This window comes from Rhinolophus ferrumequinum, chromosome 14 (assembly GCF_004115265.2).
Source record: "Rhinolophus ferrumequinum isolate MPI-CBG mRhiFer1 chromosome 14, mRhiFer1_v1.p, whole genome shotgun sequence".
NCBI classification, from domain to species: domain Eukaryota; kingdom Metazoa; phylum Chordata; class Mammalia; order Chiroptera; family Rhinolophidae; genus Rhinolophus; species Rhinolophus ferrumequinum.
The window spans coordinates 8,173,736-8,245,824 of NC_046297.1; the positions used below are offsets into that span (position 1 = coordinate 8,173,736).

Genomic DNA, 72,089 nt, shown 5'->3' on the forward strand with positions numbered 1-72,089 from the left:
AGCCCCAGTTAAGATCTCAGCCAGATGGATGCGTTTAGTACGTTATGACGATGTTCCAGAAGAAGATGACATGACTGTATTTGAATAAATGTACATTGTTGTACATGAAAAAATAAGATATCCCCTGAAAATACGTCCTAATGTGTCTTTTGGAGCAACAATTAATATAAGACCCGGTCTTATTTTCAGGGAAACATGGCATTAAAATATAGCAAAATTAATTTTATTTCAAAAAGTTTAACAAGTTTTACATGAAAAGAATGTCAAAACTATGTACAAAAAATAAATGAAAAACTACAAAAAAAGGTTTCTGTAGATAGGTATTCTAGACAAAGAGCTAATATATTTAACAATCAAAGAGGTTATTCAAATATGGAAACAAAAGGCCAGTTACCAAATAGAAAAACAGGTAAACATTTGAAATTATTTTAAATTAATGTTAAAACCAGCCACATTACTAGAAATAAAAATTAATGTATAAAGGGATATCATTTTTCTCTAATCAAATATGCAAAAACTGAAAAGTATTGATAAAAGTAATATTTTGGCCAGGATGTGTGGGTGTGGATTGGAGATAAATTAAGCAATATCCATTAAATTCTAAATGTACTTCCCCTGTGACTTAACAATTTTACTTCTATACATTCGTCCTGTGGATAAATACACAGCATGCATTTCAACATTCATTTTAACCTTTTTATAGTAACAAAAATTGGAAATACTGAACTATCTATCAGTAGGTTAAGGTATATATATCCACATAAATATATACATTTTATATTCATTTAAAGCAGTGAGTCAGGTGGTCTGTGTTTATTGATATGGTCTGACTTCCAAAATATATTAAATGAGAAAAAGCAAGAGGCACATGGTATCATTTGTGCAGAAAACACGCATACATATAACCTTTTATTTCATTCATTACATTTTGTTTTTAACATGTGCATGATTTATCTACTGAAGGAAGGAAAGAAGGAAGGAAGGAAGGATAAAATTAAGGAAGAGGAAGTAAGGGTGGGAGGAAGGGAGGAAATACTTATTGGAAGGAGATGAGTTAGGTTTTAAACCAGTTAAATATATGCTGTTTGCAGGACCTCCCAGGATAAATTTTCAGTTAGCAGATGGAATTCCAGTATAGAGGCTAAGAGAGGAGAACCTAGTGTTAAAAACTTTGTGATTCGTCAGTGTGCAGTAGAATTTGGAGGAATGGATAAGATCATCTTGAGGAAATGTGGGAAACAGTATTTAGAAAGCAGGCAGAGGAAGAGAGGCCAATAAATGTCACAGATGTGTGACCAGAGGAAGGGAAACAGCACAGTAAGTGGGGAGGACGTCTCAAGAAGGGACATACACCCTTCCCCATGTTTGAATTTCACTGAAATCTCCACCTGGTGCGCTGTATGAATGGTGAGTGTAACCCAGAACACAAATTCTTTTGTTCTTATTTAAATAAGACTGCAGTCTGTCTGTGCCTATATGCAGATGTAAAATACTGTGTTTTGGATTGGTATAGTAGACTGTATCCCTACTTACCATAATTATTATTTTTGCTAACAAAGTGTCCTACGAAACCTAGCATTTAATCTCATAAATCAAAGGATGTATACATAGACAATGTTTGACATATTGTCGGAAATCAATAAGTAGCAATGGAATAAATGTTGAATAAGCACAATCACTTTGTCAAGCTCAACATACAAAATGTTAATAGCTTAATGATTAGAATATATTCTGTAACCATATATCAAATCAAACAGCTATTAAATTGAGAAGTAACCAGCTATAAGAGAGTTCCATTTATATCCTTTTTCTCCCTAATTGTAAGCAGTGACTATAAGACGCATGTTAATTTTCCAGCTGTGGTGCAAGGAATTGTTCCAGAAAGAGAAAGAGAGGACGCGAGGAGAGAAGGGGCTGATCATGCATCACTACTGTTGTCACACACACACACACACACACACACACACACACACAATTGTAACACACTCACACACACAAAATTGTAACCCACACAAAGAAAAAAATTGTGCAATTCACAAAGAAAGAGCAAAATATAAAAATGAGCATTTTTTAAGTAACTATATTAAAAGTGATTTAAATGGTATTTAAAGAACAAGTAACTATTATAAAGTAAAGGAGGCGCTTCGGAAGACGTTTTGGCAGTTCCTTACGTGACTAAACGTGTCTTACGATACAACCCAATGATCACAGTCCTTGTTATTTGTATTGATAACTTGTGTCCACACAAAAGCCTGCACATGAATGTTTCGAGCTGCTCTATTCATAATCCCCAAAACTTGGAAGCCACCCTGAGATCTTCCAGTGGGTGACAAAGATAGCCCAGCCAAGGAAGGACTTGAGCACCACCCCCTGGAAATGTAATCATTAGGAAACAGAGTGAGCACGTCAAGATGCTTTGAGTATGTAGAACCTGACACCATTGTTGAGCCTCCGAGTGAAAAAAACTACATTTCTTCTCGGCATATTTTTAGGCAATTGTAAGAAATATTTGTTCCTTTATTATTAGTTTGTTTTTTGAGGAGTTGGATTTTGAACAGTTAAGACACCTTACATTTCAGGTAGAGGTGAACACAAGTGTTTTGTGTAAAAATGCTTCTTTCAATATACTTCCTATTTATCAATGTTTTATTCTTACGTAACCAAAATACACATGGATCACCGGTTCCAACAAGGCCGTGGTCCATTGATAGTCTCCCACAACAATGCTGCTGTAAATGAACCCAGGAGTTGATCAGCTTCCTAGTTTTAGAACCCATTTTAGCTTTGCTGAATGTTAGAAAAGATCTTGACCTTTGGGAATTGGTTGCCTTTGAATGTGAGTGAAACATGACTTCCTCAAAAGGGAAAAGGGCTTTGGCCATAAGATAACGCTTACCAAATTTTTGATGAGTTAAGTGTAAATGAATCAGAAACGTATTATATTTCCTTTGAAATACACAGGGATTTAAAAATTAAGGAGAAAATGACTTGGCAAAAATGTGTTAGGAGGCTTTGCCAAACCCAAAACATTTGAAAAAATAGTCTGGATATTTTCAGAATTCTAACTGCCACCACTTTTGCCTATCCCTAATTTTTATAGTTTGACATTTACTCATGGAATCTGGTGGTACAGGATTGAAAATTCTGGGGGAAAGTAGGTTACTACCTAATTGCCATTCATCCAGTACTGTGTTTTCTATAATTAGCTTTCTAGTACATTTAAAGTCTCTATTCAGAGCAAAACATTTTCCACTCTGACCTGGGTTCACATGCTATCTCCTCCAGTTACTAGCCATTTGACCTGGAGCAAGTAACGTAATCTTTCTGTGCCTCAGATTCCTTATCTTTAAAATGAACATAATTATATAATATTATCTACATATATATTTTACAGCCATGAGTGGTACCAGGGACATAGCAAGTGCTCAATAAATATTAATCATTAGGTAGAACCACTGCTTTGGTTACCAAAGACAAGCCATTTATAAGTAACTTTGCTTCCCCAATCCCTACTGATTTGGGGCAGTTAAGCATCCAGACTCTAGTTAAGACGTTCGGCTTTAAGCCCTCACCCAGTTCTGTTCCTGAATCCTTCCACTCCTTCCATCCTCTCTACTTCTCCTTTGGGGCTGCTGTTACATCCATCTGCAGAGGAGGAATTGGGGTCACTGCTTGTGTCAGGACAGTTGGGACCAGGTTCTGTTCCTCTGCTCCTGCTGTGCCATGCTTCACAACACTGTAGTGACTCCATTCCCGGTTCCTTCCAGGGCTCTGTCTGGGGAGGGGGCTGCCATCACAGCACCTCCCCCAACTCCTGCATGTACCCCACCCCAACCCTTGATATCACCAGTAGAAGCATCACTGCCAGAAACAAAAGCACAATCTCATGTTGAGGTGGTCATTTCTCCCTGAGATGGTTTTCAACATAGATCTTTTGTCATTTATGCATCCATTCATCAAATATAGACTGAGGATATAATACTCGATTTGATCTTTTATAGGAACCCCATTTTTTGAAAGACAGGCGAATGAATTTATCCTTGCCATTCAGAAATGTGCACTCTAGCTGAGGAGGCAATGCCACCTAAGTCAAGATGTCACAGAGCGGACTGCTTTTACAGGAGGGGCTGAGCGGAACCGCAGAGGACGGTGAGGGCTGAGAACGCGTGGGAGAGGTGGGACTTGAAAGCTAAACCTTGTGAAATCAGACAGTTACGCATATTAGATAGATTGAGGGAAAGGGAGGGCTAGAGAAGGGGACATAAAACTTTGGTGACTTTGTAATGAGCTTTCCACCAACCTTTCAACACACACGCATATGCACACACACACACACACACACACACAGGCGTGCACGCACATGTGCACACACATAATATGTAGCATTATTCATTCCATAAATACTTCTCAGCATTGAGCACATGAATGGCACAATTCTAGCACCAGAAAGAACAAAATCATGGAACTTTAATTCCAAAAGGGGAGGGAGAACAGAAAGAAGCATGATTATATCATTTGTGTTGTGACAGTAAGTATTATGAAGGAAAATAAAGCAGAAGAATGTGGGGATGGCCACCATCACACAGTACATACCATTGCACTGCTGTTCTTTGTTTAAAGGATAATTTGTTCTGTGTGTTTCTGTTAACCCAGAGACTTTCATCTCACCGAGATAAGACGGGGAAAGAGGATCCTGAGTGATTCATATCCAACTTTTTTCCTTTCTGTGCATGATGAAACACATACACATTATGCTTATCTTCCTGGTGGAAGTTAGATGCGTAAGTGTGAGTCTTCCTGTTGGTACTTTGAGAGTCTGACCGTTGCCCTCGACTTTCCTGACATTTCTCACCCCGGATGCGGGGGTGCTGTGTCCAAATGCAGCTGCGGTTGACCAGCTATCTCACTGTAGTTCCCGGTTCAGCATACGTTCTGGATCCTGACTCCCTCCTGCCCCTTCCTCCTCGACCTCCAATCCAGAGAAGTTGCAAGAATGGTCCTTGACCCTTTCATGCCTTCTGAGTGCCAACACTCTTTTCAAAGCCTATGAAAATTAATCTCTATTTAATTATTTGATGTAGTTTCGAAAAGTTAACTCATGTGCATTAAGTTTTTATGGATTTCCTCTCATCACGGCAAAAATCAAGTCAGAAATTTCACCAACATATGTGAATAAATACAGGGAGGGAGGCAGTGGCAAAGCTGGGTAAGATCAGTTGGATGTTGTCAACATTTCTAGAAGGAAAAAAATCTTATTAATGAAGTGACATATATCAATTGATTAATAAAGGGGCTTTTTAAATTCCAGTGAGATAAATGTAACTAAGAAATTTTAACAAAGAATTTTACAAAGATTTACAACGGTTTTAAAAAAATTGTGTCATTAATCGGAAGCATATGTGTTCTTTGTACATGCTGTTCCTTTGGCCTGAAATGCCCTTCCCTTTGGTAAAACTCTTATTACTTACAATTCCTTTTATGATCTACCTCTGCTTCTCTGATAGCACGCTGTATAGAATTTAGTGCACTTTTGTTTTCCCTAAAGCACTAAGCTTTCCTCTGTTTCTGATCTTTTAATCAGAAACAATAACAGCTCAAAATCTTACTTGCTCTTTATTTCCATTCTTCGTGTTTGATGGATAGTTGGTCTGAAATCTGTCAATTCCTTACTTCTGTGAACAAAGAGTGTCCTTAGGGAGTCACCAGTGCATCCATGCAGATTTGCAAGTTTTAAGATCGGAAATTATAATCACCATTTTAGACATAATATGATCTTCTTTAGGTTGAGATCACACATTGGCTATAAAAGCCGTGATCCCCTGAGGATTAGTTACTTCATGCCTGCAAGCAATCAGCATTCCTTGAGCACCTACTGTGTTCAGACATTGGACTAAGCAGAAGGAAAAGTTACTATAATCATGTAAAATTATCTAAACACAAGATACAGGAGGGTAGAATTGCCTGCCATTTTAAAGAATTTGAGAATTTCGGTCAGAATATAGAATATCTGAGATCGCTGAACAGAGATGAGACATCTACAATGAAAACATGAAAACAATATTCTAATGGTTTGCTCAAGATGAAAGACAAGATTACTCTTTCAGGGTTCCGATAGTTTTGTTCACTGGCAAGATTTTTAGTAAGAATTTTGTACGTCAGGTTTATACATGCCGATAAAAATAAATTGAAATTGTGACTTTTAATTTTTATTTATCACCTTCTGAGTTATTTGTCTAACATTAAACAAGATTATAAAGTATTTAGTTGCTCTTATGGTTACGTTTTAGTTAAGGCGATTAAACTATGGAGTCATGCTGAGATTTAATTCATCAGATCTAAGACATTGGGGAATCCAACTTGATTTCACCGTTTATATTTACCCTAAAAATTATAATTCCTTTTTCTCCCGAAATTTGTATAATTACTTATTAAAAATTTGAATTTTTCAAAACTACCTAAGTTCCTAAAACTAATTGTAACGTCGTAATCTAAAGTGTCTTTTTGATAAAACATGACCATAAATATTACCACAAAACTCTCTGGATTTAAAAGTTTCGGAAACCATATCTGCTTGTAGGGCTTTTGTCACTCACGTAATTATTTCGAGATCCATCCTTGTTGCGTGTGTCATGCATAACATCTAATTCCATTTACGTAAAACTCTAGTAAAATACACAGAGAAAGCCAGTCAGAGGTTGCCTCAGAGGGGGACCGAGGGAGCTGTACAAAAGAGCACGGGAAACATGGGGACTGATGGAGACATTATTTGGATTATGCTGATAGTTTCATAGGTTTATGCATATGTTAACTCACCCAGTTGTATAATTTAAATGTGTTTATTGTTTGCTAATTGTAGCTAAAAAAAAGCTGTTGGAACATTGTTTAAAACTCATGAAAATAAACTTTTTCACACTCTTTTTGTTAAGAGAAATCACTCCAATACTTCATATGATTGAAGTCCATTAAGTTCATTGATTGCCATCATATTTTCAGAAATTTTGCTTTCCAGCATCTACAGAAACAAGAAAACAAAAGATTAAAAACTCTCACTACACCTAACATGAGCAAGCACACATCCGAATGACAAAATCTCATAATAATATAATATAATATAATATAATACCAGGTCTTATATTAATTTTTGCTCCAAAAGACACATTAGAGCTGACTGTCTGGCTAGGTCTTATTTTCAGGGAAACACAGTAATAAAGCTGAAAATAATGCCTTATGCCCTCCAAAAAGGCATAATAACCCTCTAAACCTGAAATTTATCACTATATGGTCAAGGTCTAGTCCTTGTACTATTTGGGGACACCTGGGTCTGTTCAAATCCTTTCCGTGAAAGCGCTGTTGAAATCCAAACTGAGAGAGACCATGGCTACCTTTTACTAGGCATCACAGTGTTCCCTGCCGAGAATGACCAACTTTTATTAAAGATCAATTTTCTCACGGACACCATCAAAATGAATAAGTAGCTCAGTTAATCAGTAACTAGCTAATAATGCCTCAATTCCAAATAAGTAAAATCTTGGAGTATTTTGCCATGCCCTGATACCACCATTAAGATGTATTTATCAATATATAATGTTTAACATATAATATATAATAAATATACAATATATAATATATATACAATAAAATATAAAACTGTACAAATTTACATATATTGTAAATAGTAATCCAATATAATATTGGTATTACCAACAGTTTATTATAATAATACTAACATATTTTATTGAAAAATTGTTGTGCAGTTTTAACACATGCATTTTTGTTTAGTGGATGCTTCTGCCCAATAAAAACTTTTCCTCTTTTGTTATAAAATGTCCCTCATGTGCCTGTCTCTAATGGAATCCTTGTTTCAATCACGTCATGCTACTTGCTGTTTCACAAATGCACTACACCCGTTCACAGTTCTGTCCCTGTTTCTATCCCAGGCCACAAAGTACACCCTGAAAAAGCATTTTTCAAGAGCCAGATTTAAATGTTGAATAAAATAAGTAAAAACAAAACAAAACGAAAGGTTTCCAGTGACTGTATATAAAGTAACCATGCAATAAATGGTAGTTAAGTAATAGTTTTTAATGTTCCTTTTTAGCTTTTGAATAGCAACAGAATTATCATAATATATTTGGTATGCATTGTAGTTATCTTTTCAGTGTATTCAGCTACCCTATTAGACTACCCTTGCAAAGTGCAGGGACAAACTGTCCCTTACTCACTTGACAGCTAACTAGATTATGCCTGCTACCAGGCACTTCATGAATATTCGCTGGATTGAATTGACTTGAAATTTATACAAAGATTGGAGATATTCAATAACTCCTAGGGCATATGATTAGGGCATATCATCTTGGTAGAATATAAGATATCAGATTCTCCCCTCCAGCTCTTCTCTTTGACTATGAGTAGGTAACCAACTCAAGAACAAGAGTATGACGAAGCTGAGATGCATTTGCACACTTAGGGAGCGATTTGCATTGCCTATGACCTGGCTCCATCGATCCCATGTTTTCCTGGGTCAAGGGTGGACGTTAATTTGCTAATTGATTATATTTTAGACAGTGGCTTAGGTACACTGCAGTGTGACGCCAAGTTTTCATTCAAGTTCAAGTATAATAAAATTAGCGTTTGGATTTCAAAGCAATCAACAAGGCTATAAAATATTGAATCGATATAGGGCTATTTGGGGGAAACAGGTAAACACTGTGTTGAGGATTTTCTGAACATCTACATTTCTCCAGTTTTCCTCAAGGAAGCACGTATAACATGGATATTTCTTTCTTGAACTTTCTAATGGTCTTGTGCTATTTCACCATTTGTTCAATATTTATCAACATCTATTTGTCTGTCTATCTTGTCTATTCATCCATCTGTTCATCTATCCATCTTTCTTTCTAAAACTTGGTCTCCACTCTCACTAAATTTCCTACCCAGTGGAGGAAACAGACAAGACGTTAACTATCCAGTTAATAAAATAGTAATAAATTGTGCTACGAGGAAACAAATGAACAAGATCAAAGACAGAAAATAGAAGCAACCTTAGAAAGTATGGCCAGGGCGTCTCTTTAAAGAGGTACTATTTCAATGGATTTCTGAATGATGAAAGATAATGCATGCAAAAGTCTAGGAAAGGGAGTCGCAGGTCAAAGCAAAGAATAGGTCCAGAACTGAGGCCAGAAAGCCCTGAAGGAACTTTCTAGGCTATTTGTAGCTTAGGGTATGCTGACAGATAGGCAGATCTACCCAACAAATTACTCTCTTTTCTTCAAAAACAAAGACCATATGGAATGGCCAACTATTCCTGAGAGATTTCTGTGGCTCAGGAACTGTTTGAAGTCCTTTGTGCATAACTTTCTTGATTGTCCCAAAACCATATGTGGTTATTATTACCCTCATTTTGTAGAAGTAGAAACTGAGACACAATGAAGATAAATAACTTCCCAAAGTCTGAAAGCCAGATTCAGACGTCTTTTTTCTAGAGTCCATCTCATTATGCTGTTTTACCCCTTCTATATTCTAGAGCTTTTAGGAAACTAGTATGGACATATAATTAAGCGTGCCTGGATAGTAATGGGATGGCCGAAAGAGGATATTTTGGAATAGACAAAAATTCCACAAAGGCCTCTCTCACACACACAATCCCCACCCTGCTCATCCCATTCCAGGGCTAAGTGTAAAAATAATTTCAGCATCAGTGTTAGTCCATTAGTCCAGCGGATACAAATCTGAAAGGAGATGTAAAGCTCGGACACCACTTAAAAGAGGACCATGTGTACACAGAAACTGTTGATAAGGCATTTCACATTCTGGTGCCCAGAAGTTCATCTATCTGACAGTGGTTACTTGAGCTAAGAAGGTATACAATCAACCTTAGGGTTTCAAGTTTAATTACATATGTTTGTTTCACAGAATTTTTCCAACTGATAATAGCTACAAAGCCACAAGATGGCTAGAGTTCAGAGATGGAACTTTTTTCAGCGGGAGAATTAGAAGAACAAATTAGGAACACAGCCAATGGAGGCCTGAGGGCAAAAGTGAAGATGCATGAGAAAAGACGAGGTGAAATAGGAGAGAACAGAATGCCAAGGTCCTGGGCTGACCGGTAGTAAGAGGTTGGCTAGCCAGTTAGGAATCCGGGTTCCTTCATTGTCTTGCTTAGGTAGGAGGCCTGCGGCCCTCACTGTCAGCTGATGTGCTGAGAGTCATGACACAAAGACTGAAAGAATAGGTGACAGTACAGGGCAAGAAAGCAGAGACAGTCCATTCCACAAATACATGGGGAGACAACCGTGTGTCGGGTAATGGCGTGCTCCCTTTGTGGCTATCTTCTCAGACAAGCCAGTGGAGGCTCCGATGCATCCCTTGAACTGCCCTTGGCTGTTCTTCCCCAAGCTGTATCCTTGCAAATAGAAGACAAATAGACACAGTAAATGCTTCAGTTAAAAATAAACTAAAACGATCATTGCAGACAACATGTACTTCTGCCTGTTAGATATTCCTGAATGGATCTAAGCCAACATTTTGAGGATAGAACAGCAAGACAACCAAGCAAAGTGCGAGCGTTAGTGATTTCCAGGCTAAGAGGATGTCACAATGACATATTATGTGATATCTTTCTCTTAACTCATCCCAGCTCACTTTCCAGAAACCTCCAGACCATTCTTCCATCACTTTGTCCCACCATAGGTGTTGGAACCTATGTAGAAAAAGGGCAAAGCATTCAAGAAGATAACTTTTCTCACCAATTCTCGTGGAGAAAGTCAGCGTGGCAACCCCCACTGGAAAAACTTTCCCTGACTCTATCCACAATAGATAGAGTCCCTGACTTTATAAAGTCTTTCCCTGACTTTATCCACAATACCCAAAGAAGCTATTTTTTTGTGTCTGTCTTGCTGTGAGCTGAGACTGCAGAATTCTCCACGATAGCTGTGTGTGCATAAAGTCAAAATATGAGGAGAAGGATACTGTCTGTAGTGTGTGGAAAGTCTCACAGACTCCTAAGGAACAGCATGCCAGCGCTGACAGCAATACCAAGCCAGGCAGGGAAATGGGATGATTAAAACAGTACCCTACTCAGTGCCTGGGGGACGCTTCCGTGTCATGGATAAACTTAGAAACAGAGCAAATCGTCTAGGCACTGAAACAGTTTTCCAGTCGTTGCTTCAATAAAGTAAATGGCTCCTGAAAGAACATGAAGAGCTAGTGGAACTTCAGAGAACAGAAGCTGGCCAGTTTTCCACTCGATGTGGTGGAGAGAGTGTGGGAAGGGGGGCTACATGCTAAAATCATGTGTGGCTATCTGCACGTCTGTAGTAGGACGCTGACGGACGTCCTTTGCTTATTACGTCCTCAAAGAATTAACAGATTGACATTCTGCATGCAGAAATAAGTTACACGTAGGTCAAAGAGAGTGTAAGCATTTTTTCCCCCAAGTTCCTTCTAAGCTAAAAGCTGGCTTTCTACCTTTTGCAAAATTATTGTGTACGAGCAGGCCCTAAGACCTCTGCTCAAGAACCAGCCAAAGTACAAGCCGTGGTTAGTGGAAATGCTTATTTGTTCTGGGAAGCAAAACTAGTGGGAGCAAAAAGGCAACTTTTGAACAAAATATTAAAAAGAAACAGATCTGAGGAATCTGGTGAAATTGAAACTTTTAATCCAGAGAAGATAATAATGACTGAATGGAAAATGATCTCCGTACTCTCATATTTTGATTTCAAACATTAGAAATTCTTTTATGGTCTAGAATTGCTGCCATCGCAGTGGTTGATGGTACTCACTTGGCACTTGATTACTGGACTTCTTCTCTTAACCTCAGATTAACTGATGGCAGCAGAAGAATGAGGTGGGGAAATTACTTTAAAGGTAACTATTTCAAGTAAGAGCCTATCAGCTAATACTGGGCTCCTTTGGCTGCCAGGGGACAAATGACCACATTGTAAGATGAGGAAGAGAACCATACATAAGCATGTCTAGTTTCTAAACTTAGTATCTGAGCTCCACTCAGAAGGATCTCTTCCAGGTACTGGAATGATCTTGGGAATGAACAGGTTGGCTTACATATTAAGGGGAAATATCTGGGTAGCTATTTGTCCATTCATATTCCATGTCCAGAAGCGCCATGTTATCTATTTGGCAAGTGCAGGTGGGGGAAAGCAGATACTACAAATGAGAACTAGAAAGGTAGCCTTTCTACTTAGTTCTCGAACGAACCAAGGTGCTTAGTGTTTTTCTAGATTAATAGGCCCCTCTTCCCTCCATTGGGTGTACTTTTCTTGGTCACAGATTTTCTTAATAGGAATTTTTTACAAATGGGGTGACATTGGCTAGTACAATTGTATGGGTTTTAAGTATACAATTCTGTAATACATCATCTATATATCACATTGTGTGCTCACGACCCAGAGTCAGTTCTCCTTCCACCACCATATATTTGATCCCCTTTACCCTCATCTACCACCCCCCGCCCCTCTTCCCTCTGGTAACCACTAAACTGTTGTCTGTGTCTATGAGTTTTTGTTTGTTTGTTTGTCTTGTTCTTTTGTTGCTTTCAGTTTTATAGCCCACATATGAATGGAATCATATGGCTCTCGACATTTTCTGTCTGACTTATTTTGCTTAGCATGATAATCTCAAGATCCATCCATGTTGTCGCAAGTGGCAGTATTTCATCTTTTCTTATGGCAGAATAGTATTCCATTGTGTATATGTACCACATCTTTTTTATCCAATCATCTATCAAAGGACACTTTGGTTGTTTCCATGTCTTGGTCACCATGTAACGCTGCAGTGAACATAGGGGTACATATATCTTTATAGATAAATGTTTTCAGATTTAGGGGGTAGATACCTAGAAGAGGGGTTTCTGGGTCATGTGGTAATTCTATTCTTAATTTTTTGAGGAACCTCCATATTGTTTTCCATCGTGGCTGTACCAGTTTGCATTCCCACCAGCAGTGAATGAGAGTTCTAATCATTCATGGAAACCTTTTGGCATTTTTTTTCTTTTAGGTCCTTATGAAAACCTTAAATGGAAATGTAGTGAAATTATGTTTCATAACATGAAATGAGAACAATAAAGGTTGTTGACAACAAAATTGAGTTCTTACCTTACATTGTTTCTCAAATCAGTTGCTCTATCAAAGTGTTTGTTTGAATTATTCATCAATAGAATATGTACTTCATCTAAGGCACGCCTCAAATTCAGCTCTTTCTTTAAGTAACTGTGAACCTTAGATAACCTGAAGGAAAATTCTATTTGGTGATGAAACCAATAAAAAATATTCTAGAGAAAATGTTAACCTATTTGGCAGAGCAGAAGTTACCGTTACCTTTGTTTTGTTGTTTTGTTACAAAAATACATTATCTTACTTATGTTTTGATTTCTTTTTAATGTTCCCCAACTCTCAGTCTATCCTTTGCCCAACTCCAGACATCCAGTTAGTCTTTTGGAATAACGATATACCATTTAGCCAAAAATATAAAGCCACCTAAATTTTATTGCATTGTACTTAAATTACATATTATTTCTATTCTTAAATTCATATTGAAATCTGGTTAGTTTCAGCATCTAGAATTGTGGATTGGGAAACTATTCCTACTCACTCAAACTTTTGGAATCAAAAAAGGTATTCAAAAAAACTAAAACCATGTTGATTTTTGTGTCACATATGCTGAATGCTAAAGATTTTTTAACTGTACATAAATATGAATGCACTTTCTTATCATATGGAAATACTATTTATTGGAATTTTTTCTCAACCATCTATATATCTATGAAAGCTCAAATTTACTGGGACATGCACTCTTTTAAACTTGTTGGGGAAATCTGTTTGACAAGACTATTCGAAATTTGATGTGATCTCGAAAAGTAAAAAGGTTAAATAGCAAAATTGCCTACCAATATTTCAATTGAGAATGTGGCCAAACTCTGACAATTTTGTAAATGTTTTACAAAGTTAATGTTACAGCAATGAAAAATTGATTTAAGAGGAAGGAAGTCAAATTTTTAAATTGTTTTAGTCTATAAATAATATGAATACATAAAAAATAAAACTGTGCAAAACAAAACTCCTAACTTCAGGGAAAGACGAAAACCATATTAATGCAAGTGTTTGAAAATTTAATGTCAAATGGTGGATCCAAAGGCTAGATCATTTCTCGTGTTGTAATTATGGGTGAACATCGCAACATCTGGAGAATCCATGTAAAACATAGTTCCTTGGTTTTCTTGACTCCGACTATTTTCATTTCTATAATTACCCAAGTGTTGTTACCTATAAAAACAATAGCTATTATTTACAACCAATTATTTAGTCACTAAGTAGGGACAATGCCATTTGTCAATATTTATCCAATTTCCACTATTTCAGTAGTCATTTTGTCAAGACAGCTCCATACAAAATGGAGTAGTGATGAAGAGCACAGTCTGTAATTAATTTGCCTGGGTTCAAACCTTGGCTCTACTCCTTACTAGCTGAAGGTCTTCTTGCTTAAATTATACACCCTTTTGTTCAAAACCCTATTGAGATTTAAAGTCAGTGTAAAGATTTCTTATTTCTAGCAGTGTGATAAAATAAATATCTTGATAACCCCTCGTACTTGAAATTATTAAAAATTTTTTATAGAATACATATTTGCTTTAATGCATCACTGAGCTAACACAAAAGGATGGAATCTGAGAAACATTGTAATATAACAGGAAGCAGGCGGGTAGTCTCATAGGTGACTTCACGTAAAGCTGGAAGCCATCAGTGTAAGAGAAGATGAGAAAGAAACCCACCACACAGGAGGGGACAGCTGGAGACCTTGCCTGACTTGATCTTGGCACTAGGTGGAAAGAAAATAAAATCGTCCTTGAGAATTTGTAACCACAAGCTAGCCCTTACACGACAAATGTTTCCAGTCTAAATCCACTATGTCTTTGTGGTCTGAAAACTCTGAATCAGGGAACTTAATTTAAAGTAGTTCCAGATTGGTAGCATCCCTAGGGGACTCAATGAAGCAAAGGAAGCTCCTCTCAGAGAAACTGGGCTTCAACCCAGGCCTCAAATAATCTCCAGATAACTTTCCTGCCTGTGTGTGTGTGGTAGGGGGGCAGCAGAGCGGAGCTGTATGTCAAAAATCACACCAAAAACAAATCAGCAAGAAATTCATATATTAGAATTGTTAGATATAGGGCATAGAATAACTACATTTACATTTCTTCAAAAAATATAAGTGAAGTTTATAAACATAGAGAGGAAATAAGAGACTATAAATAATAAGTAAACAATTTTGAGTAAAAACCAATTCTATCTTTAAAAATAAAAACTCAAAATGTTTTGTTATTTTTAGAATTATAAGTCTTTTTCTTATTGATTTCCTCAATAATTATTCCTATAAACATTTCCAGAAAGTCACTATATTCTGTGTTCTCCCAGTTCTGCTTTGTTTTTTTTATTCTCTTGATGCCATTTTTGATAAGCAGAAGATCTTAATTTTGATGTCGTCCAATTTATTAATTTATTCTTTTAGGATTAATGTTTATTTTGTCCTGTTTAAGAAATGTTTGTCTACCTCAAAGTTAAGTAGATACTCTGTTAGGTTTTCATCTAGATACTTGATTGTTTTACTTTTTACTTATATACCTATGAATGTATCGGAAGTTATTTTTTGTGTATCATGTGAGGCAGGATACAATTTTTTTCCCCCACAATGATATCAAATTGACAAGGAACCATTTATAAAAAATATGAGCCTTTTCCTCATGAAATTGCAGTGCTGCCTTTGTCATAAATCAGGAACCATATACGCGTATGTATACATTTGTTTCTGGGCACCCTATTTATTTTGATTTGTTTATCCCTCTGCCAATACCACCCTGACTTAACTACACTAATTGTAAAATTAGTCCTGAGATCTGATAATGTACTTCCTCCAGTACATTGCTCCTGCAATTAAATTTTTTCTTGGCTATTCTAGGTTCTTTGTTTTCTTCATATACATTTTTAGATTCAGCTAATCAATTTTCAAACAAAAAACCCTCTGGAACTGGAATAGGAATAGGGATTACATTGATCTTGTAGATCAATTTAGAGAGTATTGGCATCTTTAAAATACTGGGTTTTCTAATGATGGAAAAATATATACATTTCGGTCAATGAACTTCTAAAATTTCTCTCAGCATTTTTGTTGTATCCTTTTAGGCCAAAGTCTTGCATATATTTCATTAAATTTATAGCAAGGTACTGGTTTTTTGGTACTACTGAAAATGAATCTTTAAAATTTCATTTAGTTTTTGTTGCTAATAAGAAATTCAAAATGGCATTTGAATATCCAGTAACCTTCTTAATTCAATTACTATTTCTAATTATTTGTAAATGCTTTTGGATTTTCTGTGTATGCAATCATGTCTTGCATTAATGATGACAGTTTTAATTTTTCTTTTCTGTCCTTTATATCTTTTTTCTCCTTGTCTTATTGCATTAGCTAAGACTCAAATATAGTGTTGAATAGAAGTGATGATAAAGTACATCATTGTTTTATTCTTAACCTTAGTAGATAATTGGTCAATATTTAACCAGATTAAATATGGTGATACCAGTAAGACTTTTAATTTATTTCTATGGCAGTTTTGCTAAAATTTTTTCAAGTAATTTGTGTATTTTATCAGAATTTTCAAATGCATTGGCATAAAGACAATGTATAACATATTTTGTTATCACTTAATATTTGTAAGATCTGTAATAGGTTCTAGTTTTTCCTCCTCGACATATCTTGTTAAAGGTGCCTCCTTTTTATTAACCATTTCAAAGAAAAGTCTTTTATTTTTCCTTCTACAGTCTTTGAGTTTACTTTGCTGTTTCTTTGCCAGCTTCTTGTGAGGAAACCTAAATCATTAATTTTCAACTTTTGTTATATATGTAATGTTTTCTATTATATGCATTTAGAGCTACAACTTTATTTTTCCAGAAACTTTTTAAAAAGATTTTTATTGAAATACAGCTAACATACAATATTATATTAGTTTTAGGAGTACACCATAGTTATTCAGCGTTTATATAACTAAAGAAGTAATCACTATAAGTCAAGCAACCATCTGACACTGTACCATGCTACTACAATATTATTGACTATATTTCCATGCTGTACATTACATCCTCATGACTTACTTATGTTATACCTGGAAATTTGGACCTCTTATTCCCTTTCACCTTTTCCCCCTTTTTAATTTTTCAATTACAATTGACATTCGATACTACTTTATATTAATTTCAGGTGTACAGCGTAGTGGTTAGACATTTACATAATTTAAGAAGTGATCCCCCTGACTAGTCTAGTACCCATCTGGCACTATACGTAGTTATTACGTAGTTATTACCATATAATTGACTATATTCCCTATGTTGTACTTTATATTCCCATGACTGTTTTGTAACTACCAATTTGTACTTTTAATCCCTTCACCTTTTTCACCAACCTGACCAACCCCTCTCCCGTCTGGCAACCATCAAAATGTTCTGTATATCTATGAGTTTGTTTTGTTTATTTCTTTAGAATCACATACGAGGTGTGATCAAAACATATGGTGAATGTTTAAATTTAGAAAAATGTATTACAATGGAAGATACGTAGCCATTCATTCCTCTCAAAATACTCACCCTCGCTTTGAACACACTTATCCCACAGTTCTTGCCACTTTCTGAAGTAGTTTTGGAAGTCCTCTTTTGGGGGTGTCTTTACTTCATCCTCCATCATGACAACGCTCTGTGTCACCCATCGCTTCTGGTATGGCAATTTCTGTCAAATAAAAACATTATGATGTGTCCTCATCCACCTTATTCACTGGAGCTGGCACCATACGACTTCTGGATCTTCCCCAAAGTCAAAATGACCATGAAAAGTAAATGTTTTGAATCGATTCAGGACATCAAGGCAGCCACGACAGCACAACTAAAGACACTCACGAAAAAGGACTTCCGGAACTGCTTCAGGAAGTGGCAAGAACGATGGGATAAGTGTGCTTGACGCCATCGGGGGATACGGTGAGGGGGATTAATGGCAATGTGTCTTTTACTGTAATATTTATTTTTTTACCTTAAACATTCACTGTATTTTGATCACACCTCATATAAGCAAAATCACATTAAATCTCTCTTTCTCTGTCTGACATACCCCACTCAGCACAGTACCCTCCAGGTCCATCCATGGCACAGCCGATGGCAAGAACCCATTCCCTTCCATGGCTGAGCAATATTCCATTGTATATACCTACCACCTCCTCTTTATCCACTCATCCATCGATGGACGCCCAGGTTGCTTTCCAATGGACATCATGTCCATTACAAACAACATTAAAGCTGTCACTTCATCGTTGAGCACTGCTTTACTTGCATCACCTAAGCATTTGTGTCCTTTGTTGTTGCTGTTGTTATTCAGTTAAAAACATTTTATAATTTCCACGTAATTTCATTTCTGACCCCTTCATGAAATACTTAATTTCCAAACATTTAGGATTGTTCGTTTATGTTTATCTTATTTTTTCTAGTTTAATTCTATTGTGATCAAAAGACATAACTGTATGATTTCAGTCTCTCAAAACTTGCTAAGTCTTACTTTCTGGCTCAGCAAATGGTCCTGTGTAATAAATGACCTATTAACTCACAGACAGAGCATTGTTCTGCAGTTGTTGGATGAAGTCATCTATATGTTTCAAGTAAGTCATATTTGTTGATCATATTTTCTATGTTTCTTCTGGTTGTTTTTTATTTTGTCTACTGATCCTATCGTGTTCTGAGACATGCGTTAAACACTCCCCCTCCACGATTGTTGAATAGTCTGTTTTGTTCTGTTAGTTCTGTCATCTCTCTATACTGAAGCAATGTTACTCAGTGCATAAAAACTACAATTGTTATATCTTCTGGTGGAATCAACATAATACGAGTCTTTAATGTAATTGCTGATATAGTTGGATTTTAAACTAATATCCAGCCATTTATTCTCCATTTATTCTATCTCTTCTTTGTTTCTTAATTCCTTCTTTATTGACTACTTTGGATCCATCATTTTCTTTCCATTTTCCTGTTTTATTAGGCATCTAGTTTTACATTCTCTTTATCGTTTCTTTAAATATTGCTCTAGAGCAGGGGTGTCCAAACTTTTTTCAACGTTTTTTACCAAGGGCCATATGCAGTAAACTACACAAACAGCCGGGCCACTCACTCGAGGTGAAGGACGTGTTGCCTCACCTGGTTTATTTAAGTAAACTAAATATATTTTTGGAATTTGCTGCGGGCCAATTAAAAATGGATTGCGGGCCACAGTTGGCCCGCGGGCCGCAGTTTGGACACCCCTGTTCTAGAGACTATGATTTCTTAAATTGTTACTGAAATCAATACTGCTACCATTTCCTCATCAATGCAAAAACCTTAAAACAGTTTAATTCCACTTACCCCCTTTTATATTATTGTGTTGTGATATATATTATTGTATATACATTATAAACCCCACACGATATCATTATTATTGTAATATTAAACAATATTTATTTGTATTTACTCTCATACTCACTTTTCTAGTGTCCTTCTTTTCTTCCTGTAGTTTCATTATTCCTGCTAGGGTCTCCTTTTCTTTGTATCTGAAAAACTCTTGTTAGTACAATATAACTACAATGTAAATATAACTACAATATAGTTATTCAGACAACAATTTTCTCAACTTTATGTTTTGTTTTGTTTTGTTTTTAAATCTGCAATCCTGTTTATTTCATTTTTAGAAGGATGGTTTCTCTCGGTATGGAATTCTAACTTAGAGGCTTTCTCCTTTTGATACTTTACAGACATGATTCCCTTGGATTCCATTTTCCATGGTTTCTGTTCAAAAGTCACCCATCAGTTTTTTTAATATTAATGTTGCTCCGTTAATACCAACAGATCTTTATTTCCAGTTGCTTTTGACATCTTTCACTGTGTTTGACTTTTCTCCATTTGACCGTGATGTGCTTAAGTGTGGATGTCTGTATGTTATGATCAGGGTTGTAAATCTTTTAAAATCTATTGGCAAATGTCTTACGTCACTTTGGGGGAAAGTTGCAGTAAATCGGAGGAATGTATAAACTTGAATTATGACTATGGATCATGGAGAAGGAGTATAAGGGGAGGGGATTTATGTCAGGTATCATCTTCAGAAAGCCTAAGAGCCCACACTCACAATTCCTGGGTCTCCCCTAAATGTCCTCTCTTAGGATATTGAATTTTAGCACATTTCATACTACACTGTAACTAACTGTCTATCTTTTTCACTAGTAAAATGAGCAGAACGCAAATAAAACTCTTTTTTTTCAGTTAGTACAAATGTATATGTATATTAAACATGAAAAAATATTTTATGCCATTATATATTTTTAATTGATTAGTTTTTTGTTTTTGTATTTTGCTTGTTTTTTATTTAAAAAAAAGCTAGAAAATTGAACAGGTGCTTTAAAATGCCTGGAATAGTATTTAATTACTAGAATTGACTAAAAACAAATTATTTACCTTATAAAGTTATATTTTACCAAACATCATTACATTTACTTAACAGGGAGATCAACTCATACATTGTAATTGGATTCTAATTTTTTATTAAGTAGAAACTACTTTTAGTCAATTCAGCTTTGAAAATACTTTTAATTAAGCATAAGGTATAACACTGAATAATATTTTTTTTAATATTTACAACCCTGTATCACATACTAAAACTCTTAAATAGTCAGTGTTTCTCTTCGCCTTCATTCTCAAATATCTTCAGGAAAATCACCACCCACTTGCCTGTTCACCTGCAGAATGAATTCCATTACTTTGTCAAAGGTTGGGAAACAACCTTCCCACAGTCTCGGCATAGATTTGGTTACATGCATTTTTATTTAATATAAGTCGTGGAAAGGAGTATTAAATGTGCCTCTGATACATAATTCTTGTAAGTTTTCAACAGAATGATGCTGCAGATAGTTACAACAGTGGCATCTGTTGGTGAGTCACGTACCTGCGGATATGTGACTAGAGCAGAAATAATGTGGCCGCTTGACCACAGTCTCGTACAAAAGCATTAGTTATTTCAATAGTGATGGTTATTCTGTGATAATACTTCGTGATACAAAGACGACCCTAGCATAGACTTGTAGTATAATTAAAGAGAGTTTTAGAATTTATGAATACGCATTCGGGAAGCTAGGAGATAAACGCAATGATAGAGATACAGCTCTAGTGCTCTTGGTGCTCAAAGGAGAGAGAACAACTTGTAAATGGAGAAACCAGAGATTCCCAAAGGAGGTTAAATTAAAGCCATGTGAGCAGGATGTGTGCCTTGAAGGTCAAACACGCACACACACGTGCACATACACATACATTCAGACAATGTCAACCATAAGAGACTAGACACAGCTGTTGAGACCTTTAGGTTAGGGTATGAGTGATATCGGACAGTTTCGTTCATCTATAGAAAAGGTGTGTGAAGCAAGAAAACATAAATGAAGGAAAAAAACATAAATACAAGCTCTCACCTCAGCATAGGGGCAATTAAATGCGAGGAAAGGTTGTTTGCATTTGTTCTGTAGGGGGAAGAAGAAAAAGAAAGTATTAGAAGATGGGAGCTATGTGTTGGGGCCTCAGAAACGACTGATGTAGCAATAAGTTGTGCCATAAATTCAGTTTCTCAGACATACTTATGAAGCTGTTATTTCTCACTGGAACCACTCAAAAGTCCCAGAGACAATCGAGGTCACAGAGAAGAATTTCATGGAGAACGGAATGAATTACTTCTTTGTGTGCAACAGACAGATTGAAGGTAGAAGTGCTAGCTATTCTCAGTACATAGATCCCAGAAACCTCCCCAGCCAGTTTCATTTGATAAAGAGCAAGCATGTAAGTGTTCACACAAACTTCACCTCTTCGGTGAAACCCTTCTGGACAACCCCACCTAAAGTACCCTCAATCCTTTCATCCCCTGTCACCTTCCTCTCCTTTATTTTTCTGCACAACAGTGATCTCCGTTGGGTATTTAATTATGTATTTGTTGGCTTATTCACACTTAACGTGTGAAATGTGCTTGATAAATATTTGTGGATAAACTAATGAATTAGAAGACACCAAGAATTCGTGGGGAGCCAGGATCAGATGTCGGTGAATACAGGCGGCACATTTATGAATCTGAATAATGAGGCACCAAAACGTTGATAAGACAGTGACTATTTGTTGTGCTATTCTGGGCTTGGAAGAAGAGTGACAATACCCAAGAAAGGATGAGTGACAGAACAAGGTCTTAATGAAGGTGACCTGACCCTCTACATTGTGTTTGAACACAGCGGTCGGAGTGATCCTTCTGAAACGTGTCAGATCATGGCACTTTTGACCTCCCTGACCTCGTTCCAACACTGCTTTCTTCCCTAACTCCGCTGCAAGTCTGTAGACATGGCCAGTCTGGTGCTGCCACAAGGGCTCTGCCCTCCCTTCGTCCTCTGCCTGGAAACTTCTTCCCCAGAGGTTCACATCGTACAGATGCTCCTCCATTTATAATGGGTTACATCTGAGAAATCCATCAGAAATGGAAAAGACCGTAAGTTGAAAATGTACTTAATACATCTGGCCCACTGCACTTCAGCGCTTACCCTCGCCTGCGTTAAATGTACTCAGAACACAATGTGCAAAATGCACTGGAACACCGTCCACTGTTTGGTGATCACCTGGCCGACCGGGAGCTGTGGCTGCATGCCGCTGCCCAGCCTTTGTAAATCCTAGCCCAGGAAAAGATCCAACATCTAAATTTGAAGTATGGCTTCTATGGAATGCATGTTGCTTTCGCACCACCGTAAAGTTGAAAACTCGTAAGTCGAACTATCATATTCAAAAGTCGGGGACCATTTGTGTATGTGTAGGTATGGATTCCACATGGTGGTCTCCCTCAAACCTTGAGTTAGGCGGAGTCAGGTGGCTTGAGTTGTTAGGCGGACTGCAGCTGAGGTGATTCCAAGCTTTACTTTGAGCGGTGAATGGCATAGAGACAACCATCTGGACAGTAAATGCGCTTGGCACTACAGGATTGTCACAGAACTGAGGGCTTGTGACCGTTCAAAGCTAAAGGTAGGAATTGTCAAAAAGAAGAGATCTTGAGTTAATAACGTTTTAAACTCGTATTTAATATTTTAATGTTACTTAACTTTTTTTGGAAGGTGTACTTCTTTTCCCAAAGTATGTTCCAAAAAAAAAAAAAAAAAAGAGTAGCTTTATTACTGATTTGCATTATTCTTTCTCCTCTTCCCCGCCCCCACTAATAATACTACTGAGAGACTGCTTAATAAAGGTAAATATCTCTTTGCAGCTCTGTCTTTGCAACATTTTTCACTAAGGATGTACACTCAAAATGCTGTGCTTCAAAGTCACTTAGAATATTTTTTTCTCCCCCGCATCCAGTTCCCTTCTTACTCCTAAAAATAATCACTTTTATTTTTAAATTTAACTTGATTTTCTTTTTGCAAAATTTTCTTTTTGCAAATAAAGACACATAAATGCATGTGTGTAGATATGTATTATCCCCCCTAACCTTTCTCACAAGGGTAGCGTTCTACTGTGCACCATGCTTTCTCACTTAATAGCATCCTGAGAGACCACTCTACTAGTTTATGGAGAGTTTTCTCATTCTGTTTTTCAGTTGCACAGTATTCCTTATGTGCATATACCATTCAGCTGGTCCCCTTCTGATGGGTCTTTGAGTTGTTTCTAGACTTTTACTAGTACAAATAATGCTGTAACAAATAACATGTATCCATGTCATTTCATATATTGCCGGTGTATCTCTGGAATGGATTTGTGGAAGAAGAATTGCTAAGTCAAAGGGTAAATGTATATGTAATTTTTCAAGTTACGGACAGATTCTAGGGTTTGTAGAATTTTCACATACCTTTTGGTTTTAGAATTAAGTAGGGTTATTGCATTTTTATGTACTTTTTATCTTTAGAAAAAATCATTTTGAAATGATAATTAAGTACATTGTTCAATTCGTTATGTAGAAACTCAGAGAACAAGTCTCTGTCGGCACTCCAGTTTAATAGCACTTATGTGTCCCTGATATGCTGGCATGTTCCCTCCAATTAATAGACTATTAAAGAAGACTATATGCCAGGACCCTATTCCTCTTTCAAAGGAGAGAACTGAGGCCAGAAAGATTCAACTAGGTTGGCAAGTTGTCTCCCGTTGGCCACGACAGGGCCAGTCACTCCTTCAGTGTTGGCTCAACAGTGTAAGCATGGCTCAGGAAAGAGTCGGTGCCCCTGGCACCACAATGCCAGGGTTACTGTCTGAGGAGCCCCTGGGTCAGAATCCCTGACAGTGGGAATAGGCTTTGCTCCCAGTAGAAAGTCAGTGTTTGCCTTGCCAGACTGAGCTTGCTTCTCATGAGTTCGTCAGCCATAGTTCTCATGGGTGGGAAGAAGGAGCAGGATCAGCCCCCTGCCCTTGTCTACACTATGGGAGGTGTGAAAGAGTAGGAGGACACGGCTTCATTAGCATCCATCAGTCCTAATCTGAGGCTAGAACCTGTAACACACGCACACGCACGCACATCAATGAATGGAGCCCTGTCTCCTGTAGAGATGGACAGAACTTTCCAAACATGTGGGTTGCCAATTGGAGACTAGAAAGAGGAGGGAATGAAATGAAAAGGACTTGCGAGAGAAAGGGAAGCTGGGAGAGGGCTACCAGGCTCCTGGGGGAGACCCTGTGAAAAGGCATCCATTAATGAGGCCTTCTTGTCTTGTGAGGTATGGTAAGGAGAAATTTAACATCCTGGATCCAGGTTCTTCTCAGCGAGCTGGCCTCTGAGCTCTACCATCTCACCAGAAAGGGGTGACCCTTCCACAAGGCAGAGCTACCCTGGGAATGATGGCCTTGGGCCAACGAGTGGTTGGAGAGGGTGCCTCTTCCCCCAGAAACATCCGTGGTTTCGCTTCAGGCCCTCGGTGTGGGGAAGCATAAAAATATTTATGTTCAACCAATGCAGTTTTCCTCCGGCAGAACTTCTTGGTATATTGTTCTTTTCCTCTTCCTCCATGGAAATGTCTCTTATATTGGTATTTCAAAATATTTTTTGGAATTAAGTAGAGAAAGAAGGGAAAAAGAAAGGAAGAAGTCAGGGTAGGGAGGAGGAAAGGAAAACAGAAGAGTTGGTGTATTTCAGTGATGCACTCAAGATATAAACATTGTTACTGTAGAAAAGTAGATCATTTCTTATCAAAATTACAAGATCGTTTCTTATCAAAATTACCTTGCCCTCTAGTTCTGAATCTATTTTATAACTCTATTAGAAAACAAGAAAACAACTTGAAAACAAAACAATTAATTATAATCTTTTATTGAGAGAAAAAATAATATAGCCGAGCTCAAAAAGCTACACTTGTTATGCTTTGTAAGGACAGAGGTTTACACAGGTTTCATGTATGTACACATTCATGACATTATATCACAATATCGAACGGCACCTTTCACTTGCCACAGTGTTAGGTAATGAATAAAACTCATCCAAATTCATCTTTTTAATAAAAAATATCTAAAATGATACAGTATATTTTAGGATTATGTACATATTTGAAACATTTAGCTATTTTAAAAAACACATTATTTCCATATGTGCATCACAATTACCTCTAATTCTCAAAATATTATGGTACCAAAATTCTGTTTGTCAAGTAACACAGCACAAGATGGTATAACCAAGCACCAATTAGAGTCGGCATTTAATTCTCCCTCAAACTAAGAGGCTTCTAACACATGCCATGGGAAGTGGGTGTTTAAAAGAATCATTGAAATAATTAAGACCCTGCATTTCTTTTTCTTTAATTAGCTAACTATTTTAGAGAAGATGGGGGAGCAGGGTGATTTAGATCAATGGTTTTCTGTTTCGTGGAATCCAGGTCTCTCAGAAGAAACTTCCAAGGCACAGGGGAAGATTCAGGGGATAAGCAGGTCCATTTTATACATATTAGATGTCAGAACTTTGTACAGGATTGAGACCATAGAAACGCCTCTATTGCTTTAAAATAAGTTTGAAAATACTAATTTGGGAAAATGCTTTATAGCTTATTTTATTTGGCTATGCTAACATAGTTTAAGAAACATCTCTTTCAAAACAGATTATCACACTCAGTCAATTAAACACCTTACCTGAAAGTTTACCTAAGAGTCCGGCTTTCATTAGTTACAGGTAATATGATTCTAAGCTTTTATGTACAATTGTTAGGCAAAAAGGATTTTGAATTGAATAATAAAACGTTGTTATTGGCTCAATGGTATGACCAAAGGATATTATCAAATTATAGACCAACAAGTAAAGGTAGAAAGATAGTCTTTTTATATATGGACATTATTATTTTAACATACCTCCTTTTTATCTTATGTACTATGCAAAATAAAAATAATTTATTGTTTCTGAAAGTGAGACACACGTATTACAATTCTGTTTATTAATTTTAATTCTAATTGTATTTATAATGTAAACCAAATGAAAAAATATGCTTTAGCAATGCCTTGTTAAAAAAAAAAATACTGTAATAAGCACCTCAGAACTGGAAAATCGTGAAAAACATTGTTTAGGAAAGTGGGGATCAAGATATATTATCTCTCGTATACTCTTAGAAGTTCGGTAGAGTCAAATATTTTTAGATGCTGTCAGATTTAGAGAGTCTTTGAGAATTCTAAAATGGTACAACAAATTTGTATTAAAGAGAAGAAATGGCTTTTGTTATAGGCCAAGTAGCCATCAAGAATTTGTTTTGACAACCACCAGAGGGAGCCAGTGACTGCAAAATGGTTGGTCTAGGTGAAATCTAACCTTTAGGCGATATTTGGACATTGTCCAGCAAAGAAATGCCTTAAAAAATAAAATTGATAACTTCTAAAAATATGCACTTATATTCTGTAACACCTAACAACTGTCAGTTCACTGGCCTATTTTTAGTTAATATTAATTTAACAGGAACTTATTAGTATTTCTGAATCAGGAATTGACTGGATAACACTTTTAACAGTGAATAAAAACAGCATCACTAAAGCTATTAATACTAACAAATCATTTAGCACCATATGTTTAGCACCAGAATAGATGATAGTTCACACTTAATAAAAACTGTAACTGCAAAGAAACCTCAAAATTGTAACAATTTTGGTGGTTGTAATACACTTTCAGCACCATTATTCACTTAACTGTTCAACTTTCTGAGGTTTTGACTGACCTCTCATAAGCCAAAGTTATACTGGTGACATGCTATTTAGAAATCATTTTGCATGTGTTTAAATATATCGTCCCCATACATAGAATGACAATTAAAAAAAAAACATAAAAGTAAAGCTACTGTTAGACTTTGATAGAAATCTAACTTTACTCTCCTTAAACACTTCGATAGGTAAAAGCTACCATTCTTGTCAAGATTTTCCTCCCATGATCCTGCAGGACTTAGAGAAGGTTCTTATACAAGGGGGAGAACACGGACCACAGGCTAAGCATTACTTTTCCTTCATGGACACGTTCAAATTATCTGTTTAACTTATGCATTCACTTAAAGAGCAGAGTATGAACACAAAACATTTAAACAGGCCTAAATGTGTATGCCATTTGCTTACATAGATGTTATAAACTGATTTAACACAAGCATGTGTTAATGAGAAAATATATATATATATATATATATATATATATATATATATATATATATATATATATATATAGTTTCAATTCAAATATTCTGAGTACATAGTATTGGTTGAACGGGCCCTAGCATTTGGTGAACTCTGTGCCAAAGCTGCATGGAGTTTTCAAATAAATGAACGTTTCCATGGTTTCAAGGGAACATTACAGCACTGCCAAATGAAGTTGGTGGGGACGCTGTGATGGGCCACAGAGTAATGATATTTAGACGACTGAACAGAAGCAAAAAAGATAATAATAATTGCTTCTGCCACATTTTAGCAGCGAGCTCAGCTGTCATAACTGAGAATATCAAGACTGTGCCCACACAACTCAACTACAATTCTATAAAGAAATCCATCAGTGTAACAGCTAAAATTGTGATTTTTCCAGTCTTTTGATGATACGAAAGCCAAAAAAAATCTATCTGTGACAGACTTCTTCTTCTTTTTTTTTTTAATTTTTCTACTGAATAAAGGGTGGTCTGAGAAATCAATACCATAGAGAAGATCCGTGCTGTAGAATATGTATGTCCATTACTATTTGTTTTGAATGAAACCTTTTGAAATGAAAACCTCAATACTGACGAGTTAAAGCTGCTCTTATGAAATAGCTTAGTCCAGACCCTTTCTGCGTCTGGGAATTACAGTGAGAAATAGCGATGCTAGCACCATTGTGGCATGCTGTGAAAAATATGACGTGCTGTGGGGATACGAGCAAACTTTCATTTGCTTTCGCCTAGGAAATAAAGCATTTCACATGGCCACATTCTATTATCAACTTTAAAAAATACAGATAGAATAACAAATATACCCGTTATGTTTTCAGCTGAGTTGTTGTTAAATTATAAATAAACTTACAGTTCTAGTTGTGATTGGAACGAACCGTTTGTAAATGGTAAGTTTGTAGACCTTAGACTTAATCTGATATGTGTGATGAGTAACTGGATTTTTGATGCATTCAAAGCTTTGTAGTTAAGATATTTTTGTCTTCACACAACATGGTAAGATGGGATTCCTCTACATTGTTGCAATTCTAGACTTTTTAGTTAATTCTAAAAATCCATTCATATAAACATTCATTACATTTTAAGTCATTTTGTGCGAAGCTGGGATAAACACAAAGAATATCGAGTTTCTGCCAAAAAGGAGCTCATGAAAAACTTAATTTTATCTTAAATAAGTTTCATATTAATGATAATTTTAATATAACTTCTACTAATATGGTAATTTTACCTTCTTAGGACTCTCTGTGAAATACGTAGCAAATATAATTCTTTTCTAAAACTGAAAAACCAAGCCACAAGAGTAAGCCAGCAACAGAACTAGAACTAACAATAATCACCTTTGGTTTAATAGTACTTTTGCTACTTCTGTAGAACTAGTATAGCAAAGTCAAGATTGGGAATACTTTCTAGATAAATCAAGCAGACATCCTACTAATGAGATTTCTCTCCAGTTGCCTGTTGTATGTTAGATAAAAGTTGGATTGGGGCCTGAATCATATAATTATTTCTGTTCTTCATTTGAGGCTCCAAAAATATTTATTTCTAATAAAGTCTATATATGTGCCCAGAAAAGCAGAGTGGCATGATATCAAAACATTTGGTCACCATATTCAATTTGTAAGGAGATCAGGCCAATCGATTGTCATCATGTAAACCTAAACTCCAGATGCACAATTACTCCCAGATTGAATGGATTTCATTAACTATCTGTCATCTTTCAATGCATCCACCCTAAGAAACTGTGTAGGGAATTTTAAACAAGTAGCAAATGTGTAGGGAATTTTAAACAAGTAGCTTCCTTCTGTTATTTGCACTCTGGAGCTAACCATGTTTACTTATTCTGTAATTGGATGGAATTATTACATAACCTGAATATCTATCTCTATTCTCTCTCTCTCTCTCTCTCTCTCTCTCTCTCTCTCACGCACGCACGCACGCACGCACGCACGCACACAAAATGTATCCTATGAAATGTCTTGACCCAGATAATTGAGTTCTCTCTGAAAGAGATTTCCTGAATGAGGAAACCTTGCAATTCCAAAATAACATGAGTGAAATTTTCATAGTCACTTTGATTTCCACATTCAAACTTAATTGAGAACTGAAAATTGTTCTTCTACATAGACATAGAAATACAATTTGGTACCTAATCCTTAGACAATGTTGCAAAGAGGCTACTTTAACGAACCGTAACCGTCTGGGGTGTGCACGCAGGGTCTTTCATAGATGTGCACAGACCCATCATGAGTAGATTGATTCTCACCAAACAATGACAATGAAGAGATGGAGGTGCCCTCAGCATCTCAGTATCTCCTTCTGGCATCCCTTACCTTCTGCTGACAGGCCTCACGATATATTAGACCCTCAAGAGAGGCCCTTCTGAAGCTCTCCACCTAGTGTTTTGCACAATAATCCTATTTCTGTGACTTTTCATATCTGTCTCTTAAATCTTACTCCTCATGGGCCTCGTCAGTTTTCTTAGAGTCTTGCTTTCTGCTTTCCAAATTCACAACTGTCTGCCCTAACCCAGTAGTTCTGGAGCAGCGTCAAGTCTCCCCAGACTCTTCTAGTGCCCAGGACTGTAGCTAAATTTCCGTGCTAATTGGGAGCCTTACTTGTTACACAGCGTGGCTGCTCACCTGTTACAACGATAGGTGGCCATCATGGCCGTGTTCACTTCCTCAAAGCACCACGGAAATCAATTTGTTTAAAAACAAATCATCATTTTACAGTGAAATCATTAGGCTGCTTTATTGCCTGAATATTTCCGTGAGCTTCTTGAAGGCAGAAACCATACCTCATTATCCTTGCATTATCAGAACAGAACCACCAGCGTGCTTTGCACATAGTAAGCACTCAACACACCATTACTGATTCAGTAGAAGAGATTAAGCAAAAGGCATGATTTGAAACGTATGTAAGTTTGAGCATATCCTGTTGTGAGTCCAAATAAGATAAAACATCTCCAGAATGAAGTCTGTGATGGCTTAATTAAATTATTACATCCAGATATCACTGAGTTATTTTGCAAACGATCGTTTTGTGGGTATTATAAAAATGAGTGCTGAAGATGCCCTACCCCCTCATGTATATTTTGGAATAGAAATTTTTTTCTTATTTCCCTCAAGTTAACTACTGAATCATGATTATCTATGTGTTACAGCACTGATTATATGTTTGTGTATGTATATACATATACACATAAATGTGTACATTATATATATATACACACATGCATTACAAGTCAAATCGATTTTTTATTCCCTAGAAACAGAACATAATTCTTTTGGAAAGAAGTTTTGGAATTGGATGCATCAACTATGTCAATACTACATATACAATATTTTAATTTAGGCTTAGAGGTAAGAAAATAGAAATGAATATTTTGATTATCTCAAAAGATTAAACAAACATACTAGACAAACACTAATTTATACAATGAATAATAAAAAGAAAACAAGATTATTATAAAATATGTATAATATGTGCAAAACTCAATATATATATAAACCTATGATTCCCAGAAACCAGTCTATTTCCTGGAAGCAAACATAAGCTTATTTAAACCAGTATAGGTAGTTTGACGTTACTCCTGGAAAACAAAGATTGTCAGTACAAGATCCCCCGTAACTCGGAGGACAAGCTGAACATGGTACCCCTACTTTATATGGTGCTTCTCCAATCCAGTTGCCCCTAGAAAGAAAAAGGGCGGGAAAAGGAAAAAGATAGCATTAGTGTTACTTGCCCATTTGAAGAAATTTGATTGTCTGTAATCACGTGACCATATGCATTGACATGTAACGATCTTTTTGAAAAGTTTGTCATTTTCGAAAGGCGCTGAAAGTTACATCCGTTTCTTTTTTCTACAGTAACTTATTCTATATCTTTTTCAATATTTTCTCTCTGAGTTAACATTATCTCAGTTTAGAGATAAGAAGTGAAGCACCACAATGAATGGTGACATAATTCGTCATCTGACACCAGGCTTGCTGCTCAGTCCAGTCACGCCCTCTGTCCCCTTCCTGGAGCTGCCTTCTAGAGTACACAGTCAGGCCATATTCACTGCTCAAAGACTCATGCCTTACACATGCATATATTTCTAAGCTTAGAAATGCTTAAGTGAGAAGGAAGTTGCCATAAGCACAAACAATAAGTCATATATGTTCACAAGATTGGTTTCTAACGTTGTAAAATATTTTAGATTCTCAGTATTTATACCATGATATATATTCTCTTAGTAAGAGAATAATGGCTCTTAGGAGCAATTAAATGTGATTCCAAACCTTTTCCAATATGTAAAGTCATAGCCTTTTTTTTTAAGTAATGCTACTCATTTTTTTAATAATGAATACATTCAACTGAATTCCTCTGTGTTCTCAACATTTTTCTTTATCTGTTTTGATGACCATGATCAACGTAATGTACCAATTCACCATTTAGGGTAAAAACAGCCACATCGACTTACTATTATTTGGCTCCTTTAATTATGAAGAAGGTAATAAATATATTTTCATTAGTATTGCGATTAGTAACTGCAATACTAAGAAATAGCAGTATAACCAACAATATGAAGGAAATTAAATGGTCAGGAGAAAATTTGGTGTCAATAATAAAAAGTCATAGTTGAAGATAAGACAAAAGTAGGTAAGAGGCTAAAATATGAAACAGATGGTTCTCATCTTCTTTAAGACCCCAGTAAGACCAAGCAGTGACTTAGAAAATGTTATCTATAAGACATGAAAATATCTGCTTAAATCAGTCAGTTAAAAATTCAGACTTTAGTCTACGAAATATCTATAAAAGAAAATGTATCTATAAAGATGAAAAACAGTGCTGATTAACTACCATATTACAGAATGTGATGAGATTCCAAGACCGTCCACGTCTGTTTGGTATATTCTACAGCCTGTCCCCAAATAAGCTTCCTCAAGCATAATTTTGATAATGTCACCAGTTTACGCAGAAACATTCATGAAGACCCATTCTTTTGTGAGCGTAGCTCACTCCTTTATCCTACCCTCTCCCATTCTATATTCATAATCTTATTTCCATCTATAACTTTACCCAAAGCTATAAAAGTATATGGATCCAGCCTATGCTATTTTAATTTCACATTTTTCTATTTATTCTGTATAACTTTTTGACATCATACAGAACATATATTTAGAAACATAAACTTAGGAATACAATTGTGTTATACGTAAAATTTATAAACTTTTACATAAATTACAGATTTTTATTGAATATAGCATAATTATATTCAAGAGTAAATCAGTAAATTGATAAATTTACTAATACTCTTATTTTTACGTCCTTATTTTTCCCATGTAATTAAATTCTCTCTTCCTTTCCCCTTGAAAAACAATTCTGCTTGACATAACTTCATACTGATATTGGAAGAATCCTATTCAAATATAAGGCAGAATTTCAAAACTTCTTCATTGCCTAGGTTTCAAAATAATAATTCTTATTACAACAAGTATAGCATATTAGTACAATATCTTAATCTCTTGGACTCATAAAACAATCAACTCTCTCATCAATGGTATTAGAAAATTCTAATCATTGGCCAAAAGCAGAAAAGTTAAATGAATGAAATAAAAATCTCTTTCATCATATGGGTACTACTTGACCTATTTATGTCAGTAAGAAGGGTAAAAGCTTAATGGGAAAATATAAGGTGTGAAACTGAAAATGTCAAACAAATGCAGCTTAATGCTTTTCGTAATGCAAACACATTCTACTTTCCAAACCTTCCTGTTGTAATAGTTGTGAAGGGGGACCATCGGGAAATCGCTATTTTTCTAACTTTGCAAAAACACTGGCATACTACCATATAAATGAGTAATGCAGTTGTTTGTGAAACATTTTCTCATTCCCTCCCCATACTGGCAATGCTGGAGAAAATCTTTGTTTGGGACTTACTTTGGAAGCCACCAAGAATGTCATAAATCCTTTGCACATTTTGGTATTTACTCCAAATAGAAACAGACTTATGAATACATAGTGCAACCTTTTATCATCTGAAGAGTTCTTGTTATCAAGAAGGCATTTTACCAAATGTTAACACATGCTTATTTATCCTCATACTGTAAAAAATGTTCATAAATATGGCCGTATTTTATAATCTTTAATCAATTTTCACAATACTTTTTTATGTGTGCCAGAGGATGAAATTACTGAATAATTTTTAATACTGAAATTTAAGTCATAGCAAAGCCTCAATTTATAAGAAGTCATAGCATATAAATTTTCCCTTCTGATAATGAATGCCTCCTTAACCATGTATGGAATTAATAAACTATAATTTTAAATTTTACTCTTAAAGAAGGAAGAAGGGCTTGTTTTGTTTCCCTAGTGAAAAAAGGAAGCCGACATTCCAGTACTGAGAGATGAGAATATTGTGGTGTTGATAAATCCCCTAGAAGATTCTTTTCCGATGCCTTTTTTACAGCTATCAAAAGCCTGGAAGTACAGTGTCTATTCACCATTACCATGACAAGAGAAAGATGGCGAGGAGAATTTAGTGTAGCTCCATCCTCAGAATGTTTTGCCTACAGTTTTAGGCCAGAATCCCTTTCCTTGTGAAAAGAAACCTTTCAGCTCATCATTTCTCAGGTAGAAGGGAGTGATGGAAGATTTCAAGATTACAGGCCATTGTAGTTCAGTCTTACTCATATTAAAATAGCTAGCAGGCTGCAGATATTTAACAGCATTGAAGAGTCCGAGCAGTAGAACGCCACCTCGTACTTACTTTGGCGCATAGTTGCATACCAAATAAACTGCACGTTGCCATACAGCTCCCCACACATTCATGTTTTGGCAAGTATGAATTGCACATCCTATCCGATTGGAGGTGGCCCACACCATCTGTGAAAATAAACCAGGGTACCATTATTGATGTCAGAGCTCAGAAATGCACGGTCACCAAAACAGTTAAGAGCATTTTTTTTAAAGTATGAATCAAAAACGAACAACACAATTGAAATAACCTGTGTGTAATGTGTGCACATGGGGCCAAAACATCTCATAGGGCATCTGGGGTTGCAGTCCTGGGGATATGGAAAAGCATAGTCTTTCACTTCATCGTACCATGGCTTGACCAACTGGAGAATAGAGCGATATCTGGATGTCAAGAAAAACCATGAGAAGAACAATGAATATAGCACTGGTCATATATAGAGGACTCACATTTGATTGTAAGTTAATTGTTATTTTACGGATTATTCTTGATGAGTCAAGAGTATACCCACCCCTCACAATTAACTACCACCAACTACCGTGTTTCCCCGAAAATAAGACCTAGCTGGACCATTAGCTCTAATGTGGCTTTTGGAGCAAAAATTAATATAAGACCAGGTCTAATTTTAATATAAGACCAGGTATAATATAATAATATAATATAATACTGGGTATATAATATAATATAATATAAGGCCAGGTCTTATATTAATTTTTGCTCTAAAAGATGCATTAGAGATGATGGTCCGGCTAGGTCTTATTTTCGGGGAAACATGTTAGTAGAAACCTCTAGTCCTCTGGGTAGGGCGAACATAAAATTGCCCAGGACTAGAGCAAGTGACTCTATGGTTGTTTAAGTATATGTCCGGTTGTTTCAAAAACACAACTGCAAATATTTCAGGAATTATCTTCATCTTGTTCTATCAGTGGCAAAAAATGTCTTCCATCGGAACCTTCTACGTGACTAAGAATTAGACGTGTAAAAGTAGTTACAATACTAGAACTTATTGTGTTGGTTTTTTTTTCGTTAAACTTGTATCACTTTAATTTTAATAATAGTACACTTGCTTTTCCTTCCTATAATGGAAGAGAATGGGTCGTTGGAACATTGGATGAGACATTCCGTACTGGTAGGAAAATCATCCTATCACGGGGAAAAACTTTCCCATAGTTGTGTATACTTGCACATGTATAACGTGTATAACACACACACATATTGGTGTATGCAACTGTGAGAAAGTTGCATACATACAAGAATGGTTTATGCCACAGTCAAGGGATTTTCTTGTCTTGGAAAAGACAAGATACAGGATATAGCATATGCCTGATCCTTTTAGAGATTCTGTGGTATAAGTGAAGATTACAGGCTAAGGGAAAGTGTTCCAAGGTGAAAGGGAAAACTGGTCTTATTAGACTCCTTTAACCAATTAAATAATCCTCGAAGACATCTGAAACAGTCATAGGCCAAGCATTCAGGCCTGATGTCAATAAATAGTTGCTGATACTACTTGAAATTGGTGGCAATCCCTCTTGGTAATGAAGTTGTGTGGAAAAATGGTATCAGTGAAACAGCTTCCTACCTTCCAGTTCGTACAGATAGATTTTGGCCCAAAAATCTCAGTAAGTAAGAAGGTCCATGGTCCCAAATGCAAGTAGCTGCCCAGGCCTCCGCAGATTTTGCAAGATTTTCATCCCAAACCTGTGAAGGGGAAAAAGCCTTCAGCTTTACCAGGTTTGCTAGTAAGAAACAAAAAATAAGAGGAAAGAAATGGTGCTACTGTTCCCTAATGTTGTTTCAATTCTGTTTCCTGAGACTATTTTAACTAAAAGAAAGCAAATTGAGACCATCAATATTCAGTTCTATAATGCAATATGATTGTGCCACAAAAAAACCTTATTGTTTTTACAGTACCATCTAGTTTCAAAGTCCAGACATCACCTTTAGTAAAAGATAGGTTAACAAACATACCGCATCTAGATGTAACCTGGGGACACCTCGTACTGACCACTGAAATTTGAGTCCACCAAAGTCAACTGATTTCCCTAGAGGTCATCTTCACCACAAGAAGGAACCATCCTATTAATATAGCTTAAAAACTGATATTTAAATCAGTTTATCAAAATTAATAATGTCTAATATTATACTGCAACTTTTAAGGGTCAAACGATATTATAGTATAATGAATCCCACAGAACCTTCATATTTTATATCATTTGAATCTTTGGTAGTAATGATGGTAATATGAGAATTAAATTTTAGTTGGTATGAATTGGAAACAAACTGTGATAAAAAGTAACTTGATTAGACTATATAAGGCTGCTATAAGAATATAGTATATTATGATTGAATTTAGTAAGACAATTAGTGATTGTTCTTGATAAGTAAGTTGTTTAAATCAGTAGTATTACTGATGTATAATAGATTTTCTGTAATTAAGTAAATTGGGGGATAAAATTTGAAGCAGCCTTAGATTTAGTCTACATTTATATTAGTTACCGTATGGATTGACATTCTCATCTCCAAAGCTGCATGGGGAAAACAAGCTGAGCATTTGTGGACCTGCCAATAATAAATCAACTCTAAAATGATAACCTATTTTCTAGCAACAAGATACAAAACATACAAGATGCAAAACACAAATTAAAGAATATTTGTAATTCTTTTACCTAAGTATAGAAAAAAATGCTTTTAAAATGTCTCCCTGGTGAAAATATAATTTAGTGAAATACTTATCTGTTGGAAAAAATGATATTAATTGAGTTATAGTTAAATATCATGACATTATTTCCTAAATTATTTAAATAATTGTATATTATTCTACCTGGAAAAGAACATGTTCAAATTATGATTACACAGTGGACAGTAGTACATTTTAGAAGGTAAGACCTTCTGTGAAGAAGAAAATGACAGTTGTATAATTACTCAAATTCACATGGAGCTCCACATATGAATGCATGTAGATGTCCTTCTACTGGTCTTTGTTTTCCTACTTGTCATAGTCTCCCTTATCTTAATATCATTCTTTTGGTGACTTTCTCCTCCACAAGGTTGTGAGGAGTTTTGGACGACTCACCTACATTAGGGTGCAAAACCATGAGTTCACTATGCGTTACAAGCTTTCAAGCAAACTCATGGGGCTGCTTGAACATAACACAGAAAAGCATAGGATGATTGGATACATAGATGTATTTAGTATAACAATGTATTTAAGTGAAAGGAAATAAATTCGGTGACTCTGAAATAAAATAAGGAAAAAAATAATAGATGAACTCGTCAAGGGACATTTTCACGCTAGGAGACCATGGCAGCCACCCTCAAGAGAGATTTGTTAGTTACTCCGAAGTTGTTTTAAATTAGAAAAACAAAGTCATATTCCATGAATTGATCTAGAATTACATTAAAATAAACTCACTCACAAAGTTTATACACAATCAGAATTATTTAGAAAGGATCTAGAGTCATTCTCTGGTGACAATGGCCATATCTCCTTTGCCCACGTACAAAGAAAAAATTACGTGGAGCTATAGCAAAGCACACTCTAAATTATCCAGAATATAATCTGCCCATTTTGTGGATTACATTCAGTGTGACAAAATATTACAAAATACCATTTTAGTAACTAAGTAATGTTAAATTCAGTATCAAAAGGGATAACCCACAGTCTATAATAGTTTGTGAGCTAGTGTCTATTTCTTTATGTTTTTTTCTCTGAATTGATATCATGCTCTTTTACAATTATGAAAAAGGGATTTTTGTACTACTTTTTTCATACTTAATTCATAACTCAGTAAAGTAATCATTTGGCATAAATTTTATGAATTATTGCTTCAAACTTTTGTTTGTAAAAGTCTGGGTAAAGTATATCAATAATAAAAAATAAATTTATAATGAAAACCATAGAATCTTAGGACTGAAAGTAAGTTTTAAAAGCATTTTGTTTGGCTGATAGTGAATTTATTATTTATTCTTCTGATGTTTTTAAATGAAATATGGATTTATGACATATGGGTTACAGTTCATCAAATACAAAACATCACAATTAATTTACAAAGGAACTCCAGATTGAATATTATCAACAAATTATGTCCCCTGAAGAGTTCTTAATTATAGTCACTTGAGAATAAAAGATGCATCTAAGTATTATTTACATATTGAAATGCAACGAGCACTCAGATCAATAGCTGCTACCAACACCTTCTTAGAGTCTTGTCCTGGTCAGGGTATCAGTACAGCATGGCACAAATAACACTGACCTAAAAATAAAAAGGCTTGTGTTCTGACCCTAATTGTACTGCTAAGGTCATTTTCTTTATCTCCCAGTTAACTCATCTGTAAAATAAGATTGGATGAGGTCATCTCTAGGGTACCTTTGCTCTTCACCTTCTCATGATTTAATATACCTGAGTAGCCCCAGCATCAGAGACAGGAAGACCCATGTTATCTTGGTCTGTGACTTGCACAGCTCTAGCCGTTGTCATACCACAGAGAGTAAAACCAGATTCTTTTCAAAATGATTACAAATAGTTAAGGCAGTTAAGAAGTTAAGAAGGAATTTACCATATATAATCCTAGCTTTAGACTCATTCATGTATTTAAAAACTAAATATCATGTATGTCAAGAAGAGAAGCCAGAAAGTTCATGTGGAGAAGTATCTTCCATGAGCGCCCTTTGTTAGAGATGATGAGGGATTCTGATAGGAAAACAATACAGTTAGGACTACCGATGCCTATTTTTTTTTAGGTGTTCGATGTATGTGTGTCACAATTAAAGTCTTGGAGAAGATAGTTGTGGGGGAGGAGGAATAACCACTTTTTCTCTCTGGTGGTGTTTACTTTTAGGGAACTGATGGGAGGGAACTGTCTCTGTGTCCCTGAAGGAAGACACTGGAGAGCCTGATGGGCAGGTCCCACAAGACGAGAACGGGTCACGGGTCATTGTGCCTCTCTGTGGAAGACACGAGTGACGGTCCCACTGCAGGGTAAGTCAGAGAATTCTGTACCCTTTCTTGCCTTTTTTTGTTCCTGAGCAAGACTCACACCTGTAGAGAGGGAAGGTCCAGCTTTTGTAGGGTGGTCTGACTAGGGAAAAGTTCGATCACATCTATTGGTAAAGCAGAGATCTGCATTTGCTGTTTCTGTCTTTCTCCCTGGGTTACCACTCCTCAGAAAAGATGGGTATGTTGTTTATTCGTTTAATCTCCAGTGCTATTGAAATTTATTAATATGATGAGAGGTCTCTGAGGTTTGAAAAAAGCAAACAATGATAACGTTAATAACACTAGAAAATTTCAACCAAAAAAATTGGGGGCCGTAGGGAGTGGCCCAATACGATCTACTCTTTGCTCTCCAGAAGCTCTAAATTGCAATGAATGTTGCCAGTGTAAACATGTAAAAGAATTTTAACAACTTATATAAGTTTATGGAATAAGATGTAATGTGCTAAGCATTTAAGTTAATATATAAATGTATGAATACTTGATGGACATCTGCCGAATTTCTCTATCTGTGGCATTTATTTGAAATTATTTTAATGTTATACCCTACAAATACAGCAACAGAAAAAAAAAGGGCACACGTGCCTTTACTTAACATTCTATGGAATGCCTGGTTAATATGCACCATATTATTATCTTTTGTTGGAAAAACTAAATACTTTATGCTTACTTAGCTTCTTATTCAACCAGCTTCGGCATTCTGTATTCCCTCTATACAGATAAGATACTTTCACAGATAATATAGTTGTAAACGCTTAAAATCTGATCTTGCCTCCTAAAAATGAGGCAAAAATTTAAGAATATAATGCATAGATACGCAGAAATGTTTACAGGACCTAATAGAAATTAGATGCTGTGCTAACATGAGCATGTAATTTAATTGTGATTAAATTACACAAGTCACAAAATAAAGGTGGCCTACCTAACACAGTGTCCGCGCTAGCATATGCTTGCAGGTTTGCCCTCTTGTTCCCGAATGGTTTTCTTCCATTCTTTGCTGTTAAGGGCCATTTAGTTGGTCATCTCATAAATTGATTGATTTAGCTTTGGACTAAATTATTCACCCTGAGCTGTTCTGCTTATAAAGTCAGCACCTCGGATATGGCAACCACATAGTTGGACTAAGCGCCAAGCGATAGCCAGAATTCAAATTGTCACTTAGATATCTAAAAGACTTGTGGTTGTCAGAGATAGGAAGGATGTGAAAAGAATGCAGTGTGCATCAAATTCAGAGGTCTTGAGAACTTGAGCCAAAGAAATACAAAATTGAGTCAAAAAATTCTGCTGCATGGAAGAAGGTTGTTGACTTTCCTAAGTGGGCAGAGGAATTAGAGAATGAGTTGGGCCAGCCGGGGATGAGGTCGCTGTATCTGCCGTTTCCATATGTTGGCAGACAGAGTCAGGGGGCACACTGACATCTGAAGATCCCTTTTAAATCCCACTTGATATCTCTGGGTAAGAAAGGCAGTCAGACTGAAAGGCACCTAAAAAGTACTTGGGAATATATGTCCAACATTGAAATGACAGACTGCTTTTTTATGTTTGTTTTTTAATGTGGGTATCATCTTTTAATTCCAAACATAAGAATTAAATGTAGAAGTGTTTGAAAGAATCCAATTTAAGGTATTAAAAAGGCTAAGCTAAGCTAAGCTATTATGTCTGGCTAAGGAACCTGTGCATTTTTGACATTATTAAGACTTGTGATGGTTAAGAGAATGTGGCCTATTCAAGCAACAGGTTAGCCTTGTAATTTCAGCATAAATATATCAATGAGTAATTATTTATACTTGTGATTTTAAATTGAATTTTATAAGAAACCTTGTTAAATTTTTTAAACAGTGTTGTAAAATTTAGAACTTAAGAGGCACTGTATGTCTTAGACTTTTAAGACATTTAAATACACAGAAATTATTTTCAGTAAATCAATTGAAATACTTTTAAAAAATCAAATATATTAAAACTGTAAATGTAGTTTAAGAAATTTAATTCATTAAATTTATTAGTAACAGACGTTAAACAAATGTGATTGTCAAAACTCACTAGATTTATGAATAGAACAAAAGATCCATAAATTGAAGCTAAATTGAGGAAGAACCAGTAATATTTTAATATTTTAAAACCAAAAGTGACCTCTTAAAATATCTATTATGCACGTGGACTCCTCTTGTTTTTTTTTTTTTAACTTTTAAATATTTTCTTTCTCGATATGGAAAAAGACTTAGTATTCTGTACTCTTATAAAACTGTGGTATATTTACTTATTAAAATGCCTGTAATTATATAAAAGTACCAAATGATTTCAGTATAGAGGACTATGAGAAGTTAAAACTCTGAACTTTTGGTGACCTCATTATTCGCATGAACGCCACTTATTTTATTTTTTATATGCATTTCATTATATTTGCCTTCAATGTTAAATGAAAATATCACACTTTGGATTTTTGGAGACATATTTCTAAACTGGTTATTGGCACGGATGCTACAACAGCAGTGGCTTTGGATACAGTATGGCATGTGCTGTAGACATTTATTTTCTTGGACATTTTTGTGGCCATTTCTTGTATATTAAGATAAAAAATAAAGTCAATTCAGATGGACAAGTTTTAGAGTTTTTTCAAAAATAATTTAGCTGGGACCGTTTGGTCTTTTTCTGGGTTAGATTGAAAAAGAAGTGCTGACTTATAGAAGTGAGAAAGCACCATTAAAAAGAAATTAAGTGATGACAAAATTATTTCCCCCCGAGGGCAGCCAAAAGCTTTTAAAACACTTTAAAAACGCTTTAAATCATGGCCATGATTGCGGTTCTGTTTTGAAATTGGTGGGTTTATTCCCATTAGGTAGAAATGCCTGTGAAATGCCAATAAAGGAAACTCAGAGCTGAATATACAAGATTCAGTGTTGACCAGACAAGGGGGCAGGAGTGAGTAAGACTGGAGATATTCACTGCCTACCTAACCTCATCCAGTCTCATGGACTGATATACCACGTATACGCTGATGGTATTGTCACTCCAAATTATCTCTCTAAACCTCTCAGCTGACTAAGTTATCCATTCACTTTCTTTAACCCTCTACTTAACTGTCCAAAATTGAGCTCCAGATATTCACAACCCTACCCCAGTCCCCACCACCTAACCAGCTAGTCTTGCTGTCTTCTCCCATCAGCGAACAGCATCGCCTGTTAGCTCAGGAGTCGCCACATCTGACCGATTACCTGTTCGTATGTTACCTACGGTTGTCTTCATGCTACAAAGTCAGAGTTAAGTCATTGCAACATAAACCATAAGGCCTACACAGCTGAATGTATTTACTACCTGACCCTTTAGAGATGATGTTTACAGGCTACTGTTGCAGTCGCTCAGGCTATAAATCTAGTATTCATTTTTGAGGTTTCTGTTTCATAATCTTTATCTGCTCTGTCAGCAAATCTTGTTGACGCTACCTTCCAAATGCTGTATATCCAGAAGATAAGCACTGATCGTCATTACCAGTGCCACCACCTCGGTCAAGCCACTGTCATTTGTTATCTGGATTATTGAAGGGGACTTCTAACGGAGGGAGTGCCTCATATATATAAAGCCTTAATATGTGAATTAATAGAGGCGTGGATAAAAGAAAAACTTCAGAGTTTGGGATAAGAGTATTTAAATCAGATTGGTGCAGAGGAAGTGAAGGACATTTTTCAGTGTTTTAAATCTATGCACAGCTAAATCTGCACTGTGAAGCTGTACATCCATCAAATGCTTTGAAAACGCCGAACGCTATGTAAATATAATCAAACTCAAAGGATTGCACTGGGAGGATGGTCTAGTAATAAAGAGAATAAAGTAGGATTGGGTGTAAGATGACAAAGTGCAACTGTTGCTTGGTCTCTAGACAGTAATGTGAAGCTAGAAAAAAGAACTAGAGACTCAGAAATGAGTGGATTTGTCCCATTCAAAGAGGCTACTCTTCTGTAAGCAATTGCTGCTAAGGAGGAAGTGGGCTCAGTATGTCCAGACCTTACCTCTTGTCAGGATTATCTAGAAATCCTGACGTACGTGTGAAATGGATCAACTTTTACATGTTGACAAATAATTTTTTAAAATGTAAAGTTCTGGACAGCTCGAATCTATGCAGAGCAAATTAAACATAACCTGCTAATTAGAGTGGTTGATGAGCCTACGGTTTACAAAGTCTGATATAAGGTATTATTATACCTTATATCTATGTAACCATTACACTTACATAGATATATCGTCTTCCCTCTTAATATCCATGGATGGTGGGAGGAAAGAGGGAGCCTGGAGCTATGTTTACGCCACACCTCCTTACAATAAACTTATCACATGGGGACTACTGCATTGTCCTCCATGGTGGAAAATGCAAGAAATGCACATTTCCAGATTAACCAATAGAATCCTAGGTAATTCATTCATCTAGGCAGCCAGTAAATAAATATTTATTGGGCTTCATTGTGACTTCAACGGTCAGCAAGACTGACGTGGATGCTGCTTTATAATTCAGAGAAGAGACAGGCAACCAAAACACTAACAAACAAAATAAATGAATAATTGCACATTATAACGCACTCTAGAAATTCATCGTTTTATAATACTTTACACGTAAAATGCATGTGACGCATTATTATCATAAAGAAACTCCAAAAGAATCACATGCTTCTAAAAGTTGGCTTCTTTTGAAGTGTCCTTCGTCAGTCAAGTACACACGTCACTCCGTGTTGCGTACATGTGTACCTCACCCACACGGCTCACAGGTGCTGAATGAATGAATATTCAAGTGAAATTTTGTGATAGTGTAGAAATGATCACTGGACTAGTTCTTCTTTTGGTTTAACCTACTGATTCTTTCAGCATATAGTCTCTTGATAAATAAGTGGAATACTGGACCACAGGATACTTGCCTCATTTCAGTTTTGTGTCCTCAACCACGACCTGAGAAAGTTCTCACAGCACATTTTAGAGTTCGCACTTCGGAAATTACTCCTGGATCTCCAGGGGAACGTTTGAGAAGGCAGATGCCTGGCCCAACCCTGGACCTACTGGATCAAAAATGCAGAGTTGGGGAGCCTGAGTGTGGACCTGCAAAGTGGTTCTGGGCTCTTCTGCGTAACTCTACTTATCGAACGCCTTATTTGGTGTTGTGTCATTCTGATCACAGAACGTGGGGCCACCTCATTCCTCTGTCACCCCTATTCAGCCCTCCCTACCACATCCTCACACTGCCTGACGGACTTAGGAAGGAGGGGGCATTTCTGGTACTTAGCGTCGATTAATTTTCACTTAGAAGCACCTACACAGTGTCCTTCCTCTCAGCTCTCACCTGTTACTGATCCACAGTTTGATAAAAATAAACATCACACTTCATCAGGAAAGTGTCTCACTGTCACAGACACTGGGGGACAAACTCTGTGAGGATGTTTGTTCTCTGTATTCACAGAAGGAGAATTATAATTGAGAGAGGTAGAGAAACCGCCCTGAATGTTGTTGTACAAATAAGCCGACATCATTCGTTCTGAGAATAATTCCCATGAAGGCAACATGTAGTTTGTGGCTACATCAATATGAATATAGACAAAACAGATGGTATTTGTGGTGCTTATTTAGAAATCAGAGGAACTTGAAATGGCTTTGTTAACTGACGTATCAGAAGTAACGTGTGGAGGAGCTATATACGTAACTTTCTGAAAATCTGAAGTCTTAGAAAAAAGATTAAAAAAATTATAAAGTAAGATAATCCGTTTCCATCATAATCACATCAAACCTGTATTTCAAACACATATTTGACCTACATGTGACTTAGTTCATGAGACTACGATCTGCCATCAAATCTGCCAGCTTCACTAGGATGCAGACAGAAGCAGGACAAATGGAGGCCATTTCTCTTCACTACTGTGCACCGTCAGGACCGTCGGTTCCAAGAACCTCCCTGTCAGAACAGCACGCACCTGTTGGAACCCTCCAGGGAAGACATCCAGGTGACAGGCCTTCTTTAATCAGTCACACTGCTTCTGGTTCCCAAAATATGCTCACTGGCACCACTCATGTGTGTTTGTGTGGCGTTAAGGGATGAGGTAATACTTTGCTTCTCTGTTTCCTCAATGACACAGCTCTTACCTTTGCCAGGATTTTCAGAAAGCAGGTACCTTTGTGGCATCTGCCCTGATAGGCCACGTTGCCGGTACTCCGGCTGCTAGAAGTGGTGTGTACAGGCGTTTAGCACAAAAAGGGCTGGAGGCTAAGAAAGAGCTGGGTGACTGGAGGTGAAGGGCCTGAGACATATGCTCAGAGTCTTCAGAGAACTGAAGCACAGTTCTCAGGCAGAACATTCCTACCTGGGGGCCAAGAGAGACTACAGGGAGCAGGATTTGATTCCACAAGAGAAAATACTTTGACGTTCAATCATGTCCTCAGATGAAGCACAGGTAGGAAAATTCCACCGAGCAAGTGTTGAACACATGAAAGGCAGTGTATATTGTAGGTCTTTCAAAGCATGAGCTTTGTTCTCAATAGAACTGCGTCCTCGTCATTTTGATTAACTTGCTCTGGGACCTTGGCGCACTTACTTCTGCTCTCCAAGCTTCAGGTCTCCTGTCTCTCAATGAGGGAGAGTGTCCCCATTTCTCGACTGTTGAAGGTTAAATGAGATAGTGACTGAGGAGCACTTAGCTCAACTCTAGCAGAGCAAGGCTGAGCTTAATGCTTAATGGCAGATATGACTACCGTGTATCCCCGAAAATAAGACCTAACCAGAAATTAAGCCCTAGCATGATTTTTCAGGATGACATCCCCTGAACATAAGCCCTACTGTGTCTTTTGAAGCACAAATTAATATAAGACCCGGTCTTATTTTTTGGGAAACACGGTAGTACTGGGGATTGCAGCCCCAGAATGGTGATGGTGTCAGGGAACCAGAAAGCTGCCTAAAATGGGAAGAAGTGGGAGGTGGCCTTTTTATAATTATTACTAGTTTAAGGTGTACAAAACAATGCAATAGTTAGACATTTATACTCCTCACAAAGTGATAACCCCCGCCCCCAATCTATTGCCCCTCTGACATCGTATATAGCTGTTACAGTTCTACTGACTCTATTCCCTATGCTGTACTCCACATCCCGTGACTATATGTATATATACATAGATATACATATGGATATATAATTATAGTTGACATTCAATATCATTCAGCTTCAGCTTCAGGTGTACAGTGCAGTGGTCAGGCATCTACACCGTCCATGACGTGGTCTCCCTAATAAGACATGTGCCCATCGGCTACCCAATAAAATCTTTACAACATTATTGATAGAATTCCCCAAACTGTCTTTCATATCCCTGTGGCAATCTTGTAGTTACCAATTTGTGCTCTCTAATCCCTTCCCCTTCTCCTTTATCCCCACCCGCCTCCCATCTAGCAACCATCCGTTTTTTCTCTATGTCTCTGAGACTATTTCTGTTTAATTTGCTCATTTATTCCCTTCCCATCTGTAGATGACTGGATCGAAGTGGCCTTTTGATCACTTTATCTGGCAGCCTGAAGTTTAAGACACATCAAGCTTTAATCTCAACCAAGCATGCAATCAGATAAAGTGAAAGCAGATAAACCCTAAAGCAACTAAATAATCAGAAACAGAATTGTGTATAGATAACAAGGAGTTTGCTTCCAGGGAAAATAACATCAGACAGTGGAAGATAAAAATTAGAGAACATTTTAGAAGTTTTAAAACTTATTTAATTCCACGACATAAATCCCTCTTTCACATATGTTTTATCTTTAAATTTGAAGACCATTGATGGGTGGAGTTTGTCACTAGTCCTCCTCTCCGGAGAAATATAATGCCCATCATTTAAGGCTGGCGTCATCAGCCTGGATGACATTTTCACGGGTGGTTAATTTTTTTTTCACGACTTTAATGTTACAATAATCTAAGAACTGATTCTTGATTGCTAAACTCTCCTGTGATACACATGCAAACATCATATCCTGGTGACACACCATTGGCCGCTCGGTTAGAAGAATTTGAATGCCTTTCCGCCTACCTACTGCCTGCTGAAAATATGATCTCCCCGGAATGCAGACGCAGATTCGATAAATGCCCATATTTAATGAAATAAGAATTTGATGCACTTGTTAGGAGGAAAAACTATGTGCCCTTAAGTAACATTTTTGGACTGTTTCAGTTCGGAGTATGTGGTGTGAAATATTAAGAGTCATGAAAAGTTTAGTCTGAAAACACAACTTGTTGGGCATTGTTTCCTACGAGTGTCAAAAAAAAATGCTTGGTACCTGATTTTAGACACTATGGGTAACGTGCTCTGGAAACATTTGAATCCTGTCCCTCCAAACCTCAATCTAGGATGTATTTTGTGCCAAACATGTTTTCTTGACCACTTTAAGCTGTTACTCTTTCTCCTCCCTGCCCGCCTTCCTCACCGTTCTGCAGAAAGTCTCATGGACAGTGAAACATCTCAAGATCAGAACTATTTATTTCATGGCCACTGACTGACTCGTAAATGGTTTTCAGACATACTAAACTCGGGACACCAGGCCAGCCAGACGAGTCGACTTCTTTTTTTTCTGGAGCCTTTTGATTAGCTTCCAGAAAAACCTTACTCTGAATGTGTCAGAAGGCCTCGATGGGCCTGGTTCTGTTTAGGCCCCTGAAACAGATTTGGATTCATGTCGCTTTAAGCCTCAGCACTTATTCTAAAACAAACAAACAAACAAAATGCATGAAACCTCCTTGCAAAAGTTCTTGAGTAGATTGCCAGACACAAAATCATCCATTCGTAGTGTCTCCATGACACTGCTGTACTCCTATTTTGCAAAGGGGTCCGTTTGGATTACCGAAGCATATTCCCATCCGAAGTTCTTTGTAGTCAAAGAATGTTCCCTCCCACACACTGGCTACTTTTTTCAATCTCTGTATATGTGTACCCTGGATGATACACCTGCAGCCACTCACAGGCTCCCTAAAAGCTGCCTTTGTATTTTGTGTTCTCCAGCTCAGAGAAACCCAGTGGTTCTAGACAAAAATGAAGGTGTCCTGCTTCACTACCTCATCCTATAACTGCGCATTCCACGTCATTATATAAATTACTCACTCCAATTGATTTGACCCCTAAGGTGACTTTGTCACATCCCCATAGCCTTAACCTTTATTGAGGCTTCAGTTATCTCTCACCCAGACTCACAAAGTAAATAACTGCCTCTGGACTGTGCTCTCTGCCTTGACTTCTGCCTCTCTCTGATCCCTTCCTCATCCCATAGCCAGAATGACCTTTCTGAAACGCAAGTGAATTATATAACTTCCCTGCTTAAAACTGTTAATGGTTTCCTTTGATCTTAGAATAAAACACAACAAGCATCTTTAGGCTTTCCCCAGCCTCATCAAACGTCACTTTTTCCTTAATACACTCCATCCAAGCCACGTTGATTTTCTTTTAATTTATTTTCAGTTACAGTTGGCTGTCAATATTATTTTATATTTGTTTCGGGTGTACAGCATAGCAGTTAGACATTTATATAATTTATGAAGTGATCCCCCCAATTAGCCCAGTGCCCACCTAGCACACTGACGTTTTATCCTTGCCTTCATGCACCACGCATCTTCTTGGAACACCCTCTCACTCCTACTGTACAGTGCCTTTGTCCTTAACTCCCCATAACTTCTATTTATTTGTCATATTTAATATTTGAAGTCATTTTCTGCTGGAAGCCTTCCCTGCCTCTCTAGCCCAAGTCCACATCTGGGCGAGGTACCCCCATGTGATACCAAAGCACCATGTACTTATTCTGCTTTAGCCCACTTACTTGTCTGTCTACTGTGCCTCCGAATGGAGGGTTTCTCTTCTCTTCCCACTCGATCCTCTCGGCACAATAACAGGCATACGAATAGATACTGTGGAATGAGTGATTGAATTTTCAATGGCACTTGCCCCGCAGAGAGCAATAGCCACTTGCTCTTTACATGGATGCCCAGAAGAAGTGAAAAGACTTCACTCAATCGTTCCACAAATATTTACTGCGCATTCTCTGTGGAATAGATGTGATGCTATGTTCTACAATACTCAGCAGCAATACGATAAAATTCTTTTTCTGCACTGTCGTCTGAGGTCAAACATCATTTTTCTGCACTGTCGTATGAGGTCAAACGTCAAACATCATTTGCCACCGAAACAGCAGTGTTTGAAAATTAGGAGATAAGGTCGCCCTCCTTGTGGCCTCTGTGTGATTGATTCACAGCTTTTCTCTGGACCGTCAAACAGTGACGTTCTGAACCACATCCTGTTCATGCTTTCACATTTGCCCTTCTTAGAGCCTGTATTCAAAATAGTCACAAACAAAATGTTCTTCACCTTCGGCCAGCTCCACACATGGAGAGCTGAACATTCTTACATAATACTAAGCGATACTAAGCAACCGGCACCTTGAAAGCAAATTGTACAAAACGTGCCCAGTCTCCACTTAAAGCCAAGACACTTAAAAGGTTCTCCATCTAGAACAGGAATGCAGTTCCGAGTGTGCTGGATAAATTCCTTCCTGTCAGCAGTCTCTCAGTTCCCCAGGGAGGCTCTCTATTGGCTGTGAAAGCATTCATTGAGAGGATTTAGTTTAGACACATCAAATTTCTCATGTTTATCACAAGAAAATTGAGTTATCCTTCCCAAGTGAGAGGAAATATGCCATCTGAGACAACACATGGTTTTATTGTTTCACAAAATAACGAGGATGAACGTCACAAGTATTTAGTCAACTATTGAAAAAAGGAAAAAAGTAGTTTGCATTATCTACATTCTTTTCTACATGAAGCCCAAATAAGCAAAATCAGCATTTTTCATTTTTCCCAAGTCATAAGTTATTGTAGGCAAATAGTTTATTGGCTATTTCTGAGGGTGAATTAATCTATTCTCCATTCATTCATTCAGATCATAACTTCCTGTTATGTTACTACCTGCTGTGATTTGGTAACTAGTCTTTTTCTCTTTTCCAAAAATGCACAGGAAGCCATATTCCTTTAGCTCTGCCAATAACATTTTCGGGCACCAAACAAATGAAATAGGCTGTCTTCTGAATATAGCTAGTTTGGTTTCTTGAAATTACATTACACCTTTTCTTTTCCGTGGTAGGTCATCCAGTTAATATCCATCCGTGTGGTCACGCTGCGCCTCCCCTGCCTTTCCACCATCCTGCACCATCTGGGAAGACTGCTATCTCACGCACTGCACTCACTCCGTGGGTCATACCTGTCACTGTGTGTAGATGTTGGTGCCTGGCTCCCCCGACCTCTGCCTAAAGGAAGTGCACCGCTGACTCACTGATTGCCAATCTAAACGCCTGTCGCTTTCACTACCGATCTAAACTCCATCAATCGCCAGGGTCATCTTTCTAAAGTGCACCTCTGACCCTGCTCTAAAGCCTCCACAGCTTCCCTAATGCTTTTGTGTTAAGTGATCCTGCATCTTTTCTCAGCCTCCTCAGAAACATGGTGACCACCTTGAACTTTTCCTCTCTCCTGGCGATTTTGTTCATGCCCTGCTTTACCTACCATAACAGCCAACCCTGCCCCTTTCTATCTGTCTCAAATGCCTCTCGTCCAAGGAGCCTTGCAGGGTTTTGCCAACTAGAGATTATCACTTCTTTCTTTGACTTCTCCATGGTATTTATCTGGACCTCTTTTATGACATCAGTCTTGTGCAGCCGTATGTTATACTGATTTATATGCTCAGTGGGTTTCTCTTCCTGTTTTTCTTTTTCCTGTTTTGTTTACACTTTATAGACAAAGATTTCTGTTATCTCTGGATGTCATCTGCTCATGAAGGGACTTTAATTTTTTTTTTAATCAATTCATTCAATTGACTTGGATTCAGAAACTATCCTACAAATTTTACCCCATGTGTGAGTCTCACAATTTCATTCTTTTGGGGATAATTCTTATTCTAAGAAACTAGTGTGGTTTGTGGTTTAGAGTCATGGTTTAAGCTGCCCTTAGCAAGAATGAAAAACAGCTGGTGTCCAAGGAGCTCTGGAAATTTGTCAATAAACTAATTGTAGAATAGAAGCCAAGAGTCGTGTGACTTGTGTATCTTAATCTCTATCTATGTTATTACTTTTTTGAATTTATATAAAACTTTTTAATTTTTATTTTGGGTGCATGGGATAACATATGATTATAAATGATGAGAAAACTTCTATTAAAATGTAAATAATGTAGTCAGCCCTCATTATCCATGGGGAATTTGTTCCAAGATGCCCATAGACAGATACTAAAATCCGTGGATGCTCAAGTCCATTATATAAAATGACGTCGTATTTGTGTATAACCTTTGCACGTGCTCCCATGTACTTTAAATCATCTCTAGATTACTTATAATACTTCATACAATGTAAGTGCTATGTAAATAGTTGTTATACTGTATTGTTTAGAAAATAATGACAAGAAAGAAAAAGTCTGTCCATCGTAGGTCTGACTACGTAGCACACATCAGCAACAACATAACATTTTTCTTTTTTCAAATAATTTTGATCTGCGATTGGTTGAATCCGCAGATGGAGAAGAACCTGCCGTTGTGGAGGGCCAACTGTAATACGGAAATTGATGCTACTTATAAATATATAACAATTCATAGAGGATTTCAACTAAATTCATCACATAATGGTAGATCACTGTCTATAGGCAAGAAATTGCCCAAGAAAATAGTGATACACAGATGAATAAACATAGACTTAGCACCCTGAAAGTTTAAAATTGGCAAGTTTGCAAGAAATATACAAATAATTACAAATCAAGTTTGATTATGGGGAGAGTTGTATGATAGACCTAATAGGTCACGGTGCTTCAAAAGACGGAGAAATTATGGTTGTGATTGTAAGAAATATAAATAAAGGACACAACTTTCTGACTAAAACTTGAAGGGTAGGGTTATAAATAATGGGAGGCATCAATGAGGGAACATTAGAAAGAGAGGAAACGTCATAAGAAAAAGTTCAGAGAGAAAAGTTGGGGATGAAAGGGATTGCAAACAAGGCTGGTGCTGTTAGGAGCAGACCTGAGCTGAAGACCGTCTTCCGTGAGGCTTCACGGGGATATCACTTAGTGATGGGAATAATTTAAACACGCGGCTGGTGGCCGTAGGGATCAACACGCCCCAAGGTTTTGAGTTACATAGCAGAGGTTAGGAACTGAACTCATTTTCAAATTGCTCACAATCCAAATCAATGTTGAACGAGTTAGAAATAAAGGTAACCATGTTTAACTGAGATCTATAATTTTTACCTGGCCTCGAGATTACAGTCACATCTGACCTACGAGCTACCTATTAATATAATATACTATCCTCAGCGTTTCTCTGAGGGAGCCAATGACTTATTTTAATTGGTCAGTTTACTCAGAGCCCCATGATTTCACTAAATTGAGCCTATTTTTCTAACTGAATCAATTTTGTCCTCCTCGGGGACTTGCCTTTGTGCTTCCTTCTGCCTGGCATGGTCTCTCCTCATGTACCAGCCTGGCTCACTCTCTCACCTATCTCCACGACCCTTTCACTAAGCAAGTCCCAGACCAACTTATTAAATTTCACAACCTGCTTTGTTTTTCTTCAGAACCTTATTAATTTCTAAAGTACTGTGTAATCTATTTATGTATCTTGTTTACTGTCTGCTTCCACACCCAGATGGCCAAAGAGTGTATTTTGTTGACGCTTAGACAAGCACCTAACGTATAGTAAATGCTCAATAAATGTCAGATGAATGAATACATGTGCCAATGAACTAACTGCATGCAGTGTTTCCATGATAATTTGAGACGGTCATATGTTACTTTATAGAGCTTAGTGTCCTAACTGCTGCGGTTGCTCGTTAACCTTCATGAAGTTAACACAGACTTATAAAGCATCTACTATATAACCAGCACACTGTATCTGGTTCTTACAAAATCAATCATATGCAATAGCTCCTACGTTTGAAAAAGCAGATGAGAGGGGAATGACAAATAGAACATGAATACAATAGGATTTCAACTGCCATTTTAAAGAAGGAAACAAGATATTCTGACATCTCCAGGGGTTTCCAACAATGGGACATTTGCTAGTTCTTGCAAAAGAAAAGATCCTCCCAATATAAGCCTGGGCTTTAAAATTACACAGGCCGAAAGTCTAATCCCATCGATGCTGTTCCATATGCATAATGATCCATATACCTTGGCCTAGTGATTAACCTCTCTGGGTCTGAGTGATCTCATTTGTAAAATGCAGATCTCAGGCTTAACCTCATAGGGAAAATGTAAGCTATTAAGTGAGCATTTGTGGAAACAATTAGCCAAGTCCTTGGCACATAGATGCAATTAAATAAAGTCATGTGGAATGAATTAATTCTTGATCAGTGGGGAAAGATAACTAGAAAAATGTGGCTTTTTTCAATCTATTTTTACTGGGTTGTACCCCACCTACGCCTCTACTCCAGGTGACCCCTCTTCCCTCAATATCATTAAAATAGTGAATCGCATTATATACCGATTGGTGGTTATGCAAGTTATCCCTCCCACTTGACAGATAAGGGAGCTGAGCCTTAAGACCTTATGGAACTTACGCAAGGCCACAGAGGAAGCAGTAGATTTAGGACTGCAGCCCAGATGAGCTTGTCTCCAAAGCTGGTGCAGTTGTCTCGATTCTCGCCTTAGTCTCAGGGGTGCGATCGCCTCCAGGAAGTAGTTCCTAAACCCGCCATCTGGACATTATACCTTTCTGAGCTCACAGAGAATCTTACGCACACTTCTCTCATCATTTCTGGTGATTTTCAAAACGTATTTGTTCCTCTTCTTTCTATGTCTGTGCATCACCTAGAAACACCTCTTCAATGTGTGTAATTGTTTCTGCTTTTAGATCTTGACTAGGTTTTCACTGGGCACCTTTCACAGAAGTTTCCAGAAACCCGTTGAAGCTCATATTTATTGAACATCTATTTCGCTGTAGGCTGTGGTCTGACTGCTCCACCACTCAACTCAGGCGTCCCTCATGACAACTCTATGTGGCGGATGCTCCCTTTATCCTCATTTTAGAGGTGATGACAATGAAACGCAATAATGTAATGCATTCACTCAGCTTAGATTCTAGGACTGGGGTGTGTGAACCCAAACCTTCAGATTCCAGAGTTCAAATTCTTAATTATGTGACTACGTTGCCCCTCATACACCACTTTTCTTTTCCTCTGATTGCATTTTTTTTTCCTTTCTTTAAAAAGTCCTGGCAAAGTGCATTTTTATAGAGACTAAATTATGCCTCTGTGGACTCTGACTTTCCTATGTTTGGCAAATATTTAGTTTTCCTGAGACACTGATATCAGCATTTAGTCAAACTTAAAAAACTTATTTGAATAAAATAGATGAATTTATAATCTGATAGAAATCCCACACTTTCAGGTCAGTGCTTAGGAAAAGTTGTTAGCGGCACCCCCACCATCCGCCCCACCTTGGAAATCCCATCCTGGTGGTCCTCCCTGCCTGAAATAGTCTCCCCGCTGTGCTCTGGGAAGGCACTGGAATTTAAACCATAACCTTGCATAAATTCAAAACCCAAAAGAAAGAAACTTGAAAAAGACATCTATCCTTTCAACACCAACTTTTTTTTTTCTCTTTAACTCTCTAAGTAACATGATTTAAACACAGAGAGCCTATTTTTAAGAGAGAGCGAAGAATGTTGGAACAGCATCCACATGTACTGGCTGCCCTGTGATCTGAGCGACAAGCCCTAAATCACCAGGAGAAGCAAGTCAGCATGTTCTTGGAGGATTCAAACAGACCAGCGTCAGAAAGAGCTTTACCCAAGAGAGGGAGCAGACACCGATCCAGAGAATAGATCATGCCCGTGAAACCTATAATTTGATAAAAATGGAGTTCAAGAAATGTTTTACCTGGTAGATATGACTGTGACATAAAAAAAGCACAGAAAATGTTCCGTGTGAATTTTTTTTTTAAATGTGGACCTTCCAAATGTAATCAATCAACATACCCCACTCTTTATCTGTGTCTCTTGTATAAGACCTGAGTTATCAATGGTTATGGACTCAAAAAAAGTACTTAGACTCCCTCCCCGCACTCTTTAATTGTATGATGGACACTGCTTAAGTTTACCAGGCATTTAAGAACCTTTCTAAGTTCAAATGTGTAAAAAGCCCCCGCACCTCGTATCTCCTACCATACAAACACCCTTTAGGTTCTTGTAACAGACAATTTAAATAAAGCGTTCTCCCTCTAAACTTAAAGAAAACAAGTTCCTCTTACCATATATTCCATGTTTGCTGCCGGTGGGAAAACTTTGCCCCGGACCTGGTTATGGTAGTCAAGAATGGCGATCATGTCATTTTGCGAAATGTAGCGCTTCCGCCTGGCTTTGGGGACGTCCGCAGAGTCTAGCTGTGCTGTTAGAGTTGCTTCAATATCAGTGAAATTATTGGTTGGCGAGGATGAGTCAGTGGAATTGAGTAAGACGACAGTGCTTGCTTCACAGAGAAGGGAGACCAGGAGAGCACTGCTGATAGCAGAGAGTGCTGGCATTGTGAGGGGTGGACGAGAGGCCACCAAGGTCACTTTGCTTTAAATCAGAAAGGTAGAGTTAGGGTCCATGAAAGGGAGAAAAAAAAATAGGGCCAGAGTGTATGGATTTACAGGTTATTATGTGGGAGCATTGTTGGATTTGATTTTCTCTGAAAAGAAAATCCAAGCACATGTTGAACTCTCAAACCCAGACGACTACCTGGACTAGCGTCTTTACATTTTGCTTGGCATTCTAAGGCAGATTCCTAACAGGAATTTCCTACAGCTACAGCAGAAGTTACAGCCTGACTACTAACCCTGAAATGAATGTGAATCACTTGCCCCAAACGCCTGGACCACAAAATGCATTATTGCACATTTGTTTTCAGAGGGATATCTTTAGGAACTGCAATTCCTCTTGAGAGTGAAGAGGAAAACTGCATCACGGGTAACAACAGAGAATGTGCTGATAATGTCTCCCAGACAGATAGGGACACCAAATGATAGAACACATACAAAAAACAAAAAAGTCATAATAATCCAATCTCATTTCTAAAAAAAAAAAAGTGAGCTACTTTAAAATCAATGCATGCAAAATAAACGTGTTGAACTAAACAGCTTACCTCTGCACAATGCCAAAATGAGTATTTTGTTCTTCCACAAATTTAAAGTTCTTTGCTAGGTTGTAGTATAAACTCTTGTAAGAGGAGTGTGTCTTATTACAAACTCTCAGAGAGCAAAAGTCTGCAAGGTTTGAATGCTGCTGGCTACAGGAGCAGCTAACAGCTTTTATATGTCACAGTCAGCAACGTCCAGAAAGGGCAGTCTTTCCTAGGGTCTCCCCTAGCCAAAATCAAAGGGGAGGGCTTTGGGATAGAAAAAAACAGTGATTGGGTGGCAACCTTTTTTATGTGGGTGGTGAGGAAATTGAGTTACACCCACAGCTTACAAAGTACAAACCATAAAATACAAACCTCTTTTTCTCTGGGCTTCCACCTTTTCTGTGAGTGGTTAATTTTCCCCATTTAATAGTTCCTAGTTCCTGGTTCCCATACAAAAAGAAGAAAGAAAGGGGAAAAAAAGAAGAAGGCTGTGAGTTCTTGAAAACACAGATGACTGAGTAACAAGCAGTACATTTTTTTAAGACACTAAATGACATGGGAGCTGAAAAGAGCAAGCTGATATTAAATGAAAAGACGAGCTCACTTAGTTCATCTGGGCGGCCACAAATATGATTTGAGAGGGGTGCCAGACAAGTCAGAAGAAGCCAAACTATAGCATATGGTATTAGGATAATAGATGCTCTAGTGCTTATACTCCATCTCTAAGTGACTATAATTCTCTAATTTCTCTCTCTCTCTCTCTCTCTCTCTCTCTCTCTCTCTCTCTCTCTCTCCCTCTCTCTCCCCCCCCCCCATTTTATCCTCCCTCTCCCTTTTTCTCTTTCTCGACAAAGTGAGGCAGCAAATTACCTGCCTTGTACACAATGCAAATAGACAAGCCCATGACAAATGACAGCAGCCAAGATAACATCTGTTTCAGGTTTGGAAGCATATAGTTGAAATTTTAAGCAGCGAGTGGCTCCGTTTCTCAGGAAGTGTATTGGAGGGCACAGCACAGAGGCCATGAAGAATTTAACAGCAGCCGCAGCTGCCAGCAGTCAGAAGTGCTCTTAGAAAGATGCCATTGGAGCAGAATCCACGTCCAGCATGACAAGAGCCAAGAATGTGAATATTAGGGCAGTCTGTAACAAAAGGACCCTCAGAAATGCCATGCCTCCTGATAACCCGACTGAAGTGTGGCCCATTCACACTCAGTGGCAACAGGAATCCTGGAAGATACACACTGTTCAGTTTAGAAACTTAATTACTGCCGCACTGACTTGTCCTGTTTGAGATGTGCTTGTCTCCTGCCTATGTCTGCAGGAGGACTATGTAAATGTACAGTCGTCAGAAGTGATGGTCGTGTGGTTAGAAGTATACCAGGCTGAGAGCCAAGTTTCCTGGGCTATATTCCCAGTCGGGTCTCCAGCAATATGTGTGGCCTGGTGCATATCGTTTAACTCTTTATTGGTGCATCTAAAAATAGGAGGCAAAAGGTGCACACCTTCTGTAGTGAGAGCGACTTCATCCCGTTCCTTAAGAAAGCAGTAACACGTTTGAAACCAGAAGAGCCACCGACGTTCAAAATACAGTGGGAAGATGTGGTCTGAGATGCCGATAACACATGTGTCAAAGTTCAGGTCTCGCTATATGTTCACGAGTGTCAAGCTGCTAATCAAAGTGAAGGCGTTTTAGGGGAGCTCAGGTAACAACAGTACAGAAGGCTGTAAGCAGGACTTAAATAACACTGTCGAATTGCAAAGGCAAGACTGTCTCAGCACAGAGAGGTGAGCAGAAATAGTGTGAAACGTCAGAGCAGCTGGAGGAAATGCACGTGACCGCTCACAGCTGCAGATGTTTAACCACTGGAGCTGTCCAGCCAGGGTGTCACCCCTTCAGAAAATACTCATGGTGCCTGGAGTGGATTTCAGAGATGCTGTGTTAAGGATTCCTGAACCGAATAGAAGGTTCAGCAACAGACTCTCTGTGGGCCGTCCAGCTCAAAGATCCCAGGACCTTCTAGAGAAATTAGTGCCAACACTGATTAGCCTGTACTTTTCAACCTATGTCCTGTAGCTGTCTGGCATTTAGGGCACTAAAGGACTTTTAATGCCTATGCAGTGAACAGGAGCCTTTCTCTCCAGGATGCAAGGGTTCTTGCTTAGAATCTCATAAATATAAGCCGACAGTTTCAAGGTTTCCTCTTTGTCATGTACACAAAGAGATATTGTCCATCTCTTCAGGTTTGACTTGAGGGACTTCCGTGCAAATAAAAAAGCATTCCTTGAGAAACCTGTCAGAACCATAAATGAGTTTCCTCTAAGAGAAAGTGGAAGGATAAAGGAGGAGAAAGCGAAAGAAGGAATTTCTGAGATAGACCTAAACATAGCCAATTACAGGAGGGCAGAGTTGACGGTTGCTTAATCTTGAGACCCTGAGGCATGTCAGTGATTTCAGATGTCTTTCAACACACATGGATTACATTGTGGAGTTTTGGACTATTAAGGAAACCCACAAGGCTATGGAATCATAAAAAAAAGACCTGTGGCAGGAGAGTTAAGAATTCTGCTTCCAAGCCAACTTTATTGCCAGACGAAGTATTTTGAAATGCTTTGCAAGTAATTTTAATTTTAAAATACTTGCAAAATTAAGAGGCATACATCCAAGTTGTCAGCAAAAGAACTATTAATTAACAGCTAACAATGAGGTGATTCTTTATGAGATCTCCTCTTGAAAAACAGACCACTGATGTGTTTAGAAACCCTTAGGGAAATGCTTGCCAACAGAGATCGAAATGGAATGCAGTTATATGACTGCAAGGAAATACATATACAATTGGCAGCAACTATTATCCACCTTGGAACCTGTGAGAAAATGGTTGTGATTTTAAAATTGAAATCAGATACCTTGTAATTGTCTCAGAATGGCATCCCTGCTTAAGCAAAAGGGTGTGTGTGGGGGGTGGGGGTGTGGGTGGCTTTACTCTAAATCCCTTCTAATCAAAATGTGTTCCATGGACTAGTAGCATTGCATCATGGGAAACTTGTTAGAAATGCAGAGTCTCAGGCCCCATGTAAGACCCACTAAATCTGAATCTGCGTTTTTTTCTGAATCCTGAAATGAGTCATATGGGCAGAGTTTGAGACAGCTAAATCGTTTTTTTCCCCAGAGACACACAGATACAACCTACTACCCACCTGCCCATTAAACAAGCTATTTGTAAAAGTCCGCTTAGCTAATATTATGGGAGGAATCAAACAGCATAGGTGTATGTACAAGTATCTTTGAAGAGGGGAACACAAGTCAGCCTCTACTTTATAAGGAAAGATAGAGGACTGGGAAAAGTACCTATATATATAGCATCTCACACAAAAAATGATTTAGTAGTGGTTAGAGTCTTTTTGAGATTACTACATAAACCCTAGTTGTTATTTAATACATATTCATTTATAACAGGTTGTTGAAACAAAGGAATTCAGTATAAATGAAAGTGTTTCGTAAATGGTGATGTGCCGTATAAACAGAAACTACAACTTTACTCTGTCATTCCAGGACAGAAACCCAAGTCGTCCTTTGTTCTTCATTCTTTCTCACCTTGCTTTATATACCCACTAGCTCTACAAAGCCTGTGAATTTTCATCCCTGAAATGTCTCAGCAACCTGCCCTTTTTTCTTTTATCATTATTATCATCGCTTAAAGTTAAACCTATTATCTTTTTCTAGAATTACCCTAGTGTCTCGAACCTGATTCATTATCAGTATTGCCTTTGGTTACCTTCTGAAAAATTGAAATCATTTCACTCATTTACATAGAACTCTCTGTTGGCTCTCCATTGCTCACAGGATCAAATTCAAGTGCCTCAGGGTCCTTGAGAATGTAAATCAGCTTGCCTTTTAAACCTAATTTGATGCTTAATTTGCTGCTTTAAGCTAATTTGCTAAAGAACCATCCCTTTCTATTTGTCTATTCCAGCCACACGGATGCCCAGGCAGCACTTAACCACTGTTTTCTCTGGTACCTTCAGTGAGTTAGCAAACCCATGTGTGTCGTACATTGGGCAAGACAGCAGCAGTTTTGCCTCTGATAATGTAATTCTTATAGCTAATGACGTCCGAGTATGTTATTATAAAAGAGCTTATCAAAGAGTAATGCATTCGATGTGCATTAACCTCTCTATAATACATTTTTTCATAATTAAAAGTCTCATATAGCATTCTAGAGTCATCAACTTTTACAGATGTCTAAATGACTTTTGCAAACCTTTTTTTTTTTAACCTATTTAGCCATTTATAACCAATATGTAGGTTATAAATGGAGTATATGTAGGGGTAATCTGATGAAAGGTAGAGACTTTGGGAAAATGGTAAGAGTTTTTGTGTCTACTGTATATTTCTATTTTGTAACATTGCAGAGGATTGTCACTTTCTTGGATTCAGTGAATATGCAGAATAAACATACAAAATATTTTCAAATTTAGAGCCCTCTGTCTAATTAGTACTATATATAACTATATATAATATATACAGTTATATATAGTTATTATATGTTACATATATATTACATATATAGTTATATATATTATGTAATATATGTTATGTAATATATAACTATATTACATATATTATATAATATGTAAAACATATGTAATAAGTATATATAATTATGATATATAACACCAAAATACTGCATTTTCAAAATACTTGAGAAATTCTTAAAATACACATATAATACCATCTGTGCATATATTGTAATTTATCATATAGTACTGTGAAACCAGATTCAAGTATCAGAATTTTAACTTACCATTATCTCTTCTTTTTAACTTTCTTACAAAAAGTGATTAGGAACTAAATATCACATAATGATATTCCTGTGATTATTCCAACTCCTGTGTGTTTATTTTTCTTCAAGTAAAAAAAAGAAAAAGAAAAAGAAAAGGAAAGAACAGAAAAGAAAAGAAACACTTGGTTTGCTACACTGGAAAAGCATAAACATTAACAATTTTAAGTGTGACCAAACTTGAGCTTTCTCATTGGAAATAGTTCTGAAAAGCATGTTTCCAAAGCAGCCTTTTTAAGTCGCTAACACAGCTTGACTCTAAAATAAACAAATACTACAAAATAGTAAAGAACAATAGTTCAATGGAATATATACTGTAAGAGTAAAATAAAATTGTTTTATATTCATACAAGGTTTTAAAACCTTGTCGTTCGTGTACCCTTTTTTTGAAAGCTATTGAAGAATTTGTTAAAACAAAACAAAGGAATAAATCAAGAAGGAGAGAGATATACAATCCAAGAAATTGTTGCTACAACATGAGAACTGGGGATTCCCATAATGATGGGAAGGGAACTCTCAAAGTGAGAGCTTTGTAGCAGCCTCGGGAGCAGCCAGTCTAGATGGAATAGAAACACAAAGAGCTTCCATATAGAGATTGTTTACACAGGGAAAAAATGAAATCGATAGATTTCACGATCCTTTTTAACATGTTGAGAGTATATTTTTAAAACGTTGTAGGAGACAGAAAATGTAATCCCAGAATACTAAGAGGCTCTGTTATGAATATTCCTATATGCATAATAATATAAACAATGAATAGTGCTATAAGCCAAAGATATGAAATTATTCTATTGGAAGGATGAAGAAAGAAGTGTGAATTCGTATGTTTATAGGGAAGCAGGTGGGGCTTGAAAGAGAGCTAAATACGGTCTATTGTAGTATAACTTATCAACCACTGCATAACAAATTATTGCAAAACTTGGAGACTAAAACAACAATAAATATTTATTATCTCACACAGTGTCCGTGGGTCAGGAATTTGAGAATAGCTCAGTTGGTGTCCTGGCTCAGGGTCTCTCATGAGGTTGTAGTCAAAATGTTGGCTGGGACTTAAATGGGGCTAAAGGATTAGCTTCCAAGGTGGCGCATTCACTTGGCTGGCAGGTTGGCGCTGTTGGTAAGAGGCCAGCACACACGGACCTCACCACATGGACTTCTCCACAGAGCTGGTAAGCATCCCCACAGCACTGAAGCTGGCTGCCCCCAGCCTCAGTGACTCTAGAGTGAGCAAGGTAGAAGATCCAGTAGGTTTTATGGCCCAGAAGTCACACACCAGCATTTCCACAGTATCCCAAGGGTCACGCCAGCCACTCAGACCCATTCTGTGTGGAAAGAGACTCCACAAGACCATGAACCAGGACGTGAGAATTTTTACTGAGGGTCACCCTGAAAACTGGCTACCATAAGGCATTTTTGGAAAATAGCTCATTTTAAAAAATCAAGAAGTATGCATACTACTTGGAAATAAGGAGTTAACCACCAAAAAGAAACTATTAAAAGAGGTGAAAGTGGTTACTTCTGGGGAACAGAAATATAATCGGAGGTGAGGAACTACGGTAGCTTTTGTTTTATTTTAGTTTTTATTTTAATTTTATAGAAGCATTTGACTTTTAAAACTATATACATTTACAACCAAATGAAACTAAAAGTTTGTTAACTAATTAATTTGGTAAACAGTGCAGATTAAAGTATATCTCCTGAGCAAACAAACAGATGACTAAACTGGAGACATAGATAAAAGTAAAACCTCATTTGAGTTTGCCTAGGATCCGTCTCATTGGGTTGGTTATGTTATAGGAGCTTCTGACTGGAGACTTCCACCTTAATAATTCAATAGCCTCACTCCTAGAATAAACCTCCTATGTTTTGAGGGGTCCTTGTCTACCTTCCATGTCCTACTGAGTTTGAGGCTATGTTTCCATCTTCCTATGATTCAGTGAAGGAAATGAGGCCCTGTATGAACATGTGTGTAGCAGTTGCTACTATGGATATAATGTTTAATATTCTGGATATTTCATGGCCCAGGATGCAGAGGAGGCAGCCTTAACTCTCATCTCAGGGATTGTGTTGTTGCTTTCAACCAAAGTGTATGAACATCATTGGATGTTCATGGTTTCTTTACTGTCAGAAAAGGATGCAGGCACCCCTTTGGTCATCTAATCAGTCCTTACCACTGGTCATACTTCTCTCTACCTCCTCTACACATTCTTCAGAAATCTTGGGTAATAACCTCAAGGTTCTTAAGACGAAGTGTCTGCTGGATCAAGATGAATCTCATAGCTTTACTAGACTTTATCAATTTATGGTCTTTTCCAGTCCTGAAGGAGGACAAGCATGAAGGAACTCTTCAGTTCGTGTGTTTGTGTGGGAGTCAGCAGAAGGGCCCGTTACAGAGTTCTGTTGTTCTCCACTCAGAGCCTTGTAGAGCCATTGGAGTCCTTTGGGTTTGAGAGGTTGTATAATTGTGGGTAGAACCATCTGACTCTGGAAGGTATAAAAAAATGACATTCATGCTGAGCAGAGAAGAAATAAATTCAGGTAAATAGCAGGTAAATTCTGGTGTAATATATTGGTTACATCTTGTGAAATACATAAGAACCAAACATACTTGAGAGGGAGATGGTTGGAGCTGGGGTAAAGATGTTTGAACTTTAGTGAAAGAAAAAAGGACTTGGAAGTTAGGATTCTCCAGAAATTATGTGGTTACCCTACAGAAACAAAAAGCCCTAAAGTTCTGTTCTAGTAAAAACTAGATTTCTATTTATTTTCCCCGCTAATATTTAGGATAAAGTTGATGCTTAAAAATAACAGCACAGTGACCAAAGGGTGGGCTGTTTATTTTCCATGTGTCAAGAATATATCAAAATAAAGCCCAAGAGGTCTGTGCTGTGGTCAAGGAGACGGAGAGATTTGAATGCACTTATCCATGGTGTCATTTCAGACTTTGCCTATAGTAGGCGTTCAAAAGATGTTTGTTAAATTTGATAAATGTACAAATGCTATATCACCATGGCCTTTTTCTAATCTAGGATCTCAGCACGCAGCCAGAAATAACTTGGGCTTTCCAAAAGCCATCTGGCCAGAGGCATCAATTCTCTTAAATCCTGTCACAGTGAAGAAGGTCTGGATAAACGTTGTGGGAAACTCTTGTTAGCTGCCCAGTAAAAATTGAGAAATTCACAAGTGGGATGATCGTACTAGGATACCTAGATCCAGTAAGCAGATCGTCTGTCACCAAGGCCATCATTTGTCATTCACAAAGACCATGGTTAAAGGGTGCAACCAGGCAGCCCTTGTGAAGGGTGATGGAAAGAACATTAAAATCTCTTAAAAATGTGCCACTTCACAGACATTTGAGAGTGACGTCAGCCTATCTGGTAATCAACAGTTATGAAAAACCCTGCTGAGCAAAATTATATACAATGTGTTAGTATTCTGAAAAGAGGAAACTGAAATAATTATTATATTTCCTGTAAGTCATATTCCCACAAAGCTTATTGGCCACTGTGGTCCCAAGGAAGCAAATGGGTTAATGACTGACCCCTGAAGGATGAGGAGGTTATCACATAAGAGAAGTCCCTTCTAGACAGAAGGGGAGGAAAATGAAATCCTTGCTCGTTCCAGAGAACATAAGAGGAGCAACAGGAAGAGAGTTGCGACATGTTCCCCTCCAGGTTGCAATCCTGGGACATAAAACATGAAGACACAAGGTAGACACTTCATATATACGAAGCAGAAAGCCAGCCATAGACTCACACCTAATTTGGGCTTATAGGAGAGCACATTGCAGGATACCCCATAGCAACATGACTCCCGAGCTGATGAAGTGGCATGCCATATTGGAGGACAGAGAAGAGCAAGTATGGCATATGCCCGATTTCCCTCTGATCACAAGTATCACAGAAAGCTTTCTTCGGCATACTCCAGTGGTGGAGAGGGCTGGGGGACAGAGGTGGGATGGATGAGGGAACCTTGTAACAGAAGCTACAGGTGGAAGTGGAGAGCCCAAGCAAAGAGTGCAGAAGACTAACCTGATTACAATTCAGAAGATGCCAGTGAGAGCGGAGGTGAGGGCACACCAGCAAGGGAGGACCGCTGGACTGAGACTGTCGTAAATGATAGACTCAAGCTTTACCTCCTACAGTTTCAACAGCAGAGATTAACATCATGCCCAGCTACCAGGCATGCAGGAGACTGAAACTTAAGCAAATTGGTATTCAAGGGACATAGAGACAGAGACACAGAATTAAGTCACAGAATTAAGACACAGAATTAAGTCACGCAGTCATCCAACATTTCCTCTACCCCTGAGGTCAGCCTGGGTGGTAGATGGAGGAGAAATCCTGAATGACTGAGCATTTATCCAAAACGGACTGACTTAACCTGTGAGGGTTTGAGATTCGCCCCCAAATCCAATTACCTACCAGAGTGACAGCTTTGGGAGAAGAGTAAAGAAAAGAGCGAAAATGTGTTTGCAGCAGTCTTGAATTGTGATGTGTAAACTTTCAAACTTACCATCAATATTTCTGTAGGGTGGTTGGGAGGACCTCTCTAGAGGGTCTAGGTGTTGTCTCCGGATGAAGCCCTAGGTGCACACTTTTGGACCACGTTTCTTTCAGCCTGCTCCACACAGCTTTCACCGACTTGGATCTTGGTCCTATGCCTCGGGTGAAAACGGGCTAAATGACAGGGAAACAGTACAATCACGGTAAGTCCAGGTATGTTGCCGAGGGCGTTGTCAACCACATCCTTCTGTGTTTCCACCTCAAGTTTCAACAAATTTATTTCCTATAGGTACTAGGAAGATGTTCTTTTCTATGACAGAACTTGTATGTTTTTCCTTTATGACCATTGCAAACCTGGTAATTGAATATGCTTGCCCACTGCTCTGGTTAACAGAACGCTGATAGTCCATTTCAGTGCCCACCACTGATTTTAGGGCAGTGTATCAACGTATCCTTGTGGTTATATGTCCCTGCTCTGGTTGTGCTTTTGCTGGCCTTTAGTTTCAATTATCACCTTTCCTTTAATATTCCTCTTATTCATTATTAAGTATCACCCAATATTCATTGATAATAGCAAGTAATGATAAAAATAATAATAATTTTCATGGTACATTGAGATTTCCTAGTACAGGAACTCTTCTAAGATAAAACTTAATCCTCACACATTCCATAACCTATGAGCCCTAGTTTACTGCTAAGAAAACAGGTCTAATGAAATTAGCCATTTTACTCCAGTTCACAGAGCTAGAAAATGGTCACACTGGGATACAAACCTATATCTTTTCGAGGGCAATGTCTGATCTCTTAGTTGCTATAGTCTACCATCGCTCTGGAGCAAAGTGAGCTTTCTATAAATAATGAATTATTTAACAATTATTAGATGCGTATTCAGTTTTCTCCTCCTTTGAGTACTAAACATAGCAGAAATAAAAAAAGAATCAGCCTGTGCTCTTAAGGGTCTTATATCTTGACTGTGGAGATAAGACATATTGAATTATTAAAGATTATAGAACAGAATGTATAACTCAATATGTTCATACACTAAATAATAGAAGGAAGTCATCTAGAAATTTTTTTATGGAGGGAAATCTGCAAATATTAACTTAATTGGGAATTTCTTATCAATAAATGAAATAAGATGAATGTAAAGGATGGCTGAGAATAAAATGGATAGAGGTAAGAACGGAGACTTTCCCTTCGACATAAGGGAAATGGGTAGAAATTAGGCCCGAGGACAAAAATAAAAGGTAGCACTTTTGTGGGACAGAGTGATTAGATATAATCAAGGAATAGGGTTTAATAAGTAGATCAATAATAAGGTTTAAATGTCTGAAATGTTCTAAAAGTTCTAAGCCTGGAAGCTTGGAAAAACATATCTTTGACCAAGAATTTTGGAAGAAAATCCCATTTGAGGAGTAAAATGAGAAGCTTGATTTGTATGTGTTGAGTTGAACCGATAATCCAGTTGGAAACATGAAGCCTTGGAGTTAGAGACGTAGTCCTGAGAATTGGGTCATGGTCAGGATTTATTACACTGGGGCCAATGAGAGTAGGACACACAATATACTGCAGGTCAGGTTCTGTCCAGAAACCAATCAACACTAGAGAATTAGTTAATACGCAAATAAGTCACTTAATATATCTTCTCAGTCCGGGCAAGGAAACAGGCGTAAAGTTGAGGCCCTGTTATATGGTGCGAGCTCTAGGTGAGTGGTTAGATAAGAGTGTGTGCCACTCGGAACTAAACAAAGACTGGATCCCATGAGATTTAGTAGGCTCTGATTACAAAGAAAGGACCACTAGACCTTCAAAAATAATCTTGGCAGACCGAACGTACATACAGATAATCTTCAAGTGAAATCCTTGAACGTGTACCAGCCGTTTAAGGACACAGTGGTAAGAGAGAGACATATATAGGTCATTGAGTAGTCCTTGAAAGATGACAGGTTTGGGAGGTATAAGGAAGAAAATCAAGGGAAAGAGAAGAAGGGATGACTAAGACACGGAAGGGAACAAGGAATTATGCTGGACTTCTTTTCACCGAGATCAGACACATTATGTTTTACCCTAACTTATCTATATTTAAAGATTATGTAAAAACAAGTACGCATAATATGAAACTGTGGTACATTTATACAATGGAGTATTATGCAGCCATAAGGAAGAAAGAAATCTTACCATTTGCAACAACATGGATGGATCTAGAGAACATTATGTTAAGTGAAATAAGTCAGACAGAGAAAGATAAGTTCCATATGATCTCACTTATTTGCGGATTCTAAAGAAAAGAATAAGTGAATGAACTAATCAGAAACTGTTTGGGAGACAATGAGGAAAAACTGAGGGTTGCTAGATGGGCGGGGGGAGTGGGGGGTGGGGGGGAGGGTGAGGGGATTGGAGGGCAGTCGGTGACCACAGGATGGCCACGGGGTTTGAAAATTAATCTGGGGAACGTAATTTGGTGGTTACCAGAGCGTAAGGGGGTTGGGGGGTGGGGGATGAGGGTGAGGGGGATCAAATGTACGGTGATGGAAGGGGAGCTGACTCTGGGTGGTGAACACACAGTGTGATTTATGGATGATGTGATTCAGAATTGCACAACTGAAATCTATGTAATTCTACTAACAATTGTCACCCCAATAAATTAAAAAATAAAAAAAAAAATAAAAAAAATAAAAAAAAAAAAACAAGTACGCATAATATAATAAGCTACACAACCGAATGTGCTAGAAAATAAAGGCCTTGACTAATTCGACGATACCATTGTGTCTGGCTCGTGTCCCATGCACATATGCTGACTGATTATAATGTGTGTTTCAAAGAAATTTCAAGACTCTGTTTAGCACTTAATCTCCCCACTCTCTACTGTGTTGTAACCCCCTTCTCCTTCTCCAATGGAAAATGCCCAAATGGAATCCCTAATAAAATAGGCAACAAATACAAGGCATATGAGTCCAAAAGACCAATGATAACTAACATGCATTTAGCATACCTGAAAGCAACCTTTTATCTTCTTTCCCCATGAGTGCACTGATCTCCTAATTGATTTTGCTGTGTATCCCTTGAAAGGCCTAGATGGCCTGTCCCCAGGGCCTCCCAAACCCCACCTACACCCAGAAGTTTGTAGGGGCTGGGAATTCAGTCTTCTTAAGAGGTAAGTCTTCAAACTTGTACCCTTCACTTCCTACTTTTCTGAAAGGGATAATTTAGGAGGTGAGGCATCTCATTTCCACGATTATTCCTTACCTTTCCAGGATTTTCCGTGTTCTTTCTCAACTTGTTTGCTATTCCCTGACTCAAAACTTGGATATGTCTGCTTATTTTAGAACAGTTTTTGAATGGTATTGTTTCCTGACACCTTCGTCCACTTTTCCCTTCCACATTTACTTTGTAAGTGTTCGTGTGCCTCAGTCAGTCCCAGGCCTTGGGTCCCTTATCTTCACGGTGCCTCCTTAAGAAAGCTGTCAGACATCTTACCTTCATCAGAGGGACCCACTCACTCAAATCCCAACCTCACACTCCATGCTGCCCTCTATTAGACAACTTCACACTCAACCATGCCAGAGGGGACTAAGCATTGCACACTTCACAAAATATGTTCTTTCAACCTGTCTCTACTACTGTCGCCATTAGTCTCCTGTTCCTTCCGAGTATGCAGTGTAGCCCAAGCCTACCAATTTCCCCTTGAAATAGCTGCATACCCATTTATCTCTCTGCATGGGGACTTTGGTCACCCCATCTCGGTCCTCAGGATATGGGGGATGCTCAAATACATGTTTAGCTATTTGACTTCAGTTTTTTCCTAATGCCTATATAACCCACCCATTATTTTCAGAATTTCATAAACACCCTTACACCTTTTAATTCCTCTATTTAAAGTTCCAAAAGCCTCTTACTTGATGAATATAAATCCTTTCTCCATCACACTCCCCTTTCCTATGTCCCATGAACACTAAGCTAGTCAGGTCAGTTGCTCCCATATGAGATGACACTATGCCATTCCAGCCTCTGTGGGTTTGCTCTGGATGCGTCCGCAATGGCATAAACTCACACCCCTTTCCCTCTACACATCTTCTCTACAGGCTCCCAGACTACTTCCACAAATTGACTCAAGAAGTGCAAACCGACATTTGCCGCATCTGTAACTGACGCCATTTTATTTTATACTTCATGACACGCTTTATTATTTCTTCTCCGTCTTATGTGGACTAATCCTCTAACTCCACACAATCATAAATTCCTCGTTGCACAAGGCCTGTGTCATCTGCAGCCCCACACTACCTAGAAAAGTAATTTGTGTATAATATGAACTCAATGAATAAACTTTGGCTGTTGAGTTATTTAGATAGCTAAAAGTAAAAAAGAATATAGCTTAGCTTAGTAAGATGTACAGGTCATAGTATGAATGGAAAAGAACTACATGAAAAGGGTTAAATTAATATCAATTAACAACTTGCATAAAAGGTACCTTTTTTTAACATTTGAAGTGAGATTGTCTTACACAAAAACCGTATCTCTAATACTGACTAAAGAAAGCAAAGAGAACAATTTCCAACCACTGTGGTGGGAAAATCATCTCATCATACCCACTTTTCTTGCAATTTCCAGTTGTTTATTAAAGTTTTTTTGATGTGTACTCACTCCCACCAGGGTGCAACGTCAGCCGTGTAATCCCTTAACCCCCCACGTTTGTGTTCTTGGCAGAGGGCCGCGTCCTCAAGCCAACTTGTCAAGGATCTGAAAAGTAACAAATGGCACCCAAAAACGGAGAAACCTTAGAACAGAATTATATTTTTCTTTTCCAGAAAATGGTAGGCATTAAGCTGTGAGGCATGCAGTAGGTCCTCTTTTTAATCTCTTCCCAGCTCTGAACAACCCCGAGCTGTGCAAGCACAAGCACTTATAAACTCACATTTATAAGTTTTCCAGGTATTGAGGGAAGAAAAGTATAAGACAATAGAGCAGGGCAGTGGAGAACGCCTCCTCTGCAAACATGGCCATACTCCAGCATCCCTCCTCCAGTTTGTCCCTGCCTGGGATTGTCAGCGGACGACCTAACCCTCCTCAGCCTGAGCTTTTTTCTCTTTTAAGGAGGGCTGATAATCTACCTCACAGGGGTCTTGTGAGAGTTATAAGACGTGACCTGTGGAAAACACACAGTTTTACACACACACACCCACACACACACACACACAAAGACACATGTTCTTACCATATTCCAATTTTCTTTAAATGGTACGTAGTTGAGAAGATAATCGTAAAGAGAGTAATAAGATCAAATTTAGAATCCAGTGTGTGTGAACCTAATGTAATGAAAGAGAGTCCAAAGGGAAACAGCTAGAACGAGGGGACACAGTCTCCCACAGCTGCTCTGAGGTGCCATTCTCAGCCGCCGCGTGAGGTTGTTCAGGCCAGCTGCCAGAAGAGCAGAGGCCAAATCCTGTAGAAGACTCAGATTGGAAAGGAGGGGGAAGGGTGGAGAGAACTGTTCGGGAGAAAGTAGGCAGGAGTGCGCAGGGCACAGGGTCAGTAGAGTGGTTCAGTTGGAATGTCTGGGAAAACCCAGATAGCCGGACACACGAGTGAGGTCTTGATGTCCCACTGTCCCCACACACTGAGTAACATTTAGAATTGGACCAAGTCACATGCCCTTTGCTCTTTCCCCTCGTGGCGTTTTCCCACCAATAGTGCTTGCCTCTGTGCTTCCAGAGTTTCTGTGCATCATCTGAGCTACATGAGTCCATTGAGTGATGCACTTGTTCAAAAAGACATGCATGTGACTGTCCAAACGTCTGGGCCAACTCTGGAGGGCGCCAAGCAAGATCCACTTCAACAGATCATAATTTATCCTGGCAGCTGGACAAACAAAAGCAGAGTGACGCATGAACCAGCTTAAGAAAATTGCCAATCCTCCACCAACTGCTTGTTATATTACTCTTAAATATTTCTAAATAGGTCAGTTAGAATAACCTCATGTGGGCCATAGTAAGTCAGAAGAAAATAAATGTCACTTTTAGCAAGTTGAATTCTTCCTCTAAATGCCTTCTCTTTGGTCCTTTTATTTAACCATCATCTGGCTAAGGGTAAAAAACAAAATTGTCATGGTTTTGTAGTGGTCAGCAGTTTCAATGATTCACATTTCAACATGGCCCCGTGACAACGGTGGGTCTTTTCCAGGTGGTTTTT

At 37.7% G+C, this 72,089-nt stretch overlaps 1 protein-coding gene across 1 annotated transcript; it reads right to left on the minus strand.

Moving 5' to 3' along the window:
* Positions 1-27,730: 27,730 nt before the first annotated feature.
* PI15 (peptidase inhibitor 15) lies at positions 27,731-56,708 on the minus strand. The gene is made up of 6 exons (XM_033126450.1): positions 56,580-56,708; positions 55,705-56,014; positions 36,019-36,137; positions 34,690-34,822; positions 34,452-34,567; positions 27,731-31,390 (listed from the first exon to the last, which is right to left on the minus strand). The coding sequence occupies exons 2-6, from the start codon at positions 55,975-55,977 to the stop codon at positions 31,255-31,257; spliced, it is 777 nt and encodes a 258-aa protein (XP_032982341.1). The 5' UTR covers positions 55,978-56,014; positions 56,580-56,708; the 3' UTR covers positions 27,731-31,254.
* Positions 56,709-72,089: the final 15,381 nt, after the last annotated feature.

Excerpts from the sequence above, each read along its gene's own strand:
- PI15 (XM_033126450.1), bottom strand. The coding sequence starts at position 55,977 with ATGCCAGCACTCTCTGCTATCAGCAGTGCTCTCCTGGTCTCCCTTCTC. Across the intron at positions 36,138-55,704 it reads CAGCAAACATGGAATATATG|GTTTGGGATGAAAATCTTGC; the intron begins GTAAGAGGAACT and ends TCCCCTTCACAG. Across the intron at positions 31,391-34,451 it reads GTATGCAACTATGCGCCAAA|GGGCAACTGGATTGGAGAAG; the intron begins GTAAGTACGAGG and ends TTTTCTTTCTAG.